The 70,921-nt window shown below is 44.7% G+C and overlaps 2 protein-coding genes and 2 non-coding genes across 8 annotated transcripts; 1 reads left to right on the top strand and 3 right to left on the bottom strand.

Moving 5' to 3' along the window:
• Positions 1 to 27,282: 27,282 nt before the first annotated feature.
• Positions 27,283 to 28,194, top strand: Nanos1 (nanos C2HC-type zinc finger 1). Of its 2 annotated transcripts, XM_048338148.1 has the most exons (2): positions 27,283 to 27,460; positions 27,563 to 28,194. In XM_048338148.1, exons 1-2 carry the CDS (start codon positions 27,283 to 27,285, stop codon positions 28,192 to 28,194), a joined length of 810 nt encoding a protein of 269 aa, XP_048194105.1. The 2 variants fall into 2 exon arrangements, with proteins under 2 accessions (XP_048194105.1, XP_048194104.1); XM_048338147.1 differs by having other exon boundaries at positions 27,283 to 28,194.
• A 4,825-nt stretch (positions 28,195 to 33,019) lies between these two features.
• Positions 33,020 to 69,613, bottom strand: Eif3a (eukaryotic translation initiation factor 3 subunit A). Of its 4 annotated transcripts, none has more exons than XM_048338141.1 (23): positions 69,412 to 69,613; positions 63,640 to 63,830; positions 63,368 to 63,504; positions 62,865 to 63,028; positions 60,781 to 60,980; positions 59,639 to 59,847; positions 57,025 to 57,196; positions 56,368 to 56,472; positions 55,922 to 56,020; positions 54,609 to 54,725; positions 54,069 to 54,254; positions 53,098 to 53,445; positions 52,478 to 52,582; positions 51,802 to 51,915; positions 48,984 to 49,106; positions 47,230 to 47,383; positions 45,972 to 46,156; positions 41,258 to 41,346; positions 39,900 to 40,414; positions 39,726 to 39,869; positions 36,777 to 36,984; positions 35,758 to 35,948; positions 33,020 to 34,237 (listed from the first exon to the last, which is right to left on the bottom strand). In XM_048338141.1, the coding sequence occupies exons 1-23, from the start codon at positions 69,458 to 69,460 to the stop codon at positions 34,008 to 34,010; spliced, it is 4,035 nt and encodes a 1,344-aa protein (XP_048194098.1). In that variant the 5' UTR covers positions 69,461 to 69,613; the 3' UTR covers positions 33,020 to 34,007. The 4 variants fall into 4 exon arrangements, with proteins under 4 accessions (XP_048194098.1, XP_048194097.1, XP_048194099.1 ...); XM_048338140.1 differs by having other exon boundaries at positions 39,726 to 39,899; positions 39,930 to 40,414; XM_048338142.1 differs by having other exon boundaries at positions 39,726 to 39,917; positions 39,948 to 40,414.
• LOC125347433 lies at positions 55,056 to 55,183 on the bottom strand. Its single transcript, XR_007210213.1, has one exon. It is a non-coding gene; the product is annotated as a small nucleolar RNA SNORA19 (small nucleolar RNA).
• On the bottom strand, positions 56,129 to 56,258 carry LOC125347434. Its single transcript, XR_007210214.1, has one exon. It is a non-coding gene; the product is annotated as a small nucleolar RNA SNORA19 (small nucleolar RNA).
• Positions 69,614 to 70,921: the final 1,308 nt, after the last annotated feature.

Here is a 70,921-nt window from a genome sequence, read left to right as displayed (position 1 = left end):
ACCAGCAGACTACAGCAGTGGGGTCTTCCATCTGCAGAATGGAGATGGAAGGGAACCTTCTCTGAGAACTACTGAGGCTGAAGGTTGCTAAGCAGGAAACAGGGACTGTGGAAAGAGAAGAGGGCTGGGAATATGGCCTAGCGGTAGAGTACTTGCCTCGCATACATGAAGCCCTGGGTTCGATTCCTCAGCACCACGTATATGGAAAATGGCCAGAAGTGGCGCTCAAGTGGCAGAGTGCTAGCCTTGAGCAAAAAGAAGCCAGGGACAGTGCTCAGGCCCTGAGTCCAAGCCCCAGGACTGGCAAAAAAAAAAAAAGAAAGAAAGAAAGAAAAAAGAAAAGATCCAGACCCCAGGGCAGGAGGCAGGGGTAGTTCCAAGAAACAGAATAGCCCAGTGTAGAAGAGAGTACTTACTGGAAGATTCCATTAATATCAATTTCTAGGAAATGCAAATGAATCTTTAGTGACAGTGGTTGCAGTAGAGGGCAAGAGGAAACTTGAGGGCTGACTATTACCCCATTATCTTCATGGGTGTCAAACATCGGTGTATACATTTGTCAAAACCCATCAAATTGCACTCCTCGTGCACAATTTATTGCAAGGCTGCCACCCCCTGATAAAGATGTTAAAATGAATCCTTGAAGGCCATCGTGGCTGGGCCACAAAGGGGAGAATAAGAGGCTGGGTGGGAGAAGGCCAGCTCCGCTGCCACTAGAGACCCCTGGTACGTGGCCTCTGGCTCATGGTAAAGCAACTAAGTACTACAACCCAGGTGAGTAACGACACAGGAACTTACTGTCTCAGTTCAGGAGACCAAAGCCCTAAGTCAAAGTGTCAGCAAGCTTGGCTCCCTCTGAGGACTACAAAGGAGAAACTTCCGGGGCCCCTCTCCTGGATGCTGGCAGCTGCTAGCTATCTGTGCTGTTCCTTCTTTGGCTTGTAGAAGCATCACCCAATCCCTGCCTGTGTCTCCATGTGATCTCTCTACATGCGGGTCTCAGTCCATAATTCTCCTCGGTAATCTGTACCCTGTTCCAGAATGACTTTCACCAACTACATCTGCAACGTCACATTCTGGGGTACTGGCAGTTAAGGCTCAACCTCTCTACCTAGAGTGGGGTGAGGGATATAAACTCAACCCTAGTGTGGTCTGGATCTTGAATGTTCACCAAGACATGAGTGGGTTGAAGGCTTGACTCCCAGCTGATGGGACTGCTGGGAGGAGGTGGAACCGTTAGAAGGTGGAGCCCAGTGAGAGGAGGTTAAGCCACTGGGGGCAGGCCCCAGAAGGGCTTACTGGAACACTGATACGGTTCTCTCTGTGTTTGTTTTCCTCTCTCTCTCTCCTTCCCAGTCACCATGATATAAACAGGTTTGCTCCACCATGAACTCCCTCACCGTATTCTGCCTTGACACAGGTTCAAAGTGACAGAGCTAAACAGCCATGGATTAAGACCTCTGAAACCGTGAACCATAACCCATCTTTCCTCCATTTAAATGGAGTATCTCAGGGATTTTGTCGCCACAATGGTGAGCTAACTAACTCAATCCCACCACAGGCAGTCTGTGGAATAAAAACTGAGTGACTTGGGGAGGGAGGCTGGAAGGCCTGAGTTCGAATTTACTGTGGCTTTCCTAGGAGCCCAAGCAGCCACTGCAGCTCTCAGAGCCTCTACGTTCTCACCTGTAAAATGTGCTCATTGCCCAAGGATGGGAGAGTGTAGTTAGATCCTCTGCTCCTGCTCCAGTTTGAAAATAGCTAAGGAGCTGCTTCCCCAAAGGTCAGGCTGTACGTTCACTTGCCACTCCACAGACACTGGGGACCTAGTGACGGAGGGAGACCTAGCCATGAGCATTGCCACGCAGCACGGCGAAGGGTGTAAAGGTCATGAGAGCACAAGGAAGCCAACCGCTGCATGGTGCCATCAAGAAGGGCTTCAGAGGGGCTGGGGATATGGCCTAGTGGCAAGAGAGCTTGCCTCGTATACATGAGGCCCTGGGTTCGATTCCCCAGCACCACATATACAGAAAACGGCCAGAAGTGGCGCTGTGGCTCAAGTGGCAGAGTGCTAGCCTTGAGCAAAAGGAAGCCAGGGACAGTGCTCAGGCCCTGAGTCCAAGGCCCAGGACTGGCCAAAAAAAAAAAAAAAAAAAGAAGGGCTTCAGAGGGCTGGGGATATAGCCTAGTGGCAAGAGTGCCTCGGATACACGAGGCCCTAGGTTCGATTCCCCAGCACCACATATACAGAAAACGGCCAGAAGCGGCGCTGTGGCTCAAGTGGCAGAGTGCTAGCCTTGAGCGGGAAGAAGCCAGGGACAGTGCTCAGGCCCTGAGTCCAAGGCCCAGGACTGGCAAAAAAAAAAAAAAAAAGAAGGGCTTCAGAGAAGAGGTGCCTCAACACCCGAGGTGTGCCACAGCTCCTCCTCAGGCCTCAGAGTGGGGTGGCATAGGAATTAAAATAGTGGCCCCTCAAAGGTGTCCTCACCCTAATCTTAGGAGCCTGTGGATGTGGCGCCTCAGAGAGCCAGGGGCTTTCAGATGTGGGTAAGGTTAAGGTGTTATGCCAAGTCTCGCGAGACCACCACCAAGAAGACCACCGAGACTCAGACATTCCGAAATGCAATAGCAAGGTAAGACTTTCTTCAAGCGGGGCCGCGGCCCGGGCCTTGTCCTACCCACCGACACAGACACAGCGGAGGTTAGGAGGCAGCCCCCAGCTGCGATTACACAGAGCTTATAAAGGCAAAAGACAAAGTTACAGCAATCAGGTGTTTAAACAAGCAAGATTACGAGTACAAATCTGATTGGCTCAGGGCTCGAGGCATTCCAGGGGTGGCTAGAGTTAAGCATTCCCAGTCGTTAGAGTTCTCGACCGGCTGGGCCCTAATAAGCTTGTCCTGGGTTTGCTCACAGGGCCTGCTTATCTCAGGTTTACGTGGTAAAGTGGGGTTCGCGTGGTAAAGTGGGGCCTGACTTCAAAGTCTGGCTCTTCATCTCCCCGCTTCAAAGGTCCTTGAGATTATCTTCATCTTGGGCCCCATCTAGGCCCATGTGTTGTTCCTGTAGCAGAACTCTGTACACTGGGCATAAAGAAGAGAGGTTTATTCTGGCCCATGGTTGTGGAAGCTGGAACTCTAAGTGTGTGGCACTAGCATCTTTCGTGCTTCCTGTGAGGGCATGGAGCTGAGCTGCCTCCACTCGAGGTGGGAGGCAGAAGGACAAGCTGCATATACAGAAGTGCAACCACAAAGGCAAGGTCACCTCTACCCATGGGCTCTCACAGGCCCCCAGCCAGCTCCAGAGGAGCCACAAGCTGCACAACAAGGCATGAATCCCTCTTAACCACCCGATCTCCTCTTACAGGCTACATATGGCCAGGGTCACCACAGTGACCACCAACTTGGATGGATGGATGGATGGATGAATGGAAAAAGTGGAAGAGGAGGGCTGAGGATATGGCTCGGAAGTAGGGCATTCACCTAGCATGCTCAAAGCCCTGGGTTCAATCCCCAGCACTGCTTAAAATTTTTTTTAAGTAGAAAGGAAGAGCAGATTGAAGAAGAGGCAAATAAAGAAGAAGCAGGAGAGCTGCAGAGCAGGAGAGTGACCCACCAATCACCTGTGGAGTCAAAGGAGGAAGAGGCCAGCAGCCAAAGATCACAGGCCGCCTCTAGAAGCCAGAAAAGGCTCAGAAGCAATTCTCTTGAGGACCACCAAAAGGAACATGCCCTGCCAATGCCTTGGCTTTAACCCAGAGAATCCTGGGTCTGATTTCTGACCTGTGCATTGTAAGGTAATATTGTTATGTTGTTTTTACTCACTCGGTGTGTGATCTTCTGCATAGTAACAAAAACTGAGCAGCAAAGCCAGGCACCAGTGGCTCATGTCTGTCATCCTAGCTATTCAGGAGGCTGAGATCTGAGGATCATGGTTCAAAGCCAGCCCAGGCAGAAAATTCCCCACGAGACTCTTATCTCCAATTAACCACTCAACAATTGGAAGGGGTGCTTGTGGCTCAAAGTGGGAGAGTGCTAGGCTTGAGCAAAAGAGCTCATGGACAGTGCCTAGACCCTGAGCCTTACAACTGACCAAGCAAACAACAATTAAAAAACAAAACAAAGCACCTGAGCAGTGCTCAGATCCATGCTTTGTCCCTGGGAGGAGAGGGGCTCAGGCAGGGGAAGGAAGATGTGGGATGAGCATGAGGCTTCCTGGCAGAAGCACTGGACTAGACGTTGGAACCTCAGATAAGAATCCTCACCCTCCGTCTCTCCCCCTTGGAGCCAAGCACTTACTGTGACCGCATCATAGGAGCTTTTGATGCCACGATGGATGGGCACGGGCTGCTCTGGAAAGAGCTGGGGAGCCTCCATGCTCTTGGCTGGGGCTTCTGATGTTGGGCAGGGGACTTCAGGGTAACACTGAGGTGGGGCCGGCTGAGCGGGCAGAGACCTCATCGTATGGACAGACTCACTGTATTGCTGGAAGGAAACTTGGAAAATGAAACCAAAAAAAAAAAAAAAAGAAAGAAAAAGTGTCACGGTTCCATGGAAGGCAAGAAACGAGAGCCAGGATGTGAGTCGGAGTGCTGGTGCCAGGATCAGAAGCTGGGCACTGACTGCTTCTGCTCAGGAACGATGCAGCCCTTGCGGGTAGATTTCTGCTCTGCAGCTGCACGTTTCTGGACAAGCTTTCTGCGTCAGCACAGCTCTGGACCACACACAAGCTCTCCACCTTCCACCTTCCTGAAACCTGGCTTCGAGGCAGCTGGGAACCCCACCGCTCTGCATGCCCCCTGGGGCCACCCCAACCCCACAAAGCTTATGAGGTAGTGGCTTAGGCCACCAGCTGAACCACTCCTCGTTCCCAAGTCAGGCTAGAAAGGCTTGTCCTGCGCAGGGATTCATTTCCACTCTGCAGCCAAAGGGAATACGCAGCTCAGATGGGGGCCTGGCTATGGGGCCATCTGCACAGACAGAGCTTCCAGGTGGGCCATGGGCTGTGAGTGGGGGTCAGGAACTCATCTTTAGAGCCCAGAGCCCGTTTCCTGGTTAAAATCATCTTCCGAGTCTTGGACAGCTCACAGACTATTGTCAATGCATCCACCTTCAGGCTCCCACCCAGTAGATGGCTGTGGTCACACTCTCAGATCGTGGCCTGGTGAGTCCAGTTGGAAATGACAAAAGCGGATCTGCTGTGGCCATTACCTCACTTAGGAGGAGTCGGCGGGTTTTGTACACATGTGAAGAGATTCTAAGTGCAGTGTCAGCCTCCAGCATCTCAGGGCCCATGGCAGAGAGTTCAGGGGAGCCCCTCACATCCCCCTTCGAGCGATGACACAGTGTTCAGAATGCCACTTGAGAAGGCTTCTCCTTTCCGTCTTCCCAGCAACGGAAGTGTCCATCAGTGGCGGTCCTGGGAAATGGCTCTTTCGAGGTGGGTGAAACACAAGCAAAGGAGCAATTGGAGGGAGGCATGGTTCCGCATGAGGGCTGCTTTCAGCTGAGAATAGAAGAAGGGAAGGGAAGGCATCCAGTCTAAATTACAGCTGCACACTTAGCACTAGAACTGGCACACGCCTGCTGTAGTTAACAACGCCATTGTAAAAACAGGCTGCGGCCTCTGTACCCCACGGTGCCTGATACAAATTCAGCCAGACACCCAGAGCCCTGGGGCAACTGTCTCCTACCCAGTTCTGTGTCCCAGGGCTGGCCTGTCCCTGTGGCCTCAGCTCCCTGCTGGGCTTGTCTGATGGAAGGTCCTAGCAAGAGGTTTATGCGGGTGGTAGGGATAGGTGGAGAATCTTCTTGCATCTAGAAAAAAATGCAGAGAAGCAAGGGCCAGCTCCCCGCCTTCTTAGACACTTTCCAGCTAGGAGTGGTCTACCCTCCGTTCTCTGCTGCTAGCGCTGAAGTCCTGCCCCCCACAGGGGAGGGAGGGTGTTCTTTTCTCTCCCCTCTGTAAACAGTCCTTGAGAGTTCTCCCCAGGTCCCCAACTTGGGTGTCCTCTGTTTCCTGCAGGATCTAAAGGATCCTCCTCCTTCAGGAATCCCCGGAACCACTCCAGCCTCCATCTTGAGCTGCCACAAACACTCGAAGTCTGTTACTCTCAATGTAGAACAGACATGTCCCAGGCTTCAAATGGTAGCAACTTTTCCAGGAAAGACCATCTGGTTTGCCAAGCTACTTTCTGCCCTGGGGGCACAGACCAGGACATCCGAAATCCTTCCGGTCCACACAGGGCCTGCTAGGCAAGTTAAGCTGGTCACACCTTTCCCTTCCAAGTTCATGGCACCTGAAGGCAGTAGTGAGGATGCCAGGAAGGTTGAGGGTAGAAGGAGAAACACACAAGCATGCTCCAGGATGTTACTGTTTCTTGGCACTTTGGGTAAGCCCAGTGCACAGGTCAGCACAGGAAGTCACCAGTGTGTGCAGGAATGGTCTACAGGTGACCTGGGACGTGGACTGTGGAGCTCACCCACGGCCGGTCACGTCACCCATCTGAGCCCCACTAGGGAATGGGGAGCTGAGGCTGTTGCAAATGCTTAGCCGCCATGGACCCGGTGTAGGCTAAGCACTGTGCCTGCCACCCACCTTTGGGACTGCCATTGCTGCAGTGGCACCAGGACTGTGGCATGTATCTTGGAGCACGGGGGCTGCAGAACTGGCTCTGCATTGGAGCTGGAAGAGACCTGGCATAGCAGGGGCATTTGAAGTCTCAGTGTTGTTCTCACCAGTGGAAAGAGGAGCCACACTAATAGCCAGACATTGGGGAACCACAGACATGATGTCTCTGGGGAAAGGGGCCTCAGCAGGAATCTTGGAGGAACGGGAAGAACTTCCATGGAAAAAAGAAGGAGCCAGAGAGGGGAGTCAACTTACCCAACGAGCATTCTGCCACTGAGTTGAGTGTTCTGACATTGAGGCCAGTCTCCCTACCACCCAATGTGAACTCAGCTCATGTGCCTGCCCTCTCAGCCTTGTAGCTCCGCCTCCTCCAGATGGCCACAGTGGGCCTGAGGCGCCACTAGGACAGGTGCCAGTTGAAGGACCCAGCTGCCTGGGTCTGCCATCCAAGTCCCTCAGAGTGTATAAGGCTCACAAAAAATGCCCACTGGCAACTGTGATGAAGCCAAGCGTCACCACTAGAGGAAAAAACATCAGACTGAGCCCAGCCTCAAGCTGCCTGAAATCTGCTGTATGATCATTCTTTGGATTTAAATCCCTTTAATTCTGCAAACCTTTATGGAGTAGCACTTTTAGAACCAGACATTGAGGAACAAGGCCAGAAAGATGAGTTCAAGTCAGTAGCAATAAAGCCATATCCTCACATTGGGAATGCAGACAGGGGAGCAATTCTGTATGCCGGGGGAGGGGGGGGGTGGGGGTGAGGGGGAGGGGCGCAAAGGAGCTGCAGTTGAATTGGGTCTTGAAGGATACATAGGAGTTTGTCAAAAGAAAAGCTGTTTGAGGAAAGCATTCCAGCTGAAGGAAACCGCATGAGTAAAAGAAGGTGCGGCAGGGTCAGTAGAAAGCTGAGAAGTTTGTCCTGGCGCTGCAGAGGCTGGCTGGGCCAAGGGTACAGAGCAGCCAGTGCCTAGGAGTGTGACCATGTTCATTATCATGCTTCCTGAGCAAACCAACTGCCTAGTAGTTGAGAAGCAAGAGTCCAACCCATGTTACAAAGCAATCCCTGAGTCCAGGAAAGATGGCCTGAACTGGGGAGTGGGGCAAGGCAGACCCCGTGCCTTAGCCGTGTGTGTGTGTGTGTGTGTGTGTGTGTGTGTGTGTGTGTGTGTTGCTGGGGATTGGACTCAAGGCCTCATGCTTGCTAGGCAGGCACTCTACCACTTAAGCCATGCTTCAGCACCTTTTGGCCTTGGTTATTTTCAAAGCAAGGTCTCACTTTTATAGCCAAGCCATCCTGGGCTGCGATCCTCCTACTAGTGCTTCTTCATGTGGCTTGATGGCTGGCAGGTGCCCCTGCCCCTCACCATTGTGCTTCCTCAATAGCTGGAATTACAAGCACACCCAACCACTGATTGAGGTGGAGTCTCTCCAACTTTTCTGCCCTGGCTGGCCTTAAACCGTGATTCCCCCACTCGCCACCTCCTAAGTAGCTAGAATTACAGGCATGAGGACCACACCCGGCTGTGCCACCAATAACAGAGGGCCCCCCTCCCCGCCCCCAGGAACCATCCTAGAGCTCAGTGAAGACCTTGTCCCCTGAGATGCTCACATCATGGAAGAGAAGCCAAAACTAAACAAAATAAGATAATGAATCAGATGATGAGAATTTCTGGGAGTAAACGGCCATGCAATGCAGCCCGCCGCCTCTCAGTATGGTGAGCGAGCAAAGGCTAGCTTGACACTCTAGCATTGTGGAAAACAAACAGAAAACATAAAGGGAGAAAAAGAAAATGAGACAGAGGGGCTGGGAATATGGCCTAGTGGTAGAGTGCTTGCCTCGCATACATGAAGCCCTGGGTTCAATTCCTCAGCACCACATATATAGAACAAGCCAGAAGTGGTGCTGTGGCTCAAGTGGTAGAGTGCTAGCCTTGAGCAAAAAGAAGCCAGGGACAGTGCTCAGGCCCTGAGTTCAAACCCCAGGACTGGCAAAAAAAAAAAAAAGAAAAAGGAAGAAAGACAAAATGAGACAGAGTCCTGAAGACCCATGAGCCTAAGCTGTTAGCTGTCTGTCTCTTCACAGAGAAAGCTGGACATGGCAGAGAGGGCTCTTAACTAGCAGAGCTCTTAACTAGACAGGCCCTGCCTTGTAACACAGCCTCTTCCTTAGGGAGGATGAAATTGGAAATGGTTCATGAAAAGTTCACTGACTTGGCCACCTGCCAATCCACAAAGAGTCCGGATTTCCGGTGTCTCCCTCCCCACCTGCTGTCTGGGGTCTCACTCAAGTAACCTGGATCTGAGCCTGGCCACAGATGCCCCTCCTCCCTCCCAAAATGGCAGCTGGGGGACCTCCCTGGCCCATCCCCCAACCGGGTCCCACTTGAACCCCTTGGTCCCAAGCAGAACCGTGCATATCCCTCAGGACCTCCCTGGATATGTGCAGCTTTCATTTCCACCAAATCCATTTCTCAGCCCATGACTCAGAGTTCAACTTTAAAAGCCTGCCATTGGACCACAGGAGACACAATGTTTAGGCCAAAAGAAATCAGATACATAAGTGTAGCTCTCTCTGGAAAGCCTGCCCATAAAACATTCCAGCAACCATTGGGTATGGAACTCACATACAGTGTGTGCATAAATCCAGCTCACCACTCAGTGGCCCTGGGAGATCCTCCTCTCCTTCCAGCTGATGGAGGACCCTGGTGCTCTCAAATGAGCAACTCTGTTCCAGCAGCACACAACAAGACCTTTCCTCTCTCGGCCCACCACCTGGAAGGCTCCCAAAGACTGCTTAGTTTTGTCCACAATGAAGTCAGTGATCGGGGTAGACTACAAATCACACCTGAGGGATGAACCGTTAAAATTGCTAAGTGAGCCCTAGCTGAAAACTGAAGTCACATGTCCACATAAAATGACAGTGTGGGCATGTCCTATGAAAAATGCTGGGTTGGGCATGTCCCCTTGTGATTCCTCTACAAAGCCCACTAACAACATGAAGGAGCCAAGTGCTCATGCCTGTAATCCTAGCTACTCAGGAAGCTGAGATCGGTTCAAACCCAACTCGAGCAGAAAAGTCCATGAGACACTTATCTCCAATTTACCAGTAAAAAGCCAGAAGTGGAGGTGTGGCTCAAGAAGTAGAACACCACCTTGAGTAGAAAAAGGCAATTAAGAGTGTGAAGCCTTACTTTTTAATTTTTATTTTTTGTTCTCCAGTACTGGCGCGCGTGCACACACACACACACACACACACACACACACACACACATTTAATTATAAAGGGATTTTTGTTTCTCTTCTTACTGCCTTTAGGTGCTTGAAATGGAATCTAGGGCCTTGCACATGGTAAGCCTGCTCCCTACCACTGAGCTCCGCCCGCCAGCCCCAAAAAGGGACCCTTCAAAGAAATTAACACATAGGAACAAGAGTTTGGAAGGTGGTAACTGATGAGCCACAAAGGGTGAGTGAGAAGGTTGAGGCCCAACCTCATCCACACAAAGGAATCCCCCAATATGAAGGGACTGTACACCAGGAACCCCCTGGTGCCAGAAGTGAAAGTGGGGTTTAAACCAAAGAAGCACCCTAATTCGAATCCAAATGATATCTCCCATCCTGCACAGCTGGCCAGGCACCCCTCCTGCCTCAGCAGAAGATCTCAATACTGGTCCTCTGCAGAAAGTCAGCTTCTAGGCTGGGGGACACTGAGAACTCCCCTCTCTACAGGGACAGAGGGACTGTACCAAATGTGGAAAATTCAATGAAAACCTAAATATTGTATATCAAAATATGCAGTCTCCCCTCCCACTGAGATTTCAGAATTTTGACAAAAACAAAATCCAGAGGTTGGAAAATTCTTCACAGGGCAACCTAAGCAACTCCAGAGAACAGAGCTAAGGGCACAAACATGTTTGCCTTGTGTCTTCTAAGGATGGATGACAGACATGACAAAAAGTTGTCTCCATTTTTACTTCAGACACAATTTCATATACAAACTTGTATTATCTCCCAGTGTTTCTAATTCAAAGGAGGGGAAATAGAATGCTGTATTTGACACATCTGATTGCAAGTTTTCCAGAATCTACTTATGTTTTTACTGTTATAATTATTTCTCAACACAGCTGAACTGCATTATCCCGGACCCGAGCACTGCACTCTCCAATGAGAACCACCTGGGTTACTTTTCAAACCACCAGTCCCAGAGGCCCAGCTCCAGAGATTCTGAGACATCCTAGTTTTAAATAAAAAGACCCAGACAATTCAGTGTACAGCAGGTTAGGAAAGCCTCTAATCATCCTCTCGGATACTTTGGTTTTATGCCAGTCCTGAGGTTTGAACTCAAAGCCTGAGCTCTGTCTCTGAGCTTTATGGCTCAAGGCTAGCCCTCTACCACTTGAGCCACAACTCCACTTCTGGCTTTTTGGTGGTTAATTGGAGATAAGAGTCTTATGAACTTCCTTGCCCAGGCTGGCTTCAAACCATGATCCTCAGATCTCAGCCGTGTGAGTAGCTAGGATTACCAGCATGAGACATCAGTGCTCAACTGCTCTCAAATATACTTAAATAAGATTGAGCAAGCAAATGGGTGAAATAAGGGAGAGGATAACACTGTTCAAAAGTAAATGTACTCATGACCTTGCCTGTGTAACTGTAACCCCTCTGTACATCACAGTAAAAAAAAAAAAAAAAAAAAAGATTCAGCAAGCAAGGTGTCAAGATACCTAAGAAAACTGTTCACATGAAAGACTGAAATAATCGACTTGGAGGAAACAAACTTCCTGCAGGAAGAGAAAATTTGGTTGAGGGGAGACATAATTGATTTTTCAGTTAGATCATCTTAGGTTTGTAAAGAGATTAGACATTACATTAATCTATGACATCCGAACAAAAGGCTGTTTTAAAAAGAGAAACATTTAAAGAACCAAAAAAATAACCTTAAGATAGCAAAAAAAAAATAGCAAACTCAATAGAACATTTGGAAGTTCAGGATGAGTAAATGAGCTGATCATGGTGGCTTTATACCTGGAATCCTAGCACACAGGGTCACAAATTCAAGGCTGGCTTGGGCTACATGATGAGATCTTGTCTCCAAAAAAAAAAAATCACCTGCTCTCAAAAAGATGAGGAAAAAGGTAAAGAAAGCAAACAAGGAGAGAAAAATGAGATAATGACCTCAAGAAGTCTACCACCAAAATAACAGGCACTTCACAAAGAAAGAAAAAAACAGGAAGCAGCAGGATAAAACATCAAAGAAGTAATTAAAGATGAAGGCCTTGAGTGTCCAGATTAAAAGGTTTGCACAGTCTATCTGCACCGTCAAAGGAAGCTGACCTGCATGAAGGCAACAGATGATGAAGTTGAGTCATTGAATTTCCCCCCACTAGATGCTAGACAGGTGATCAAACAATCTAAACTTTTAGATTATTTTGATTTCCATTCTGAACCCTGTACCTGGGCTAACGGCTATACCATCAATGATTACTTATATAAAAAGCAGAATCGGCATTTCTGGACTTAAAATCAAAAACTTTATCTCTGTTGTACTCCTCCCCCAAATGCCATTGGACGTATTCCACCCAAGTGAAGGGAAATCCAGGAAATAGGTGCCGCACAGGCAAGAGACCAAGGAGAATAGCCAGGAAGATATGGCAGGGAGCCTCCAGGATGATCTCCGAGCAGCAGACCTAGACAGCACCTGCTCCGGATGAACCCAGAGAGTTCTCTGCCTCCTTTGCCATTCCCGCCACTGGAGTGTGAACTTGGGACAGGACCTCTACCAACAGATCTCAAACATGTGAGACTCACTAGACTCACTCCTTTGTAGAAAGAAACAGTGTAAAGAAGCAGATGTCAACAGAAAAGCATTTTCAGGAAAAGGTACTGAGGAAGGAGTCTGGGGCAGCAGGAGTGGAGGGATGGGCATCCTTGGTTTCCAGCCTGAACCTGGCTGCAATCAATGTCCAAGCCTGACTCTCCTCCCTCCTGAAGAATCTGGAACTGGAAAATATCCTGTAACAAGTTCCTCTTCCAGCCAGAGAGCATTGTAGTTCTGAAGCAAAGGCCTTGGGGAATAGAGTGTAAGCAAACATTCAGGGGTGAATTCCTAAGTGCAATTGTGTGGCAGCCTTGCAGCCCAACTGCACATCTAATGGAAGTCCCCTAAAACGGTATCGCCAAACCACGTGCAATCATCCTAGCTACTTGTGTGCTTATACAGCTAAGATGGTCAGCATTGCCAGACACTTTAGGCTTTGGCTACAGGACCAGGGGTCAGCAGTCCTGGTCTATCTTGCTGGACCTCTGAGACCCAGTGCAGGTCACTGTCCTGGCCAGCATGACTCTGTGAAAAGTGGAGATGAACAAGGCCTTTAGCAGTCCCCTGGCTATCCTTCATCCTCCCACAAGCCCCCTGGCCTCCCCTAACTTATAGCACTTAGCCACCACCCTCCTAGACAGAGTACAAGGGGCCCTGGCTTCGGGAAGAATTGGGGCTTGGGGTGGGAGCATTCCAGGAAAGACCTGCAGATCATCCTCGGGGCTCTGAAAGCCCTACTATAAGCCCAAACTATTGGACTCGGTGAGCACCAAACCAGCATTTATCACACTTAAGCCTTTAGAGCAATAAGTTCTCAGGGGTCTTGTTAAGTCTACAATTAAATCAGGAGGGTTGCATGGGCCTGAGAACCAGCATTGTGAATGAGTTTCTAGGTGATTCTTTGTGTTGTACCAAATCTCGGGCCCTAGATCCTGAGAGCCAGTTATATTTCCTCCTTCTTCTTCTACTCTCCTGCCCGCCCCAGTCCTTTCCTTTCCCCTCTCCTTTCCTCTTTTTTCTTTCCCCGCTCCCCTTTTCTCTTCCATCCTTTTCCTTCTCCCTCTCTTTCCCTTCTCTCTTTCTTATGTCATCTCTCTCTCCCTGTCCCCTCCCTCCCAGCTCTTCCTTGCCTTTCTCCTCTCCCTCATTCACTACTCCAGGAGTTCTTTGGCTCCCTTAGCTGTGCTAAGAGGTAGAAGCCTGGACCTGTTCCTGAGAGCTCCTGAGAGGGTCTGGCTCTGTATCTTTAGAGGTAAAAACAGTATTCTCACAGGAGGCCTGGAGTCTGGCAGTGGAGCTGGGCTTGCGCATTCCCTTCTCAATAACCACGGAACGATTCCTATTAACAGCTCATCAAAGGCAATTACTCCTCCAAGGAACAAAGGCATGCTGCAATCACTCTCCTTCCACACCTGCAGCCTGGCCCCCATCCCACTCCTGAGGGGGCCCGGATTTATCCTCTCCCGCTGGTCTTCCTCTGAGGCTGCTCAGTGCCCCCAGCATGGAAGGGCCTGGGGGAGTCCTCACAGTCCTTTCCTCCATGGCACTTCCAAGGGGACACTTGATGGCCACACACAGAATCATCCAAAATGGGCCCCGCCTGGCTTGCAGGAGAAACTCCCAAGTGCCCGTGCTTATGAGTGAGTTCAGGTATCCTGGATCCTAAGAGCAGGAAAATAAAAATGACCTGCAATGCCACCACTCTGCATCAGAATGCCTGATAGTCATTTTAAAAAAAGAAAGCCATTCAAAGGAGCCAAACAAGAGGAATAAGAGTCTAGGCAGAGTGGGTAATGCATGCCAATAATTACAGGTACTCAGGTGTCCAAAATCAGGAGGATTGAGTTGTAAGGAGAGCCCCAGCAAAAATGTTAGGGAAACACCTATCTCAACCAATAAAGCTGAGCATGATGGTCTACAACCCTATGGTATCAGCTTTGATGGAAACCACAGGTAGGAGATCCTGGTCTGCAGTCAGCCTAGGGGCAAAAATGCCAAACACTACCTGAAAAATAAAGCAAAATAGAAAAGGCTACAGGTGTGGCTCAAGTGGGAGAGTGCAAGTACAAGGCCCTGAGCTCAAACCCCAGTACTTCCAACACATACCCCTCAATTAAAAAAAAAAAAAAAAAGTAGGGCCTACACTGAGTGAGACTTACTATAGCCTGCCCTTCCTCTGTGTACCTAACCTGCCACAACATTAAATGCAAAGAAGGTACAATTATTACCTCATTCCCCAGCTAAGGAAGCCAGAGGTTAGGAGATATTACCTGGGGTTGTTTGTGTTTTTCTTTCCAGCAAATTGGTTTTCACTCCACCGAAACTGCTCTCCAATCTGCAAACAAATTCTCATGGGTTTTCCTGCTTCAATGTAAGCCATGTGAAGTAGGAAGTCAAGTAAGGGAACATCTTCATGACGCTGGGTTAAGCAAAACTTCCCTAACATGGATACAGAAGAGCAGGAGGGCAACACCTCCCCATCGATAGAGCAGGCAACTGTGTACTTATTCCGGAAGTGATGTGCACATAATTTGTGGGCACAGGGTGGGGAAAACAATGGACTCTGTCCTCTGAATCTCAGGGATCTGTGCTCGGGTGGCTGATGGCTGCTCTGACCCAGAGCCAAAGTCTAAAGGGCAAACAGCCATTGTGTGGGAGGGCCCTCATGGGAAGGCCCCTCCCCTTTTAGCTAAGGTGACTACCAGATGGTTTCGGGGGCCAGCATCCTCCCTGTATTTTTTTTCATTTTTTTTCTCTTGGACCCATAAATAAAGAAGTAGAACATTCAAAAGGAACCACATATTTGGAGAAACTTAGAAAGCAGCTTCACATGCTCGAGAAAATGTGCGGATTTAGGACAGATGTGGGAAGGTCACATGTTTACACCTCAAACTGACCCTTGTCACCGAGACAACCCACCACAATCAAAAACTGAAGTCAAGGAATTGGGAATGTGGCTTAGTGGAAGAGGGCTTGCCTAGCACGCATGAAGCCCTGGGTTCGATTCCACAGAGTCACATCAACAGAACAAAGCTGGAAGTGGCGATGTGGCTCAAGTGGAGGTGTGCTAGCTTTGAGCAAAAAAAAGCTCAAGGATAGTGCCCAGGCCCTGAATTCAAAGCCCAGGACTGGCAAGAAAAAAAGAGAGAGAGAGAGAGACAGTATAGCAGAGAGAAAAGGTGACACACACACAATGGAGAAAATGTTTACAAATCATTTGTCTAACAAGAATGAATATCTAAGTTACAGAGAGCTAAAATATAACAACAAATAACTTGGTTCAATAAATAAACAACGTACTTGAATAGCAAAGTGCCCCTGGTGACGGAGGCTCACCGGTGTCACCATCTCTGGCTGGAGGAATTAGGCCCATCCCGTGTGACCACTGGGAGAGGACTCTTGCAAGTTGACACCTGGTTCCCCTGCATGTTGTCCAAGGTGCTTTTTTCTATTTGCTACTTTTCCGTGTGGCCTTGGCTATATATAATAAAAGCTAGTCATCATATATATAACTCTTTGTTGAGTCCTTCTATTGAATCACCAAGTCTGAGAGGATATTGGAACACACACACACACTACCATAAAAAATGGCCCCTTGATCCTGGACTCACTGTAGACCTAGACCTTTGTCCTAGCCGCAGTTCTGGGTGGCCAGCCTAGGAACCATTAGAAAACCACCATGTAGGCTCTTGTGGCTCATCTTGCCTACACCTTGAGTCCACGGTCTGGAGCCAGCCCTGGAAGCCAGGTGGTTGACTAGAGCCTCACTTGGGCTCAGGGGTAAGTCACTGAGAGAACTTCTCTCACCAAAAGTCTGGACAGCTGAAGTTCAGCACCAGCCTGGACACTGGCCTGAGGAGCTCTCTTGGGCACACATGCACGTGCACGCGTGCATGCACACACACACACACACAGTATTACCTAAAATGTAACCTACAATTCACAGACTCTATATGAAGATCCCTGGTCTGATCTGACAGGAAGGCCTTCTAAGTATCACGTTGTACACTCCTATCAATAGCCCAACAGAACCACGAAGCCGGCTCTGCCACCGCAGAGTCGATGTTGTTTGCACCGGTTCCCTAATAGCTGTAAAATTGCAAACACCAAGACTAATTTTCTCTCTGCAGACAGAGATAGAGGGTAACATCAAGTATGGTTATTAAATTTCCATATTTAGACATGTGAAGCCAGGCTCCTCAAGGAGACCTTGGAAGCTAGTCATTCCTAATAATCAGATCTGCAGCTATGCCCATAATTCTCTCCACATTTACTCAGGCACTCTACTACTTGAGCCACACCTCCACTTCAGGCTTTTCTTCAGGTGGTTAATTTGAGATATGAGACACAAAGACTTTCCAGCCTGGCTTACTTCAACCCTTGATCCTCAGATCTCTGTCTCCTGAGTAGCTGGGATTACAGGCATGAGCCACCAGTGCTCAGCCAAGGGAAGGTTTTAAATGTGTCACTGTTAACTGCACATAGCTGTATTCACATTATTGAAGATTTTAATCCAGGATGAGAATTTCAATATTTTACATATCAAGCACAATCTACTTAACTGTGTTATAGCTGAAGCATGAACATTTCTAGAACTATTTTGTTTTCTATTTAATTTGCTGCTGCTTCTTTCTTGCTATCCTTCGGTTAAGGAGGGCATTTTTAAGGTTTTTTTTTTTTGTCTCCAGTGATTTCAAAGTTATATATTCTACTTACTAGGAATGGGGACAGTGGTGACCTGCTTAAGGTCAAACAGCCACTTAAATATTCATAGTTTTGCATGAATACCTAATGAGGCTCCAAGCTACACAGTGTCACAGCCCTCCCCTTCAGTAACACAAGGCCTGAGACCCATCACCTGCAATTTCAGCCCATTTCCCGAGTTATTACATCTAAAACTAGATTTCTATTTCCTGGTTGCTCCTTAATTTCTGTTTTTATATATTGAATTATTATTTAGACTTATACACATGACTGATTTATATTCTGTTTTACAATTACTTCTTTTTTTTTTTTTTTTTTTGGCCAGTCCTGGGGCTTGGACTCAGGGCCTGAGCACTGTCCCTGGCTTCTTTTTGCTCAAGGCTAGCACTCTACCACTTGAGCCACAGCGCCACTTCTGGCCATTTTCTGTATATGTGGTGCTGGGGAATTGAACCCAGGGCCTCATGTATACGAGGCAAGCACTCTTGCCACTAGGCCATATCCCCGGCCCCTTACAATTACTTCTTATATCCTACATTTTCCTCCTCGGCTTAAGCTCCCTCTTAATTAAATGAATAATTGGTGATCTCTCCCAGGAAGGCCCCTGAGTGTCAAAGCCTTTTAGACTCTGAACAGGTCTCTCTTGTCACCATCATTTAGAGAGCTCTCGGAGGTTCAGCTAGCATTTACTTACAATGACATCATTATTACATTGTCCTATTGTCTTCTGGTATCTACTGTCCCTAACTTTGTTGACATCCTGGTCATTGTTCTTTTGTAGATCATTTGCATATATCTGTTCTAACTCTCTCTCTCTCTCTCTCTCTCTCTCTTTGATTTTCTGCAATTGCATTCATTTACATGTTAGATATAGATATTTGACTCTTTTTCTTTTGGAGATAAAACACTTTCTTTTCAATCTAAAGAGACATCTTTTATCAATTATAGGAAGCCCTCGGTTCTTTTTCTTCTTCTTTTTATTTATTTTTTTGTCAGTTGTAGGGCTTGAGTGCAGGGCCTGGATGCTGTCCTTGAGCTATTTTGCTCAAAGCTAGAGCTCTACCACTTTGAGCCACAGCTCCATTTCTGGTTGTTTGAATGGTTAATCGAAGATAAGAGTCTCATGGGGACTTTTCTTCCTGGATTGGCTTTGAACCACGATCCTCAAATTTCAGCCTCCTGAGTAGCTAGGATTACAGGTGTGAGCCAGCAGTGCCCCACCAGCCATTAGCTCTTGAATGTTACCTCTGTATTATTCGCCCCATATGTGTTCCCTGGAGATGCTTACTACATGTGTTGAACCTTCTCATTCTCCCTTCCATGTGTCTTATACCTCTTTCCTATTGTCTACCTTTGTATCATTTGGTATTGCTTTTGACTTTCACCTCTAATTTTCTTTTTGCATCTAACCTGCTTTGTAGTCTATCTACCAATCATCTTTATTTTAGCAGCTCTTTCTCATTTGTATAATTTGATACATTTTTTAAACTGCTTTTTCTGTCTAGGCACTAGTGGCTACCTACTCAGAAGGCTGAGATCTGCGGGGTCCCTGTTTGAAGCCTACCCAGGCAAAAAAGGTCTGTGAGACTCAATCTCCAAAATAAACAGCAAAAAGCCAGTGGCTCATGCCTGTAATCCTAGCTACTCAGGAGGCTGAGATTTGAGGATCATGGTTCAAAGCCAGCCCAGGCAGGAAAATCCCCCCCTCCCTTTTTTTTTTGCCAGTCTTGGGGCTTGAACCCAAGGCCTGAGCACTGTCCCTGGCTTTTTGCTCAAGGCTAGCACTCTACCACTTGAGCCACAGTGCCACTTCCGGCTTTTTCTATATATGTGGTGCTGAGGAATCGAACCCAGGGCTTCAAGTATATGAGACAAGAATTTTACCACTAGGCCATATTCCCAGCCCCCTCTGAGATTCCTAATCTCGAATTAACCACCGAAAAATCCAGAAGTAGAACTGTGAATCAAGTGGTAAAGAACTAGCTTTCAACAATAACAACAACAACAAAAAGCTCAGAGACAGAGTTCAGGCCCTACATTCAAGTCCAGGACATGCATAAAAAGATAAACCAGGCTGGATGAGTGGATCAAATAATAGAGTGCCAGCCAAGTAAGCAAGCTGAGTGAGCAAATGAAGCCCTGATTCAAGTCCTGGTACCAGGAGGCGGGCGGGGGGTGGGGGGGAAGAGGGCTAGGGCTGGGAATGTGGCTTAGTGGTAGAGTGCTTACATAGTATGCATCGAACCCTGGGTTCGATTCCTCAGTATCACATAAACAGAAAAAGCCGCAAGTGGCACTGTGACTCAAGTGCAGTGCTAGCCTTGAGCAAAAGAAGCTCAGGGATGGTCCCTGGTCCCCAGGACCTGAGTTGAAGCCCCAGGACTGGCCAAAAAAATCTTTTTAGAGGGCCTGGGAATATGGCCTAGTGGCAAGAGTGCTTGCCTCACATACATGAAGCCCTGGGTTCGATTCCCCAGCACCACATATATAGAAAACGGCCAGAAGTGGCGCTGTGGCTCAAGTGGTAGAGTGCTAGCCATGAGCAAAAAGAAGCCAGGGACAGTGCTCAAGCCCTGAGTCCAAGCCCCAGGACTGGCCAAAAAAAAAAAAAAAAATACATATATATTTTTAAAGGAACCAGGAACTCCCTAGTCCTTTACCTCTTGGCTAGAGATGACCCAAAAGACCCTCGGTCCTGCTTTAAGATTCAGGAACTTGAGTTTCCCCAAAGCCATCCCAAACAGCAGGCTTATCTTAACTTGCAGAGCCTCTGGAAGCTGTGCGCGCGCTCGGCAGGCTGAGAAGCCGCCTGCTCACAAGCAGCTGTCCTGGTGCATGATGTTTCTATAGAGAGCCCAGCCACTGGCCAAACAGGCTAAAAATAGTCTCCAGACTCTGACTCATTCAAGCCAAAAGATTCCACAACTGGCACGGCGGATGAAAACCTAAAATATCAATTGTCTCCTCCAGCTCCCAGGGCCCTTTGCTCTATCGGCAAGAAAGGTTTGTTCACTGAGCACTTGCCAGATGGGGAATCTGACATGGGACCCCGAGTTCTGCCATGGCTCATCTCTACAGCAGCAGGGAGGCCACTGAGATCAGCCGTGTACAGGACAGCTAGGCAAGAACACAACCAAGAACTACCTGAAAGCATTTGAGTGCTAAGGGAAGAAACTCTGTGATAGATAAGGAAAGTTCTAGAGTGCAATTTGCCCAAGGTCACATAGCTCATGTGGTGGACAGAATAAAACCAAACCTTGTGCTGGGCACTGGTGGCTCACGCCTCTTAACCCTCAGGAGGCTGAGATCTGAGGGTTACAGTTCAAAACCAGCCTGGGCAGGAAAGTCTGTGAGACGCTTGTCTCCAAATTAACCACCAGAAAACTGGAAGTGGCGGTGTGGCTCCAAGTAGTAGAGCACTAGTCTTAGGGAAAATTGCTCAGGGACAATGTCCAAGCCCTGAATTCAAGCCCCACAACTGACAGGAACAACAACAACAAAAAAAAAAAAAAGAACTTTGAACATATCACCTTCTGTGGCAAAGGAGAAGTGAACCTGGAAATGAGATTAAGGTTAGTGCTTGGCTCATCGTGAAGTGCAGAGGAGCCTGGGTCATCCAGGAGCACTCATGCCGTCATGAAGAACACCCCCCCGCCTTTATTGGTAAGAGGGGCAGGGGAATATAAGACCACACACAGAGAATCACAGCCCCCACCTCTGGCCTTGACGCCAAACCCTAGGTCACGTTTACTGCAGTAGAAGTGGGATAAGGGGACCTAAAATTCCATAGACCATGCAGAAACAATGTTGTATTTTGGACCTATGCCACAGTTACAGTCTTATATTGTGAGCTCTTGTCTATGCCATTAACTGTTAGTAGGAAACATAATTTCCATTGGCCATGTAATAGTATACCATAAGTCGTGCCATCACTTAACTGCTCTTTAATTAGATCATTACATCGTTCTCAATTCTGCACAATTACCCACATCCTGCAATACCATTTTGGCTGGAATCTCTGACTGCATCTTGGATTACACTCGTGGATACAATGACATTTTGGTTGGGAATGGACTGCTTACATAATGGAAGTCCAATAAGAGTATATAGTGTAGTGACGTTGTGGTTATTGTTTTGTTTTGTGTTCTGTTTTATTTTTGTTTTGATTTAGAGTGTATTTGGTCAGGCTTGCCTCAAATTTGCAATCCTCCTGCCTCTGCCTCCCAAGTGCTGGGACTATAGACATGTACTCCTACACCAGCTGATCTAAATTTGTGTACTTCTCTCAAAAACTGAATCACCTAATGGCATTTTTCCCAGGCCATACCCTGTCATTAAAAAGTATAACTGTGTTTTCCTAGAATAGATTCCTAAAAGTCATACCTCTATCCAATGCCAAGGAAAATCTGAGACCTTAATGGGTACTGCCAAATGGCTTTCCAAAAAGTACACACAAGAACGTATGTGCTTCATCAAAGTCCTAAGAAATCTGTTATCATAGTATCTTACTTTAGTTCTCCCTTCTTTGGCTATGAGAGAAATTGAACCTTTTTCATATATTTATAAATCATTTTATTTTGCCTTTGAATCATTTTCTTCATGCACTTTTCCCATTCTCTATCTATGTGTTAATTTTCTAACCAATTTGTGCCTTATGTGTATAAATGTATGAATACTAAAAGATAGTAATTCTTCGTTCTGGCGTGGGAGTGCATAAATATAATCCAACTAATTGGGAGGAAGAGGTAGGATAGTCTCAGTTTGAGGCCAAACCAGGCAAAAGTTTGAGACCTTATCTGAAAAACAAAGTAAAAACAAACTGGGATGTGGCTCAAGTGGTAGAGTGCTTGACCACTAAGCTCAAGGCCCTGAATTCCATACCCAGTACCACTAAAAGGAAAAGAAGATAGTAGCTTCCTATTCCCATATATACAACAGATATATTTTCAAAAGTATACTTGTGGAAAATAATTTGCATGCACATTTTTTGTTTCAAGAAAATATTTGTCATAAATAGTTGTTAGCTGTTCCCTTTAGCACTTTAGTGTTCATGTTTGAAGTGTTTTCTCTGTTGTCAAATCTGTGGTTTCTCCCTTTGGAATTTCACCCAGCATCTGAGTGGTTTGAAAGACGCCCCCATCAATCAGAGAAAGAATAAATATGCCCATGCATTCTAGCTTGTGTGAATAGTTCCATTTCCTATCATTTACTTAACTCTAACAATTTCATGATAGCCATGAATTGCTGACCACGAAGGCAAAATTCTTGTAACTTTTTGAAGTTGAAAACGCATGGAAGATTCATATCACAGCCCCAAGAGAAATCATCCCAAAACAAGCCCAAATGTGACACTAATGCACACCATCCTTACATCCAACAGGCTGTTCACGAAGGGCGGGGAGCCCAAAGCAGCACTGCCTCCCTACAAATTGACCCACATTCAAGGTTTCTCATCCCACAATGCCACCTCCACTGAAACAAGTCAAAAGGGTTCTCACCTGGGGCTCCCCCTCCCTCTCTATCCATCTTACTGAGGCTCTTTCCCATGCTAGGTAAACCACCACGGAGCTACACAGAGCACCTGGGGCAGTAGTTCTCAACGTCAATATCTGGTCAGCTCTGAATCCAGTCCTCAGTATTATCTCAGTCACAAAGGACAAAGATGACATTTCACATTTTAAGCAACATCAGGTTACCCAGGCTGCTCCTATACTCATAGCCTCAAGTGATCTTCCTGCCTCAGCCTCTCAAGTAGCTGGACTACAGGTGTACACCACCACACTACCTTTCTTTTTATTCTTAAGTAGCTACAAAAGACTATCACAAACCTAAGAGTAAAGTATACTGAATGACAGTAAAGGACACCTATGTGTAAACCATTCTTCTACCATCATGTTTAAATCTCCCTCCCAGCCATCCAGACTCCCCAGGGAAGCATTGTGCTGAACTTTATAGTCACTCACTTGATCCTTTCGACAGTTATGCCATATGTATTTGTTACCTTAAACAGTATTTTGTTCTCAAAGTGCATGACTTTTAGCATTAAAAAGGGAAGTTTTGGAAAGGAGAAAAAAGCCAGGTGCCAGTGGCTCATGCCAGTAATCCTAGCTACTCAGGAGACTGAGATCTGAGGATTGCCATTCGAAGCCAGTCTGGACAGGAAAATCTGTGACTCTTATCTCCAATTAATCACCCAAAGGCCAGAAGTGGAATTGTGGCCCAACCCAAGTGCTAGAGTAGTAACTAGCCTTGAACACAAAAGCTCAGAGATAGCACCCAGGCCCTGAGTTCAAGCCCCAAGACTGTCTCATACACACAGAAAAAAAAAAAGCCACTCATGTCACCCTGGGGAGAGGGGCTAGTGGTTCCACTATGGTTGTCTCTAAGCCCCTGTGGAGCAGGTGCCTTATCCCTAGGGCTCAGAGCTTGGCCAGAGTCATGACAAGGACAAAGACAACATCTTGCCGACTGATCCCATGTGCCCAACTGCACCTTGCCTGTGTGTAGAGGCCCATAGCTGGAGGAGGAGGAGAAGCACTTCCCAGCCCTGGCAAAAGTTTGGCTGGCAGGGCGGCAGAGCCCAGAGCCTAACAACAGCACTCTGTAGCAGCCTGGCCCCAGGCCAGGCTGCCTCATTCCCTGGAGCTGACCTCATGCTTCTGAAGAGCTCAAGCTGCCAACGGTCTGTGCACAGCCTCTCACTAGTCAGTTCTACTGCCAGCAAAGGAAATGGCCGGGCTGGGGGCCTGCGGAGAGGTGGGAATGCAGAACTCAAGGAGTCCTCTAACTTGTCTCCCTGCCCGCCAGAGGCTTCCGCCCAGCCTGCCAGGCACACTCCAGAAGAAAGCCCACTAGAGGCCCATGTCATTTGTTTTCCTTTCTCCGGTGGCCCAGGGGAACCTGTGCAAATACTTCATTCTCTTCCTGTTTCCATCCCAAACTCCTAGAAGGTGGACAGAAGACAGCCAGACTTCATGGGAGGCTCTAGGAACATCTCTGAAGGCAGCTCTGTGGCCTCAAGGCTGAGACCTGTGCTTAGTGACAAAAGTAACTATATTTAACCCAGAGCTGGCACAGCTGCCCATTCTGCCCTTTCCACGCTCACTAATGGCAACCACGAGGATACTGCAGCCCAGCAAGAGCCTCCATGCACTTTAACACTACTTCCAGCCTTTTCTGTCCAACACCTACTTCGCACTTGATATAGGGCAACACGAGCAGCGGCTGGATCCCAAGATAGACTTGTTGCTGGGCACCGATGGCTCACGCCTGTACTCCTAACTACGCAGAAGGCTGAGATCTGAGGACTGTGGAAGCCAGCCCAGGCAGGAAAGTCCATGAGACGCACATCCTCCAATTAACCACCAAAAGCCAGAAGCGGAGCTGTGGCTCAAGTGGTAGAGCAGCAGCCTTGAGAGAAAAAGCTAATGGACAGAGACCAGGCCCTGAACTGAAGCCCAATACTAGTGTCGGTGTGTGCCTTTGTGCATGTATACGCACATACACAAACGTGCACATGAAAGAAAGTAAAAACAAAAAGAAGACACTCTTGTTCCTTCCACATCTTCCAGAGTATCTCTGTACTATCACCACCACTCACTCTCTCGGCTGCAGGTCCCAGTCAAGTGTTACTAAACTTGTTCATTGTCCTCAATCAACCACAAGGGCTTAAGAACCTTGAGGGGGCAGGAGAGGAGGCCAAAGTTTATTTTTCTTCCGCCCTCTGGTGGGACCTGGAAAGGGGGTGGGGGTGTGCGGTACAGACACAGCAGCTGACAGCTTTAAACTTGCCTTGCTGAGTTCTTTCTTAGAACAGCGGCTCCCCTCTTCAGAGCTTGAAACGTCTGCATACCTTGAACGTCTGTGAGCTGCAGGGCTGTGTGTAGAAAGTGGAATTTTCCATTTATAGAATAATAATCTTCATACCACTCTGGGGGCCAGCGTTCTCATGTAAGAGCTCAAGTTCAGTGTCAGCAAACCTGCCAGGCTTCCGCGGGAAGCCCCACGGCACTCGGGCTCTTTTTATTTATTTTTGGTGGGAGAGTGGGGGAAAATAAGAGCCAACACAAACTTGAAAAGGAAACTGCCTTGAAAAGTGCAGAATATGATGGGCCTGGTTTCAGGTCTTCTATCAATCACTGGGTGTTAGGAGGTGAGAAAGCAACTGAAATAATGATCTTCAAGCTTTAAGATGACAGGTGGTCAGGTGGTCAGAACAGGTGTCCCTGCGCTGCCGTCCAGTCCTTGCCTGTGCCTGCCAACAGGCTCTCAATGGCTCCTTGCAGACAGGGGCCCAAGCCTAGAGCACATAATTTATCAGTTCAGGCTGGAATTTCCCACCAGGGTGCTGAGAAAGCCACCCAGTCAGGACTGATGAGGCCAAATCCTAATTATGACAATCACACAGTAACTATGCAATGTTCTTGTCTCTAAGTCTCATTTTCTCTTGTCTCTGGGCTGAAGATCTCAAAGACTCCTTCTACAAGAAACTTGATTCACCCACTCATCCATTCTAACATTAGCGGTCTCCCCTACTGGGTACAGATAGACCCAAGTGGGTCCTAATGAGAGCTACCAGCACCAAGCACCCCACCTTTTTGTTTCAATGGACCTAAGTGAAGAAGGAAAGCCTATTCCTGTGGCTTTGCCAAGCCATCAGAGCCTATTTTCTTGTCTCCAACACAAAAGAACCCTCAGCACCTAAAATCTTTCCTACTTTTGATTTAAAAAGGAAAAGAAAAATGCCTCCCTTTTCTGGGAAGGGCAAGACCACCTTCCTCACCAGAAATCATCTAACTTTTATTTTCCATTGTTTTTTTTTTACAGAGGAAAAGAAGTATGTTGTTTTAAATTATTAAATTATGACATGGATTTCCCAATGTGCTAGGCACATTTCTGTACAATATCAAAGCTTGGGAGGTTAAGACAGAAGTCAAGTCCAGCCTGGGCTCCACAGCGAGACTTAGTCTGAAACAAACAAAGGTTGGATAGGTTTTGTCCTTCAAATTGCACATGCACCCTAGATTTCCATCCCCCCACCCCCCGTGTGAGGAGGGGTTTTAGATACACACAGCCCACTGTTGTCCTAGGTCTGTGGTTCAGAGGGAAGAGTTTCTGGCCCAGGCCCCCACTCTCATCTAATTCAGCAGCTAAAGGCCCCGGTCTCTGAACACCTGTCGGAACGCTGCTGTTCTGCATTCCTCTGCTACTTAACACAGCAAACTCCTAGCTCCCCGAGCCTCGGAGATTCGTGGGAGGATTTCACCCAGCAGAAAGCACTCCAGAGAGGTGTGCAAACGGAAATTACTGGGTCTCTGGGTAGCTCTGATTTAAGATCCGGGGATCGCGCCCAGTGCTGCCTCCAGCAGTTTTGCTTGCCGATGCTGACCAGTAGGAAGGGGGTGGGGGGTGGGCGGGAAGGAGGCCTCGCGGGCTGAGTCCGGGGAAGTAATGCATCCCCGGGTCGCCATCCCCATCCAGTCCTCGGCAAGCCTCGCCTGCCCGTCAGGCAGAAGGCGCCCCAGGCCTGATCACCTGTTCCAAAAACCCAGGGTCCGGAGCGGGGACGCTGGCTGACACCAGCCTCGGCTCCCGCCGGCTCCGGCCCCTCTCCCTGACTCTCCACTCCCCGCCCGCCCCCCAGCTGCGCGCGCCGCGCACGCCCCCTCCCCGGCTTCCACCAATCAGCGTCCGGAGCGGCGCCCGCGGTGCCAGGGCTCTGATCCGCAGCCAGTTAGCGCCGCGGCCCCGAGGCGGCGCCGCGCCCGCCCCTTCGCAGGATGAAAGGCGCCCCGCAGCTGGCGAGGCCGGCGCCGAGCCCGGGGCCCGGGAGGCGCGCGGGCCGGAGCGGAGCGCGAACACCGCCCGCCCGACCCCGGTGCGACCGCCGGCGCTCCGCCTCCGTCCGGGGCGCAGGCGAGGTAGCCGGAGCTGGGGAGCGCAGGGGGCAGGGCCGCGGCGGCGAGGAGGGGTTTGGGGAGGAGCGGATCCGATAAAAGGCAAGCGAAGCGGCCCCACCCCGCGGCAGGCGGGCCGGCCGGCGGACAGGCTCCGCGCGCGTTCCGTCCGTCCGTCCGTCCGTCCGTCCCGCGCCGGCGGCGGGGAGGCGGCGCGCGGCCCGCGGCCCGCCCATGGAGGCTTTCCCCTGGGCGCCCCGCTCGCCCCGCCGCGGCCGCGCCCCCACGCCCATGGCGCTCGTGCCCAGCGCCCGCTACGTGAGCGCCCAGGGCCCGGCGCACCCGCAGCCCTTCAGCTCGTGGAACGACTACCTGGGGCTCGCCACGCTCATCACCAAGGCTGTGGACGGCGAGCCGCGCTTCGGCTGCGCCCGCGGCGGGGACGGCGTTGGCGGCGGCGTTGGCGGCGGCGTTGGCGGCGGCTCCCCGCCCTCCTCTCCCTCGTCGTCCTGCTGCTCCCCTCACGCGGGGACGGGGCCCGGGGCGCTGGGCCCGACGCTGGGGTCGCCTGACTACGACGACGACGAGGAGGACGACGACGACGACAGCGACGACCCGGGGTCCCGGAGCCGCTACTTGGAGCTGCGCGCTCTGGAGCTGTGCGCGGGCCCCGCCGAGGCCGGGCTGCTGGAGGAGCGCTTCGCCGAGCTGAGCCCGTTCGCGGGTCGCGCCGCCGCGGTGCTGCTGGGCTGCGCGCCCGCCGTCCCCGCCCCGGCCGAGGGGGCGCCGCGCGAGGAGCGGGCTCCGGCGTGGGCGGCGGCGGCGGCGGCGGAGCCTCGCGGCGGGCACGCGGCCCCCGGGGCGGCCGCCGCCCGGCTGCTCAAGCCCGAGCTGCAGGTGTGCGTGTTCTGCCGGAACAACAAGGAGGCGGTGGCGCTGTACACCACCCACATCCTCAAGGGCCCCGACGGGCGAGTGCTGTGCCCGGTGCTGCGCCGCTACACGTGTCCCCTGTGCGGCGCCAGCGGCGACAACGCGCACACCATCAAGTACTGCCCGCTCTCCAAAGTGCCGCCGCCGCCGCCCGCCGCCCGCCTGCCGCCGCGCAGCGCCCGGGACAGCCTGCCCGGCAAGAAGCTGCGCTGAGGGCCGCCGCTGCGCGGGGGAGCCGGGCTCCGCTCCGCCCGGGCCACCGGGGCAGGGCCGGGGCGCCGCCGCGGGAGCGCGATCCGGCGGCGCTGGGAAGGGGGCCGCGGCGGGCGGGCGGGCGGGCGGGCGAAGCCGGCCGCGGCGGGGACTGGACGCTGGCATCCCGGGTCGTCTCTGCAGTTGGCCGTTTGCGCGCATGCAGAGCGGCCAGGCCGCGTGTGTTGCACTCGGTGAAATACGGCCACGAAGAGGCATCTCGGATCCACTGCCCCGCGTCCACCTATTGTAGGTGCGCGTCCGTCTGACATCGTCTCTAATCTTGGATGTTTTCGTTTTATGAATGGAGACACTTTACTAGGCCTAGAATATTTTTTTAGCCTTTGAACTGAGCCTTAAGCTGTGGATTTTATGGAATGTTGGCAAGATGACATTGTTTGATGCAATTAATATTTTAGTTTTTGTCCCTAGTTGGTTATTCCAGGTGAGGCAAGCCCCTGGTAGCTTCAGTTCTGAAAAGTGGAGGTTTAGTACCCCATCCAGTATTAATTGGGGAGGGTTCCCTCCTTGTGGCTTGTTTGTTCTAGCTGGAGGTTAAATGCACAATCTGTAGCAGGTAGAATACAGCTCCTCCTTTTATGTACCAGATCTTTCATTATTGGACTAGCAACTTCCTAAAACTTGTGCCAAGTCATAATCATAGTGTGTATATACACTTGGATATGGTGCTGTTTAAAGGACTTGTGTATTTATACAGTAATAGTATATGAATTCATCTTATCTATGGCTCCTACTTGGCATTTTCTCCATGCACCCCCCCCCTCCCATTCCAACTCTGTGAATGTGTCTGTTAAGATCAAAGAAGAGAAAATTGAAGTGTTCACTGACTGCTCAGTTTCAGGGTTCCTAAGTGATGGAGGAAAGCTCAAAGCTGTTGCTTCTCCGACTTTAAAATACAAGTTGGGAAGCTAATGTAATATAACCTGAGCTCAGGAAGGTTCCCTCTGGGCTGTCTGGCTTCTGGCATCCAGGGAGTATACCAGGATAAGCCCTAATTAAAGGAATTGTTGGGGGTGGGGGTTTGGACAAGAAACATGGCCTCCCTGGTATTCTCATTCCTACTGGAGAGACCCTTATGTGCAGAGGCTCCTAACAAAACTTTGAACATTTGTTTTTAAATCCAACATGTTGTGTGCCACACACTTGTAGCTTCAGGCTATAAGACGTACAAGGCAAAGATGGAAAGTGAGCTAAGAGGAACACATCAGAAATGCACAAACCACTATCTGGGAACACCAGCAAGAGATTTAGTCTTAAACCTGTGAAGATTTCAGTTTTAGGGTACTTCCACAAACTACTGACTTGATGTGAAACAGAATGCAGACTGGGGTAGAAATACTGGGTAGCTTGAGAGCGGTTTGGGCCAGAAGGAGGTGGACCAAATGCCAGAGCAATGGTGAAATACTTTTCTCAGCATGGGAAACGTCCATCCCTGCTAATTTTGTCTGGCCTTAGCTCAAGCTTAATAAAATTATGTAATTTTTCTTTTTTTCTCTTTTTGCTGAATATACTACTCTAGTTCTTTGGGGGGGGGGGTGTGAATTTTTCGTGTCAATGTGAATTCCCATTACCTCCCACTAGTCTACCTTTTGAAGTCACTATGAACCAGCACTCGGCAGGACAAAGGACTAACAGGCGGCACATCAATTCAGCTACTTTGGAAGTTTTAAAGACTTAATTTTTATAGACTTTGTAAGGTCTCCAGCTTGTGGCTGTAGCGGCCACAGTACTGGAGTGCCTAATGATATAAGAGGATGTGTCTAATGGCTATTTGCTATCCTGGTATTACTATTTTACCTGAACTGGAAAGGCTGACTGGTTTCTATGAAGTCCTGGAGTCAGCTGGAACATGAGCTATTACACCAAAATGCTATTTTAAAAGTACCCCATCATCACTTTGCACCATGTCAGATTTGCCTCAATTTTCCCAACACTGTAATACTTGGGATTTATTATATGAGCTTGTTACTGTAATAGTTTAAGAGTAAACTTCATTTATTTAAAAGTAATGTTACTGAAGATGTGGCTCATGGGGTAGAATGTCAGTATTAGGTTAAAAAGTCAATGAGTGAGGTCCTCCTGAGTTCAAGCCCGGGTACTGGCACAAAAGAAGCAGGGGCTGGGAATGCAGCTTAGTAGTAGAGTGTTTGCCTAGCATGCATGAAGCCCTAGGTTCGATTCCACAGTACCACATGAAGTGGAAGTGGTGCCAGGGCTCAAGTGGTACAGGCACATACCTGTAATTCTAACTATGAAGGTGGCTGAGAAATGAGGACCGCTGTTCAAAAGCTAGTCCTTGAGACTCTTACCTCCACCAAAAGCCAGTTGTGGCCCCAGTGGTAAAGCCCTAGCCTTGAGTACAAAAGCTCAGGGACAAAGCTCAGGCCCATAGTTCAAATCACAGGACCGGCAAAGTAATAATCACCATGGTTGTCATCTTTGGAACTCAATCTAAACCTAATGTTTCTTGATTGTTTACAGTAGAAAAATCCAGTTTAAAAAGTGATCAAATTTTGAGAGAATATGCTGTATTTGGCAAAAAAAAAAAAAAAAAAAAATGGTGTGTGAATCCCCAAAAGAGCTTTCACCAGGGACAGAGGCGCAGGTTGCCTTAACCTGCTCTTTTCTGCTCATACTTATTTATCTACCATTTGTCATTGCTTTTTGCCTAACACATATTAAACTGGGACCATACACTATTAATCCGTATCTCTAATTTATATATACTTTGTGGCATAGTCCTGACTTCCTAGTAATTTGGTAAAGAATTATTTCTTCCTATGGTCTTGTAGTTTTATATATAGACAGTGGCATTGTTTTGAGGTATGGTCTTGTTCAGTAATCCACCTGAGCCGTAACTTGCAATCTTCCTGCCTTGTCCTTTAAGGTGTGCTGATCACAGCCATTTACTACCATGCCAATCACCAATTTGTTCTTGACTACTAACATCTCACATTGCTAACCACTCTTAGAAACCAGTGGGTATGGTCTTCTTTTGGGAGACAAATGATGACTCTACCTTCATACTTTTCTGTATCTAACAGCAGTGTTCTGGTTTAAAACTCATGAAGCCACTGAGAACATGGAGACCACTTGGCAGATCTATGGGCAGGTTGGCTGTTCAAGATTTCCTGATACACCTGTTAATAAACATAGGGATAGGGCTGGGGATATGGCCTAGTGGCAAGAGCGCTTGCCTCGTGTACTTGAAGCCCTGGGTTCAATTCCCCAGCACCACATACACAGAAAATGGCCAGAAGTGGCACTGTGACTCAAGTGGCAGAGTGCTAGCCTTGAACAAAAAGAAGCCAGGGACAGTGCTCAGGCCCTGAGTCCAAGGCCCAGGACTAGCAAAAAAATAAAATAAACATAGGGATAACGAGACAGGGTTGGGTCACAAAGCAAACAGCCTGACACTATTCTGCCCTTACTGTATTCTGACTCAGGACAAAACTAGGGTAAAAGGAGCAGGATACAACAAAGACTTGTAGTAGTACAGAAAAGGTAGGTTTACAGAAATAGTGCCTCGAAATCTATTATACATGTTTATGATTTAAATGAATTGCCCTGATAACGTTGCCATCTTTAAGTTCAGAAAGCAAAGTCCTCCCCCACAAAAGGCTTATTTTTATTAAGACTTTTATATGAGAGCTAGAGGCTTTGGCTCGGTGGTAAAGTGCCTGTCAAAGTACAGGCCCCAAGTTCAAATTGCAGCTCCATCAAAAAAAAAAAAAACAACAAAAAACAACCTCAACTGTTAACATACTGAAATGTCAGATATCATCAGGAAGTCTTTCACATGATTTCTATAGTTGGTAGTATCAAAAGATGATTCTGATGGTTAACAGCCAGCCTATAACCCTAGCTACTCGGGATGCTGGTACAAAGCCTTATCTTCAACTGATCATCAAAATAAGCCAGAGGTGGAGCTGTGGCTTAAATGGTAGAGGGCAAAAAGCTTAGCTTAGTTAGGACAGTGCCCAAGCCCTGAGATTCAAGTTCCAGGACCAAGCAACACCACCCCTCCCCTGAAAAAAATAGAAGCCTCTAACAAAACAAATAGCATCCACACTCCCTCCTTCTGGCCTTTTAGCTGTACCAACAGCAATTCTTATCACTACTCCCTAAATTTTTAATGCCCATAGACACTAACATTCCTTTATTTCTAACTTCAAAAAAATCCAAAGGTGATACTTTAGACAGACCACATACACACTGTATAATCCTAGCTACTCAGGAGTCTGAGATCCGAGGATCAAGGGACTCATATCTCCAACTAAATACCAAGAAGCCACAAGTGGAGCTGTGTGTGGCTCTAATGGTAGAACACTAAAAGAGCTCAGGGACAGTACCCAAGCACTGGGTTCAAGCCCCAGGACTAACATTTAAAAACAAAAAAGCTGGGGCTGGGGATATGGCCTAGTGGCAAGAGAGCTTGCCTCGTAGACATGAGGCCCTGGGTTCAATTCCCCAGCACCACATATACAGGAAACGACCAGAAGTGGCGCTGTGGCTCAAGTGGTAGAGTGCTAGCCTTGAGCAAAAGGAAGCCAGGGACAGTGCCCAGGCCCTGAGTCCAAGGCCCAGGACTGGCAAAAAATAAATAAAATAAAAAATTTTAAAATAACATTAAAAAAAAAAAGCTAAATAAGGAGCTTCACTTACAGATGAAATAACCTAGTTGTATTTCTAGTTGCTTTCTGTGTTGTATTTAAACCATTTCTTGGTACCTAAAACAGGTTACATTCATAAACCAACACTAAAACAAATTCTGTTAAGTATTTTATTTATCATTGAAGAAAAAAAAAAAAACACAGCAGCAAGTTCTGTGTTGGCTTCAATAAGACCAAATAGTTAATCTTTAACATCACTACTGCACTCCAAAATTGAAGGCAACACAGTCATTACTACAAATTACTTGTTGACTCTATCCTGAAGAGAAAGAAAATTAGGAAACAGAATTTTAAACAATTCCTCCAAACCACACATTTATAAATATTGTCATATTTTAAATGCTTAAAAGGCGTGAATTCTCCATTAATGGAAAAGCAGTTTGCTATTGGCAACAGAAAAAAAAAAAACAACCTCAGCAACAATTCAGCAAATGTTATAGAACTTAAAAGCCATACTACACTGGATTCCCACCAAGCAGCAGCACGTCACGCCATGACAATGACAACTGCATACCTCATACTCACCTCCTCAATCAAAGCTACAGAAAATCGTACTGTAGCCATGCATGTTTACTGCATTTCTCTGATCCTAAAAACAAACAGTACCTCAAATGCCTAGAAGTACATGTTACAACCAGTAATGGTGTGACAAGTTCCAGATCCACTGGCTTAAAGGGTTTCCAAATACATCTTATCAGAACCTTACCTTATCCCAAATTAATACCAGATATTTCAAAATCAAAAGAAAAAAATCAATTGTATACCAAGATAACAGGTATTACTCAATACCTGAAGGGTTCACATTTTTTATTTTTTTAGTTTTTTTCTTTTTTGTAAACAAATGATTGATGAAATAATGCAACACCTTAAATTCCAGAAAATGGCATGGTTTCCCAACCCTCTGTGGATACGGTGCATGATCAATCTGTTATATAGGGTTAATACAAGTTCATGCTTTTTTGTGTTATGGTGAGACAACATTAAAGAATCCAATTTAGACTGGTTGAAGCACAAGTATAATAATTCTTGAATGTGGTTAAACCTATGTAAAACACAAGTTTGAATCCATCATCTTGAGACTTAACGTCGTACTGTGGTCCATCCATCTTCATCAGTCTCATTTTTAGTACGACGAAGAGACTCCTTATCTTTCTCAGCTCTCCATGAGGCCTTTTCTTTGTCACCTTCCCTTTCACGATCTCGGTCTCTTTCTCGATCTCTTGAGAGAGCAGGGGGAGGAACACGACGGGGTGGATCTCGCTCTTCTCCCCGGTCATCTTTCCTGTCATCAGAACGTCTCCAGGAGCTTACTACAAAAGACAAATTAAAATAATAATAATAATAATAAGAGAAAAAGCAAGAGATTATGGGGGGGGGGGAGACTGCACAGGCAAAATGACTGAGGGCTGGGGCTTATATATGGTAGAGCACTTGCTTACATAAAAGGAGAACCTAGGTTCAATCCCCAGCACTACATAAAAACAAGAGTCCAGTACAAGTGGCTCACACCTGTAATCTCAAGAAGCTGAGATCTGAGGATCAAGGTAAATAAATAAAGGGGGTGAAAATTAAGAGGAAAAAAAATTAAGTGTTATGTTACTCTACATCCTATTGTTTTAAACACAAACTGAGGCAAAGAAATGCTTCTGCCTGAAATTACTCAGAAATCCTGTGTTGAAGACTAATACAGGATCACTCTAATAAAAACTCCACATTTTTATTTTGATATTTACAATAAAAGCTTTAAAATACCAAACTTACCAACCTAAACAGAAAATAAGCAGAAATCATTGGCCAAAGAAATGTGCTAATAAATTTTCAACACAAGATAACAAAAATATGGCTGAATAGAAATTTTAGGGATTTTTGTAGCTACTAAGGACGCTGAAATCTGAGGATCACATTTCAAAGCCAATCTGGGCAGGAAAGAAATTCTGAGACTCTCAGTTCCAATTAACCATTAAGAAGCTAGAAGTGGAGCTGTGGTTCAAACAGTAGTAACAGCCTTGAGTGAGAAAAGCTAAGGGGCATCTCTGAGGTCCTGAGTTCAAGCCACACTACTGGTGTGTGTACATGAAAGCACACATGCACACGAACACACATATACACAACCAGCATTTGGGGCCTTATTAAAATTTTAACAGCAAATTAGTCATAAAATATTCAAGTTCAGCCAGGAGCTGGTGGCTTGCACTGCAATCCTACTTATGCAGGAGACTATGATCTGATAATCGCAGTTCAAAACCAGCCTAGGCAGGAAGTCTGTGACACTCTTATCTCCACTAAACTACCAAAAAAAGCTGAAAGCAGAGCTATGGCTTAAGTGGTGGCCTTGAGCAAAAGAAACAGGGACAGCACCCAGGCTCAGCATAAATAAAGTTTTAAACTATGCTAACAACCTTATTCTTTTGTACAGACAAAATTTTAGAACATATGAAACTTATAAGGGCTTGGCTCAATTCGCAAGAGCACTTGACAAGCAAGTTCAAGGCTGAGTTCAAACCTCAAATGCTACCCAAAAACATATATACAAAAAACAAAAATGTTGTGTAAACAAGCACTGCCTACTGAAGTTTCAACTACTCCAATTTTAGAGAACAGCCATGTTTATCCACTAGAACATAACTTGTAAATAACTGATTATTCATTTTCATTAAACTTCATAAATGTATGTTAAGAAATGAGCTCAGTACACAATCTGATCATGAAGTTCTAAGTGGAATAAATACCAACTGTTTAGTTTTGAGTTCACAGAAATCTAGAAGTTCATTAAACCCTCCTCACAGTTTTCCATCCACCAGCAGCTGTAATGACCAACCATAGACCATACCTTCTTCTCGTTCTGATCGCAGGGGTGGTCCTCTCCGCTCTCGGTCATCTCTTAGCTCTCGTCTTTCTCTTAGATCACGCCTGTCATCTCTCTCACGTCGACGGTCATCCCTATCCCTATCATCACGGCGACTTGAGTCTCTCCAGCTTGAAGACTCCTCAGCTGGTCCTCTTCTCCAGCCACCTTCATCCCTGTAACCATCAAAAGGAAAAAAAGTTGCTTATGTGGTATTACTGGTCTAACTTTCCCTCAATCACATATATTTAGGCATAGAGAACAAGCAAAAATATATGAAAGATATACTTTCTCCCACACAGTAGCCACTACACACGTGGCTACATAAATTCAACTTAAAGTCAGGGCAGCTAAGCAGCACTACCTACATCCCAAGCACTCAATAACCACACGTGGCTGTTGATTGACAAGGTGGTTAATATAAATACAGAACTTTTCATCCTTGTAGAAAATTACACTGAGAAGTGCTCTCAAAATTTACCAGCATGGACTACTTTGGTAGAGGAAAGAAGCTAGAACTTACTATTTATTTTCTAGGAAGGAAAGAGGAAAGGGCAGACTGGGCAATGGTAGGCTCACACCTGTTATCCTAGCTACTTTGGGAGAGATAGCATGAACAAAAACTTTTGAGATTCTCCAATTTAATGAATAGCTGGGCATCATCCCAGCTACAGTAGAGCAAGCCGAGGTGCTGGAGGTTCTCATCTGTAGCCCATGCAGGGAAGTCCATGAGACTCTTATCTCCAATTAATCACCAGAAAACTTAAAGTGGCACTGTGGCTCAAGTGGCAGAGCCCAAGACCAAGCAAAAAACACCAGAGCTTTTAAAAGGGCTATAGATGTGGCTTAAGCAGTGCCACACTGACTTTCCCAGACAGTAAGAAGCCCTGAGTTCAAGTCCCAGTACCATCCCCTCACACACACACACACACACACACACACACACACACACACACACACACACACACACACACACACTTCTGTAAGTAAGAACATCCAACAACCTGGGGGGTGGTCTTCTGAAGCGATCCTCACGATCCCCATCTCTCTCTCTCTCCCTTTCTCGCTCAGGGTCCTTGTCATTCTCCTCTCGATCTTGATTGTCTCTGTCCCTTTCCTTGTCTCTATCCCATTCACGTTCTTCTGATGGTCTTGATTCCCGAGGTGGACCCCAACTCTCTTCTCTGGCTTTTTCTTTCTCTCTCCATCCACCTGTATTTTTTAAAGAAGGATTTATTTTCCCCTCAGGACAGACGAATTTTCAGGGTAGGGGTGGAATCCACAGTTTTCAGTGTACTAGGCAAACACTACCACTGAGCCACACCTCAAGCACTCACGAGAAATCTCGTTAGCAGTGAACAATTAATATTCATTAGCATTCTGAACACTCAGATATTTCAATTTCCTTTTTAAAAGAAATAAACGTAAAAGTTATGCAAATAACTGCACAAACTACCTATTATTAATAGTTCCTCTAATATCCATCTCTATAGATAACAATAGTCTGAATTAAATGTCTCATAAAACTTAAGGTTACTGTTGAATTTTTCCTACTATGCACTGATTTCAGGTACAAAACCTATTCTGTTCTAATTGCAAGCAGAGTTTATTTAAGCAAAAAACACTAGTTTTTTGAGTTAAAGGTCCTAACTATAGATTTACTTATACCCTGTAAAATTTTCAGAGCCTTCATCATCGAACATCGAAGACTTTTTTCTTTCCTATTCCTGTCCAAACCCTCCCCTCCCCCTGCACCTATTCATGAATCAAGCATAAATGCTTAGATCCTGCCCAGTGTCTCACAAGTAGCTTTATGTCTGAACCTATGTATGTTATATAAAGCACAAAGATCCCAAAGTAAGCAAATATTTCAGTGGAAGCATATTATAGTTGCAAGGCTAACAAATACTATTGTTAACATTGATGTTAACATGTACCAAAGCATTAACCTAAACCCTCTGCTTAAATTAACTTTTTCACCATAGCTGAGTCATCTTCACTATTGGCAGATTTTTGACCTTGTAGCAATTTACAGTCACTGAGAGGAGCAAAGTATTTGAGTCGCCTGACACAGGATACCACCTGTCAGTCTGATCACTCTGCCTTCTAGCTGCAGCTCTTACTATATAAAGCATCCTTTTCAGAGCCTGCCTATTTAGTGCCATGCTACTCACATCTTCATGATTTTTGCTGCTGAATTTGCTGTTCAAAAATGACCTGAGTATATAGTACTTAGGTGTTATTTTTGTCCTAAGAAGAAACGTTGATAATATGTCTTAAGAAAATAAATGTGCTTAACAGAAAATTTTTCAGGCATGAGTTAAATAGTAATTTAGCATGAGTTCAATGTAATGAGTCAGAATTGCTTTTAAGTAGTAACCTAAAAGTTATATACTGACTAGCTAACAAAACAATGTGACCAGTCTCCAAGGAACTTGAATTTAGGATTCTTCTACATTCAGGGCAACATTATAAAGCCTAATTGCCATGATTTACTGAAAACCTACTATACCGTTTAACCATTTTACATACAGCCCAAAATTACACAGCTGGACAATGGAATACAATGAGACCAGAAGAGACAACAGGCCTACCATAAAAACCATTCAGAGTAAAATCACAGAAGCTTCTGCCTCTTGCAAAAAGAGTGGGAAGAGAATTGGTAAAAACCAGACACAAGAGTTTGAAAGGATGGAGACTCAGACTCAAGCATGACCACAGGAAAGATGAAACTGGATGGGTATAAGGGTCATTAATACAGCAAAATGGCCCACACCTGTAATCCTAACTACTCAGGAGGCTGGGATCGTGGTTCGAAGCCATCCCAGGTAGAAAAGGCTGTGAGGCTCTTATCACCAATAAACTACTCAGAAAAAGGGGCACTGTGGTTCAAATGGCAGAGCACTAGCCTTAAGCACAAAGAGGCTCCGAGACAGCACCCAGCCTTGAGTGAAAAAAGCCAAGCAAGAACATCAGGCCAAAGCTCAAAGACAAACAGTGCAGGTTTGGTGCAGGTTCTCTCTGATAAGCAGAAGTTGACCTAAAATGTCCTGGGATATGACAAAATTGGACAGGATTGTAGATACTCACACATAGTGAAAGCAAAAGAAAATGCACTCAGGAGAAAATCACAAAGGTGCAGTGCCTACATGCATCTTCATATTTATATAAAATAATATACATACTGAAACAACGCCAAGATATGGACCAAATGACTTTTTTTTTTTAAATGATTCTGTCTTCTTTACCATCTTATGTGTGGTTTATTGGAAGTGAATCTTTGGGAGGGTGGGTAAGAACACACAATTCAAGGGGAAAAGGACAAAAAAGTACAGCAGTGGAGCTTACAGGGCACTGATGAAATGAACTATACTACTCGTGAGTGTAGATGGGAGGGAAGGACTGAGACAAAATGAAACGACACTTTATGAAAGGAAACGCACTCATTACCTGACTCATGTAATCCCTCTGTACACCATTACTGTAATAACAATTAAAAAAGAAAAAAGAGCACCAGGCTAGAGATCAAACCCCAGTACTTGTACGAAATAAAGCACAAGAATATCATTACAGGGACTGGGAATATGGCCTAGTGATAAAGTGCTCGCCTAGTATATACATGAAGCCCTGGGTTCGATTCCTCAGCACCACATATATAGAAAAAGCCGGAAGTGGTGCTGTGGCTCAAGTGGTAAGAGTGCTAGCCTAGAGCAAAAAAGAAGCCAGGGATAGTGCTCAGGCCCTGCGTTCAAGCCCCAGGACTGGCAAAAAACAAAACAAAAAGAACGTCATTACAGAAGAGGCGGCTGTTTAGTGGTCTTATGAGTATGCTATAGCAAAGGGACACTTATGACAGGAAAGTCATTGCATGTGCTTATCTGTCTTTTCACTTTCTACATGTGAACACACCAAGATTCCATAAAGCATCAGTCTTTTGAATATCAGAATTTTACCTGGTTTAACAAATGGTCTCCAGGGACCAGGTCTTGAGTCATCACCACGTCTGGGGATGCGATCATCATCCATGTTTCTCCAAGGACCCCTGTCATCATCTGTACGTCTGGAAATTCTATCATCATCAGCATTCCTCCATGGTCCTCGGTCATCATCCAATCCTCTCCTGGGACCTCGGTCATCATCCAATCCTCTTCTGGGACCTCGGTCATCATCCAAGCCTCTCCGGGGACCTCGGTCATCATCAGCACTACGCCAGGATGATCGCTCATCATCAGCACCTCCTCGCCTTGGCCCTCGGTCCTCATCCAGGCCCCGTCTTGGTCCTCTGTCCTCATCAGCTGCTCGCCAGCTTCCTCTGTCATCATCTAGTCCTCGTCTAGGTGGCCTGTCATCATCCCCATGCCTCCAGCTTCCCCTGTCATCATCACCAATTCTTCTTGGAGGCCTGTCATCATCCGTGTTACGCCAGGAAGGACGGTCATCATCTGCCCCACGTCGAGAGAAACGGTCTTCATCGGGACCACGTCTAGGGCCTCTGTCGTCATCCAGGCCACGCCGGGGTATACGATCTTCATCTGGCCTGAGAGAAGATTCTCTCTCTTCATCATCTCCCAGACGCCTTGGTCGATCTTCATCTCTTCTATGAGGCCTCTCTTCATCCCGCCCTTCTCCACGTCTCCAATCCCTATAGAGCAACAGGCCATACTTTAAGACCAAATTTTTGGTAGGAAGAAAATGGATTCTTTGAATAATTATGTTCGATTTCACTCACTTTAAAAAAAATCACTTATTTTAATCCTGGTCCTTTAAAAAATGTTTTCCTGCAAGGCACCAATGGCTCATGCCTGTAATCTTAGCTACACAGGGGCTGAGATCTAAGGATCGATCATGTTTGATGCCAGCATGAGCAGGAAAGTCCATGACACTCTTACTTCCAATTAACTACTAGAAGACTGGAGTGGTGCTGCGGCTCAAAGTGGTCGAGTGCTAGCCTTGAGTGAAAATGGTCAAGGACAGCACGTAGGCCTTAAGTTTAAGCCCCATGACTAACTGAAGGGGGAAAAAAAGTTTTCCTAATAAAATGTAGCACAATATTCAGTGGCTTACACCAATACACAGACCACCACACCAAGCAGATAACATCTTACAATGGGTCATATTCACTTTCCTAGAAGCACCTTGGCAACTTCTAAATATTTGACAATACGCTTTCTAAACTTAATTTCTGGTTCAGGAATTAGAGCCTTGATTTTTGTCTACCATTTGTAGTTTAAATTTAAAGGGAAAAAACAATGCCATAGAACTATTAATACTTAGTCCTTAAACTCAATACTCAACTCAGGTTAGGGAATTAAGAAATCTGAAGTGCTTATTTCTCAAAATGTTTCTAAGTCCATCATCACAGTAATGCTTAACTATAAAACAGTTTAGTAATAAAAACACAATGGTCCATAAGTCTCTCATCCCAACAAAATAAGACAGATTTTTAAAATCAGGACTAAGGGCACTCTTTCGTAAGTCCACTTACTTCTCTGGTGGGCCTCTCCTCCATTCAGAGTCAGCTTCAGGTGCTTTTCTCCATGTGCTTTCAGAGTCTCTATCGCCCCAACGAGAGTCCTACAATGGGAACAAGAAGCAACACCGTGACAACTATAATGGAACAGCCACACAAACATTTTCATTCTTGGTCGTTGTGTGTGGGGGTGCATACCTATAATCCCCCAGCTACTCTGATGGTGGAGGTAGAAGAATTGAGAGGGGCGAAAAAAGGGAAAACAAATGTCCCTAATTAGGAAGTTACTCTACACTCACAAACTGAAAATATAAAGCTGATACAAGTAGATACAACTTTGATCATGAACACAATCATGTTCTATGAATGGCATCTACAAAATGTAACACATCTGTGATCCTACCTACTCAGTAAGCTGAGATCTGAGGATCTTAGTTCAAAGGCAGAAGTCCCTAAGACCAACTCCAGTTAACCAGCAAAATGTCAGAATGGAGGAATGGTTTAAGAGACAGAGTACCAGCTCGTGAGCAAGAAAAATGAAACAAAAATCCCTATGTAACCTAAAGCCAATTTCAGGAAGGTAGTTCATCAAATATAGGGATAGCATGGGGATGGGGGTGGAAAACTACATAAAAGACACTACAAAGCTGAGGTGATCTATGACCTTAAATATTTCAGGAATAAAAAGGACGACCTTCAGTCAGGAGTTGGCTCACACCTGTAATTCTAGCTACTGAGGAGGCTCAGATCTGAGGATTGTGGTTCAAAACCAGCCCAGGCAGAAAAGTCATGAGACTCTCATCTCCAATTAACCACTCGAAAATTGGAAGTGGCGCTGTGGCTCAAGTGGTAGAGTGCTGGGCCTTGAACTATTAGGCCCAGGGTTCGAGCCCCATGACAGACAAAAAAAAACAAACAAAAAACAAAAAACCTTCATCCTCAAAACTTTTATTTTATAGGCTGGAATCTAGCTAAATAGTAAGGAAGATATAAGCATGCCTGAAGTCCTAGATTCAAACTCTAACACCTACTCATACCCCACAGAAGATTTTTCAAGTATCCTAACAATGATGGTCTCCAACAGTAGTCAAAGACAAGGGTGGCCAGATAGTAAATTAGTTCCCCTGCCATCTTAACTGATTCTGGGCTATGTCTTAAAATGAAAGGAGACTTCCTCAAACTGATATTGTGGGAGAAAATACAGTCAATGTAAGCTATAAACATTATATGATGTTGAGAACAATCCTAGCTTCCAAACTTCTACTTTAAACTAAATAGGAGTACACACTGAAGCATAGAGCTAACAGAACTTTTAAAAGATTTTTTTAGCATAGCTATTAAAACCATTAAAACAAAAGGAATTAACTGACAAAACCTGCTTAAAGTCAGTAGTTAAATAGCAAATTGGTCCTGTTGTATATGCTCTAAACTGGAAGCTCAGAGAACCTGCTACAAAAAACAACTAGAGTAACACATAGAGGATTTTGTTAAAGACAAGACTAGACAAAATGGGGAAAAGTCATGAAAGTTTTATCTTTTCTAAACAGGAAACTAAATCCTCTTGATTAAAGGGCGAAAAGAAATGGGGAGACCCTCACACAAAACCAGGTATGGTGGCAAAAACCTGTAACCCCATCACTTGAGAGGCTCAAAGCAAGACTTTAAGTTGGCATATATAAAACTGTCTCAATATAAAGCAGTCTCTGAAATTTTCAAATTCCTTTTACCATAAAAATGGGAATTCTGTTTTTAAAGGAAGAGGTACGGGTATACAGCTCAGTGATAAAGCATATGATTACCAAGTACCCAGGATTCTCAGCATCCCAAGTGGAAAAAGTTTACAAGAAATTAAACAGTATCTAGAAAAGTTACAAGACAAAAGCTGGTATCAGGAACTCTCCCCCTCCCCTCTGACTCTGTATTAAAAGAAGGAAAGCTCTTCACATTCCTGAAATGACGTTTCAGCATGTCAAAACAATGAACCATTGTTCAATGTAATAAAGACAAAATCTCTTGATACACAAAGACTCTTAAATCCAGTCTTTGAAAAGGTAGACCAGATCAAACCAAAAACGTACATATTTGAGGCAATATTTGTTTATATGGCTATCAAACTTAGTATTAAAGGAGACCTAAGTAGAGAAAGAACATATGTATAAAGAGGCAGAGGATTCTACTCGTGTGTGTGTGTCTCTGTCTCTCTCTCTCTCCCCCCCCCCCCTCTCTCCCCCTGTGCTTGAACTCAGGGGCTTGGGCACTGTCCCTGAGCTTCTTTTGCTCAAGGCTAGTTACTCTACCACCTAAGCCATGCTCTACTTGCAGTTTGGGGGTAGTTTATTCAGACTTTCCTGCCGAGGCTGGCTTCAAACTGTGATACTTAGGTCTCAGCCCCAAGTAGCTAAGATTCAAACCTGAGTATACCGTGAAGATTATCAGACAGATTTGGGAAGAAAGTAGTAGAAATATCAAAGTTTTTAAATAAAAAGCACCAAAACAAGTGTTAGAAATTAAACCAATCAGGGGCTGGGAATGTGGCTTACTGGTAAGAGTGCTTGCCTAGCATGATGCCCTGGGTTTGATTCTTCAGTACTATATAAACAGAAAAGGCTGCAAGGGGCACTGTGGCTCAAGAGGTAGAATGCTAGCCTTAAGCATAAATAAGCTCAGGGACAGTGACCAGGCCCTGAATTCAAGCCCTAGGACTGGCAAAAAAAAAAAGAAAAAGAAAGAAGGAAAAAGAGAGAAAAAAAGTTACCACGCTAAACAAAAAACTCAAGTAAAAGACAAATTTTAAAATCCAAAGGGTAACAAGCATGACTATACAACAAAAACACAAGACGAAATGAGCCGAAGGGTAGACAGATCTAAAACGGTACTAGAGGTACCACACAGCCAGTTTCTTCACTTTCCTCAGAAGATCAAGTTCCCATAAATTGACAAGATGCAGACTCCTAAACCCTGACCCTGGCCAGGCACCAGTAGCTCATAGCTATAATCCAAACTACTCAAGGAGCTGAGTTCTGAGGATCACAGTTCGAAGCTCGCCCAGACAGGAAAATCTGGGAGACTCCAGTAACAATTAAAAGCCGAAGTAGAGCTGTGCTCAAGGAACAGAGCTAAGCCTTGAAAAAAGGTGGTCACGGATAGAACCCTGAGTTCAAGAGCCAGGACCAGCACTAAAACAAAAGAGCCTGACCATGCTTTTCAAGTCAAAAAAGAAAATGTACTAAATTTTTTTTTAAAAAATAGGGGCTGGGAATATGGCCTAATAGTTAAAGTGCTTGTCTCGTATACATGAAGCCCTGGGTTCGATTCCTCAGCACCACATAAATAGAAATGGCTGGAAGTGGCGCCAGGGCTCAAGTGGTACAGTGCTAGCCTTGAGCAAAAAGAATCCAGGGACAGTGCTCAGGCCCTGAGTTTAAGGCCCAGGACTGACAAAACAAAAAAATAGCTACCACTCAGGCCACATTATGGGCAACAAGAAAATAGGAAATTAAAACAATAAAAGTACACTGTCTGCATACATGCTAAAGCTTATATGGCAAATAAAAATAGACATAAAGCAAGTAGTACAGGCCTCGCCAGATAAAAACAACAGAGGATGGCATGCCAAGAAATTCTTGAGCAACCCTTCCTGCAAAAATTAGGCAAATGTTTATTGAGTGGCAAAGACACAACCCTCAAGCAAAAGAACACAGTCAGAATAAGCAGAAAATTAGCTCAGAATAGCTGGAGTGCATGGCTTGAGAAGGAACTGGTGGCCAATGGGTTAACCATGAAAAGGCTCTGAACAATAACTAAAGCAGGTGTTGCCTTAGGTTCTCAGTAATGGGTACCAATAAAGATGAAAGACTGGACATTCTCCATTAAAAAAAACTCAAGGGGGGGGGGGGGGCTGGGAATATGGCCTAGTGGTAGAGTGCTTGCCTCCCATACATGAAGCCCTGGGTTTGATTCCTTAGCACCACATATATAGAAAAGGCCAGATGGGGCGCTGTAGCTCAAGTGAGAGAGTGCTAGCCTAAAGCAAAAAGAAGTCAGGGACAGTGCTTAGGCTGAGTTCAAGCCCCAGGACTGGGCAAAACAAAACAACAACAAAAAATTAAAAACCACCAACAGATCTGAAGGAAGGTCTAGACTTGTAAGGCTCAAAAAGAAAAAACTAAATTAAGGTAATAATGTGTGGGAGTAGAATCAAAGTTCAGTAATCAATTGGGCAATAAGCAACACCAATTAGGAAAGGGAATTCCAGAGTCAGATTTGTTGTTTTTTTTTTTTTTTTTGGCCAGTCCTGGGGCTTAAACTCATGGCCTGGGCACTGTCCCTGAGCTTCTTTTGCTCAACACTAGCACTCTACCACTTGAGCCCCACCCAGCGCCACTTCCAACCTTTTCTGTGGTACTGAGGGATGGAACCCAAGGCTTCATTCATGCTTGCTAGGCAAGCACTCTACCACTAAGCCACATTCCCCACCCACAAGTCAGTTTTATACACAGGCACTTGGAACACTTTGTGAACCATCCAGGAATCAGATTAAAATACAGACTGTGAATCAGGAAGTCTACAGATGCTTAAGACTGAGCTGTAATAAGCTCTCAGATCATGCCTACACTGCTGCTTCAAACATACCTTTAAGTGCCCATGTTAGACAACTCAGTTACCGTGTAAGAAAATTTTCTGGTAAGCATCTATCTCATAAAATAAACTTAGCAATTTCTATATTTACCTTCCTAGAAAGTGGGTCATCACCCAGTCTTCTCTCTTCTTCTCTTCGCCGTTCTCTTTCCTCAATTTCCAACTCCCTCTGGCGTTTTTTCCTTTCTACTTCTTCTAGTTTCTTGACTCGTTCTTGGTACTCTCGAAGCTCTTCCTCTCGTTTTGCCCGTTCAGCACGTTCTCTCTCTTCTCGCTCTATGTAATTGAAGTGGATCACTGAGTGAGTCCCGTAATGCTAGGCCTGCACTTTCCTAATGCAGGAAGCACTAGATAAGTAAATCTAAGCCGGGCTGGGCGCCATGGTTCGAACCTGTAATCCTAGCTACTAAGGAGACTGAGATCTGAGAATCATAGTTCAAAGCCTGCCCGGGCAGGAAAGTCTGTGACTTAGCTTACCTCCAATCAACCACCAGAAATTCAGAAGTGGCACTGTGGTTCCAAGTGATAGAGCGCTAGCCTTGAGACTGAAGAGTTCAAGGACAGCGCCCAGGACAAGAGATCAAGTCCCATGACCAACAACAAAAAAAGTAAATCTAACAACTTTAAAATAAGTACTAGGGGCTGGGAATATGGCCTAGTGGTAAAGTGCTCGCCTCATATGCGTGAAGCCCTGGGTTCGATTCCTCAGCACCACATATATAGAAAAACGCCAGAGGTGGCGCTGTGGCTCAAGTGGTAGAGTGCTAGCCTTGGGCAAAGAGAAGCCAGGGACAGTGCTCAGGCCCTGAGTTCAAGCTCCAGGACTGGCAAAAAATAAAATAGGCACTAATCAATTCAATCACAGAACATAGTCGAGAAAACAAGTATTATGCCATTCAACATTGAGTTTTGTAATTGCTTAAAATGAGGCTAGAATCCCCACTCCAGTGCTGTGCATCAAGGATTTCAGACACGGTACCGTGTGTTTTTCAATGTTAATACTTATGTGATAAAGATGGAGGGAAAGGAGGTTTTTAAAAGATTAAATGTGGGCTGGGGATATGGCCTAGTGGCAAGAGTGCTTGCCTCGTATACATGAGGCCCTGGGTTCAATTCCCCAGCACCACATATACAGAAAATGGACAGAAGTGGCGCTGTGGCTCAAGTGGCAGAGTGCTAGCCTTGAGCGGGAAGAAGCCAGGGACAGTGCTCAGGCCCAGAGTCCAAGCCCCGGGACTGGCAAAAAAAAAAAAAAAAGATTAAATGTATGATGGCCACTTGGTGAGAGAGCATGTTCCCATGTAAGGAGGTTATCTAAGATTGTAACATCAATCCTGTCTCACCAATACCTTTTAGCATTTGTTCCTCTGCCCTCCTCTGTTCCTCCTCTTCCTTTTCTCTGTAGTAAGTTATTCTGCGTTCTTCTTTACGTTCCCTCTTCCGTTCTTCCAAGCGATTATGCCTTTCTTCTGCTAATCGCTCTTCAAACTGTTTAAGTTTTTCCTGAGATTGAAGAGTTACAAGAACATCAATTTCTTTCAAAAGATAAAAGGTAAGACTACAAAAGACCTGAGGTTCCTTGGAACCAAAAAAAGTAGCCATCAAATATAAACAATTTCCAAATGACTCAGGTTTCAACACTATAATCTTTTCTCTAATATAACTGACAATACAAATTCAGTGCATCTTGACTTTGTCTGAAAAACCAAAACAACAAAAGGGCTAGAGGTGTGGCTCAGGTGGTGGAGCATATAGGCCTAGGAAGTCTGGGCCTAAGTTCAAATCCTAATGGGGGGATGGGGGAAGAGAGAACGCAATGGCAACTTTTGAAAAATATGTCAGAAGACTTTAAATTTTTTTGTTGTTTATAAAGTACTTCTTTTAACAAGTTCTATAAGGCAGGCGCCAGTGGCTTATACCTGCAATCCTAGCAACTGGGGAGGCTAAGATCTAAGGATCCCAGGTTGAAGCCTGCCCAAGCAGGAAAAGTCTATGAGACTTGCACCTCCAATTAATCATAGAAAAAGCAGGAAGTGGCACTGTGGCTCATGTGGCAGAACGCTAGCCTTGAATTAAAGGAGTTCAGGGAGAGAGCCAAGGCCTGGGTTAAAGCTCTAAGACCAGCCCCCCCCCCCCCCCAGTTCTATTACAATATTCTTGGGCTGTGTGCCAGCAGCTCATGTCTATAATCCCAGTTCTAATGTTCAAAGCTAGCCCAGGCAGGAAAGCCTGTGGACTCATTTCTAATAAACTAAATGAACAGAAAAAAAAATCTAAGGAGCTAGAAGTGGAGCGATGGCACAAGGGAAGAGTGCTAGCCTTAAGCAAAAGAGCTCAGGGATAGCACTAAGGCCTTGAGTTCAAGTCCCAGAGCTAGGGGGAAAAAAAAGCCAATCATTAAAGAGGGCACCAGTGGCTCATGCCACATCCAAGTCTGTAGGATTCTTTCGCCAATTAACCAGCAAAAAGTCAGATGAGGAGCGATCTGTAGCTCAAGTGGCAAAGTAGTAGCCTTGAGCACAAACGTTCAGGAACAGTGCCCAAGCCTTAAGTTCAAGCCCCACATCTGGCACAAAAACAAGAACAACAAAAAACATACGCCTGGAGGCCCCAAAGTGGTGGCAGATACCTGTAATCCTAGTTACTCAGGAAGCTGAGTAGTGGGGCCTGAGGTGTGACTGAGAAGTAGGGTACCAGTCAAGAGCAAAAAATGAGCCAAATGAAAACTCAAAGCTCTGACAGTTTAAGCCTCAGTATCGGTAACAAGAAAAAGAAAAGGGGGCTGGGAATATGGCCTAGTGGCACGAGTGCTTGCCTCCTACACATGAAGCCCTGGGTTCGATTCCCCAGCACCACATATATGGAAAACGGCCAGAAGGGGCGCTGTGGCTCAGGAGGCAGAGTGCTAGCCTTGAGCGGGAAGAAGCCAGGGACAGTGCTTAGGCCCTGAGTCCAAGGCCCAGGACTGGCCAAAAAAAAAGAAAAGGGGAAAAGGGATGTAACTGGAGTTGTCATGCTAACTCAAAGACAGTAGGGATCAGTTTGTAAAGATCTTTTTAACACTAAAAAGTTCACAAGCTTTTCTCAAAACATTTAAGTTCACCTCATAAACAGACTGTCGGGCAGCTTTGAGTCGCGTTACAAACAAATCTCTGTCTTCCAACATTCGTGACATCCGATTCTTATGTTCAAGAGCCTTTTCTCTTTCTAGCTGCATAGTAGTAATCTGCAAGTATATATTATAAGGTTAAACTTCAAAGCATTTCATACAGATTACTAACTTTCCCCAAGCATAGTACTGACAGATATTATTGAAAAAAAAAATTAGGTCACTGTTTAATAATCCCTTTCACCTTGTTTAAATGGGCCATGCCAGCCTAGAGATGGTGACTAACACCTGTAACCCCTCTATCTACACAGGAGGCTAAGATCTGAGATTCAAAGCTAGCTCAAGATTCTAATCTCCAGTTAACTACCAAAAAGCCCAAAATGAACGTGTGGGCAGAATTCAAGCCTGCAGTCAAAAAAGCTAAGGGACAGCACCCAAACCTTGAGCTTAAGCCTCGGGACAGGCACATGAAAAACCTAAAGGCCATGCCAACAGGCAGCAATCATCAAGCAGTTCTGAGGCTAGTTTTATTTATACTTTCTAACTTTTTGAAAAGGACACATTGTAACATAAATGGTAAATAAAATAAATGCCACATGTACTAAGCATAGTAGACACATATTGTCCCCAAAGAATTGAAGGTAAAGGCAGGACAATCCAAGTATTTCCAGGACCCTAGGTGAAAACTCATTTCACACTGTCCCAAGTATACTTCTTGGTAAACAGTGCTTTTATTTCTAAGTATTTTTATCTTAAATGAGTATTATCACCAAAAGTACACCCTGTCCTTTAAAATTTCGAAGAACTGAAAATACAAAGTTCATGATCACTAGAGGGCAGCTATCAGGTTAGATGGCACCATATGCTATACATGTCCCATGCTCTAGCTTTTTTTTTTTACTACTACATGTTTAACTACTGTAAGAATTTGCAAACTCTGCTTTTATATTGTAAGGTTTTACTACTACATGTTTAACTACTATAAGAATTTGCAAACTCTGCTTTTATATTGTAAGGTAAGTATAATGTAGACCAACAAAAGTACAAAAAAGCACTTTAGTTACAAAAGACCAGAATGTGTGTGATTTAACTGAAAAAACTGTCCAGAATAGTAAATCTAGAAATAAAACAGATTGGTGGCCCCGTAAAGGCAATGGAGTGACTGCTAATGGAAACAATGTCTCTTCTGGGAATATGTTCTAAAATTTGTTTGTGTTAATGGCTGCATAATTATGTAAAGAAACTACAAACTACCAGGAAGCTGAGATCTTAGAATCATGGTTCAAACCTAGCCTGGGCAGAGAAGTCCCCATGAGACTCATTTCCAATTAACCACTCCAAAACTGGAAAGAGCACTGTGGCTCAAGTGTTAAAAGTGTGGGCTGGGAATATGGCCTAGTGGCAAGAGTGCTTGCCTCGTATGCATGAAGCCCTGGGTTCGATTCCCCAGCACCATATATATAAAAAATGGCCAGAAGTGGCGCTGTGGCTCAAGTGGCAGAGTGCTGGCCTTGAGCAAAAAGAAGCCAGGGACAGTGCTCAGGCCCTGAGTCCAAGGCCAGGACTGGCAAAAAAAAAAAAAAAAAAAAAAATCAAAATCAAGTGTTAAGAGTGGCAGCTTTGAGGGGCTGGGGATATGGCCTAGTGGCAAGAGTGCCTGCCTCGGATACACGAGGCCCTAGGTTCGATTCCCCAGCACCACATATACAGAAAACGGCCAGAAGTGGCGCTGTGGCTCAAGTGGTAGAGTGCTAGCCTTGAGCGGGAAGAAGCCAGGGACAGTGCTCAGGCCCTGAGTCCAAGGCCCAGGACTGGCCAAAAAAATAAAAATAAAAAATAAAAAAAAAGAGTGGCAGCTTTGAGCACAAAGAGGCTCAGGGACAGCACTTAGACCCACAACCAAAACCCAAAAACAAAAAAGAAGCGACAAACCCCACAGAAGTTATATTGTTAAAACTAGGATATGACAAACTGTACAAGAATCTAAATACTCACATTCAATGAGACCAAAGGAGGAATTTTAGGAGAGAATTATAAAGGTGCATGTCTAAGTGCATCTTTGTGTTTATATAAAATAATACACAGGCTGAGAAAGTGCCTTAGTGGTAGGTAGCGAGTGCTTGCCTGGCATGCATGAAGCCCTGGGTTTGATTCCTCAGTGTCACATAAACAGAAAAAGCAGGAAGTGGCACTGTGGCTCAAGTGGTAGAGTACTAGCCTTGAGCAAAAGAGGCTCAGGGAAAGTGCTCCTGAGTCCATGGCCCCAGGATTGGCAATGAATGAATGAATCAAATCAAATACTGAAATGAACTCCTAATACATGGAAACAATTTTTTTTCTTCTTCTGATTGGTGTGTATCCTTTACCTTATATACAGTGTATTCACGTGTGTATCTGGGGTGGAAACCACATAGAAGAAAAGGGCGGTGGAGCACACTGGACATTGATCAAAGGGAACTATACAATTCATGGGAAGAGAGGGGAGGGAGGGAATAGGAGAGAATGGGAGAACAGATAATACTGTAGGAAAGGAAAACCTGACTCATATAAACATAACCCCTCTGTACATCACCGCTATAATAATATATAAAATTTTTAAAAGATACAAACTATCCATACTTTCAAGAGTTTAGTTATTTTATTTTAAATAGTATATTTAATTTTCTAAGAACATTTTTAATCTTTTCAACTGATATGTTTTATGTAAGTATTAAACCATTATTTCTAGCAAAAGAATATAAAATCATTTGAAACTCTGGCCCTATTATCTGCATAAGGTTGAAAATATTGCAATTAAATGAGAAGACTTAACTCTTTCTTCTTCTTGTTGTTCCCACAGATCCATGTCTTTAATCCTCTGTTCCTCATAAGCACTCTTTATCAAAGGAATTTCTTCCAAACGTTTAGCTCTTTCAAAATAGTCAATCTGAATAACATGAAAATAAATGCAGTTATTTCAAGTATCTCTAGGGCTGGGAATATGGCTTAGTGGTACAGTGCTTGCCTAGCATGCATGAAGGCCTGGGTTCAATTCCTCCAGCACCACATAAACAGAAAAAGCCAGAAGTGGCACTGTGACTCAAGTGGTAGAGTGCAAAAAGAAGCCAGAGACAGTGCTCAAGTCCTGAGTCCATGCCCTAGAAATAGCAAAAAATAAAATAAAAAAGTAATCTGTTAACTTATGTTAGAAGTTTACTAATCCAGGCTGGGATGTAGCTCAGTGGCAAAGTGCTTGCCTAGCAAGTGCAACATCCTGAGTTCAATCCCCACTACCAAAAAAAAAAGAAAAGAAAAACGAAAAAGTTTACTGATCCTTCCTGGGTCAGAGTGGCTCCAGTCTGTAACCCTAGCTACTTACAAGGCCAAAGTATAGAGGATTAGAAATCTTCATTAGACTCTATCTAAAATTACCAACAAAAAAGCAGGGCAGAGGCACAGCTCATTCGGTAGAACCCCAGCAAAACAAGTGTTACCAATTGTCCTTTTACCTTCTTTTCCTGATTTTTTAGCCGTTCTTGAAGTTCCTTCTTTTCTTTTTCTAATTGCTCAACCTGTTTAGCCATGATAAAATCAGGATCCAATTCTTCAAGGTCCTGAAAGGCAATACATATGCACCAGTTAAAAATACTTCTCACGGGGCTGGGAATATGTCCTAGTGGCAAGAGTGCTTGCCTCACACACATGAAGCCCTAGGTTCGATTCCTCAGCACCACATATATAGAAAAGGCCAGAAGTGGCGCTGTGACTCAAGTGGCAGAGTGCCACAAAAAGAAGCCAGGGACAGTGCTCAGGCCCTGAGTTCAAGCCCCAGGACTAGCAAAAAAAAAAAACCCAATACTTCTCACTCGTCTAGTTTATATTAATTCTACCCCAGTGGTAGACACTGTGGCTCAGAGTAGTGCAGTGCAGTACTATCTCTGTCTAGGTTCTTGCTGAGTTCAAACCCTCATACAGTTAAAAAAAAAAAATCAATTAAAACCAAATGCTTACTCAGTCCCTGAGCCAGCTGTAACAAAATGCATAAAGTGATCCAAAACAAAGGGTAAAAGACTACGTTTCTAATACTACAGAAATCTTTAAAATCAAGTTCTTAATTTATGTCACATACTTCAATGTCAATATCTTTGAACGCTTTGGCACCCAGCTCTGTCTTCTTGATCTGCTCCAAACGCTCTCGAACAGTTTTCTTTTTGATTTGTTCATGTTCCTGTAAGATTCGTTCCTTCTCTCTCTCCTTTGCCTCCTGCCGAAGCCTCTCTTCTTCAGCCTTCCGTACTTTCTGGAGTTCAGCTTCCCTCTGTTCGAGTTCTTCTTTCTCACGCTGAATATTCAGACTCTCAAGTCTTTCTTTTCTTTCCTCAATTGTCTGTCGGCGAGCCAAGATACGCTGATGCTCTTTTCTTGAATTCTTAAGGTATGCAGTAACTGCCAACTGATGTTGTTCTTCTTTCTCTTGCTTCAAAAACAAATTCATTTTTAAAACTGATTAAGAGCAAGATAGACTAGGATATTACAGACCAATAATCTTGATGCACTGCCCTTCTATGTATTTTTTAAGCTACTATTTGGTTACATCGCCAAATGCTATGGCACTAATTCTATTCAGTTTTTGAGTAACAATGACACACATGATGAAATATATTTGTAAATAAATCTTTCTTGGCAACAAATATACCTTATATGCTTGCTCAAGCCAAGAAATACTAAAGAGGTCACAAACTGAAGCAGGAATGAAAAGTCCAATCATTGTGCCCCATTTGCGGGGGTGGGGGTCAGAGTGTACAGTGTTATTTTATAATACAATCCATTTTTATCACGTGTAGTATAGTATTTTATGTCATGGAAGGCAACTCAACGATTTGTATATCTAATCATTTGTATGTCTAATAAAAATATTTGATAAAAACAAACCTAGTCCAGGAGCATGGCCCATACCTATAGTAAGTACCTCAGCACTTGGGAGATGGAGGCTGAACTTGAGTTCAACGTCACTGTGCAAACGAGACTCTTATCTTTCCCTCCCCCCTAAAATGAATAGAGATATGTGAATATAAATCATTTCCCCCTAAAAACACTTACCAGTATATGAGCTGGCTTGATGACTTCAAGTGCTTTTGCAAGCACTGACGACATAGCTGTGAGCTGATTTCTTATCTGTTCTGAAGGCATGCTCTGCAGATGCGGACCAATTGGTGCATCCTCTCGAGTAGCATAATTTAAATCAGATCCAAAACTCAGAGTCCGAGAAGTGTGGTCAATACGAACCTGTGAAAATTGAGTGTGTATATTGTAAGTTGAAGGTAGAGATTGGGAAGAGGGTAAATGGGGGTGAATGAAGGAGTGACACTGATGAAGAACCACACTGTATTCATACCTGACTTATGGAACTGTAACCTCTTTATGCAACTACTAAATTATAAAAAAAAAATGTAAATCCAATTAAGCAGATTTAAAATTAACTGAAATTTAAAAATTTTTTTTTAAATATTGTAAATCTATAAAATTGCTCTGTAGAGCTTTAAAAAGTTGCTACTGTACCAAAGCTGAAAAACAAAAAACATGCCCTCTCTAGTCCTCAATGGGATTCTGACTACATCATTGTTCCCTTACAGCACATACCTGGAGGTCACAGTGCCTGGCTGCATCTACAATAGCCCGTTCCAGTTGGAAAGCATCAACAAAAGGAACCAGAGAAGTCAAACGAGAAAACTCAATGCTCTGATAAATCTGTGCCACCTGTATAAAAGACACAGTGTTAATAGTAACAATAGCTATCGCTTATCCAGTATTTTTAGTTGCAATTTCTTGACAGAATAGGAAGTAGAAATTATGACTACTGTTAGGGAGGTATGACCTGAAGCTCACTATTCAGTCAACCAAAGCCCACTACTCATTCAGTTGACATTGCTAGAATTTGAATCCCATACCATCTTCCTATTCTATGAACCATCACATCATAGATTTCCTCAAACATACACGCTTTTGAAACTCTAGTTTCATGAAACAAAAAACTCAATTGTCACATATTTCTAAAGACCTTTTAGTTACCTAATAAATTGAAGTATGTTTTGTCTGAAGGTGACTGGCAGAATTACTATGTATAGTGAGTCTGCTAATTAACCATCAACTATTTGTATAGCACATGAGAAATAACACTGCTCACATACAAGAAAGCAGGTCAATGAAATGTGCCAATTCCTAAATATATAAATCTCTTCCCCAAATGAAAAAACAAAAGCATTTAAAGCTTTCTTTAATGTAACAAACTTAGAGAAACTTTTAAAAAGTGTAACATTCAAATTAACAGAAGGGGAGAAAAAGGCCATCTCATTCACTATTGGGGTTAGTTTACTGAGTCTTCCAGAGGAGTTAATTAAGGCTTTTATGGTGTGAGCTATGATTCTAATTCCACTTCTTATGTCTATCTGAATGCAAAAATATACTTTTAAGATGCTCAATTCTTCAATATTTTCTTTTTCTGCCAGTCCTGGGGTTTGAACTCATGGCCTGAGCACTGTCCTTGGCTTCTTTTGGTTCAAGGCTAGCACACTGCCAACTTGAGCCACAGTTCCACTTCTGGCCTTTTCTATATATGTGCTGCTGAAGAATCGAAACTAGGGCTCCATGTATACGAAGCAAGGACTCTTGCCACTAGGCCATATTCTCAATTCAGTATTTTCTAAAAGGAAAAAAATGATCTGCACAAAGATAGTATAGAGCTAAAATTAGAAAAGTAGTAGTTAAGTAAATGAATCCTTGTAAAAGGGTTAAGCAACTAATTCAAAATGACAGACTAGTTCATGTACAAAAAGAATTTAGGAAGACTTTCAAGCCCTAGGGAGGTTTAAATTTTCCCAGTTCTATTTTTCTGTGATCAAAATAAAGAGTAATAAAGGAAATTAATTAGCTTGTCCTCTAAAAAAGGTTTTTACCTGCTGCAGAAGGCGAAGTATGGTGTTGTTTTGTAGTTGTGGGACATACTGCTGTAATTCTGGTTCCTTTTCAGGTTGTTCCCTAACCCAATTAAGAACCTACAAAGTTATTAAAATGAGAATTAGACTTTAATATGTAAACACTGAATTTGATCTGCTATACAAAACCATACAATTGCATAGCACAAAACCTATGAAGTTATTAACACATGTCTGAAGGTGACTGACAGCAATGGCTAAATTAGTCATGCTGCTAATTTACCTCCAAAGGTTTGTTTAGCACATCAGAAATATCTTTCTTCCCAATATCAAGAAAAAAAGACAATGAAATGTGCACTGATCAAAGATTCTGGACAGTACTTTTTTTTAACAAGGGTAACTACAATCCCAAACTGCAATGTCAGCTATACAGTAACATAACCAAAACTTCAAAGACAAAAGCTCACCTTTGTGACTCTCTCACAAAGTTTTAGAGGGTTGAATTCTACTTCCAGCCAGTTGTAAAGGTCCTTTACTTCTGGAACAACATACTGTAGTACATTGAACCTGACCTGCAGTTAGTAGAGTGAAATGTTTAATTGTTGAGGGAAGTTTTCCAACTGAGGTTGAACTTGAAATTTGGAAAATAATTTCATGACTATCTATCCCACAACCTCATTTAAATTAACCAAAAATACATTCCCAAACTGTACATGGAGGGGTTTTCTGGCCCACAGTTTGCATCTACCAAAAACAAAAAGACCTAAGAAGTAAAAACTCTTAAGAGCTAACATAGTAAGTTATTTGCAAATCAACTACTACAGTCAAATAATTTATTACCAATAACAAAAATAAACATAAGCTTGCCAGTTATTTTATGCAAATATCCTGAGTAGTTAGGATGACAGGAGTGAGACTCTTGCCAGGGAGGCAACATTATTATTAAGCTTAAACTAGAAAATCTTAACATGTCCCATCAACAGGAACGTGCTGTTTCTATAACAGTTGGTCTTCTGTGTTTTCAGGTACCATATCTGCAATCAACCATAGTTAGAAAATATTTAAAAGAGAAATACATAACTGTACTAAACATGTAAACCTTTGTCATGCTCAATCATACTAACCATATCATTTATAAGGCCAATTCGCGTTGGTGGTGCTTGAAGACCTAGCAGTGTAGCAAGGCGACGCTGTTTCTCAACTATAATGCCATCCATATCCAGAAGTCGAGCAATATCAGTTCGTTCAGGAGTAATAGGGATAGAAAGAGTAGCCAAAAGGACTCTGGTAGACATTCTGTGGTGAATAAAGTTATGAGCCTATTAAGTTTGCAACTGTTGCCTGATAAGCAAAACACTTCCCTTTCATTGTACATGCACTAAGCCAGTGCCAAGATTATGTACCTCCCACCATAGTAAACTAATATTCATTCGTAAACAGAAAAGGACCGGGGCTGGGAAAATGGCCTAGTGGTAGTGCTTGCCTTGCATGCATGAAGCTCTCTCTGGGTTGGATTCCTCAGCACCACATGAACAGAAAAAGCCGGAAATGGTGCTGTGGCTCAAGTGGTAGTGTTAGCCTTGAGCAAAAAGAAGCCAGGGACAGTGAGTCCAAGCCCCAGGACTGGCAAGAAGGACCTTATTTAAATTTATCCTAACTTCATTCATTTGCCATTATTTTCTGGCTAAATAGCAGAAAAGACATAGTTCCTTTAAAAAAAAATAAGAACATTTAATAAACTAAGGAAATAAATGGTACTGTGGGTAATAAAATTATAAGGGCTGTTTAGTGAACATGATTATCATAGTTTGATGGAGGTGAGTCAAAACTGAAATTTCTGAAAATATGAGGGTCAAGTTGAATTCAGGGCTCTGTAGATCATTAAGGATAGTGGGCTCTGAAGCCCTAGAGTTAAGTAGTTAGATCCCTGCTTCACTATTCTTAAGTCTGTGGCCTTTAGCAAGATAATAACACACATAAGGGTAAATAACCTTATGTTCATTACTATCACAATATTCACTGAAGGGATAATACACATTTGTTAAAGGAATATAATTTTTTAAGTTTTTCCTTGTATCCACAAATGTGAACTATATCACAGGAAGTAACAATATATCACCTAGAGTATCAAAGTCACTAGCAAAACACTAATGATTCATTTAGTTCCACATACTGCTTATTTATCTAGAAGGAAAGCAACCTGATGTGCACAATTCTAGTCCAAGAGTATGTAAACGGCCCGAAATCCAACTAAATGTATTCTTTAAAAGAAATGGGGGAGCTGGAAATATGGCCTAGTGGTAAAATGCTAACCTCTTATACATGAAGCCCTGGGTTTGATTCCTCAGCACCACATATATAGAAAAAGCCAGAAGTGGCACTGTGGCTCAAGAGGTAGAGTACTAGCCTTGAGCAAGAAGAAGCCAGGGACAGTGCTCAGGCCCTGAGTCCACGACCCAGGACTGGCAACAAAAACAAAACAAATACAACAAAAAAGAAATGGGGGACTGAAGGCTTGGCTCAAATGCCAGAACAGCTGCCTAATAGTAAGCATGAAGCTCCAAGTTCAATTCCCAATGCTATTAAAAAAAAACAAAAAGTTACTGACAGGCTGAGGATCAGCAAGAGTGTGTACCTAGCTTGTACAAGGCCTGGGATTCAATTCCTAGCTATACACAAGGGGTGGAGAGGTAGAAAGAAACTGACCAAAGACATAAGCAAGCAAACAAATAGGCTACTTATGCTGTTTTTGCTTTTTAATAGTCTCTGGGTTATTGGGTTACAGACCTTTACATCTTTATTTTTGTATTCATGTTATTTTGGGGTACATATCTCCCAAAGACAGATTGTGTACTATTCACAATGGCGCCACTTAAAATGTTTGGCTTGGGGGCTGGGAATATGGCCTAGTGGCAAGTGTTTGCCTCATATACATGAAGCCCTAGGTTCAATTCCTCAGCACCACATATATAGAAAATTGATAGAAGTGGCGCTGTGGCTCAAGTGGCAGAGTGCTAGCCTTGAACAAAAAGAAGCCAGGGACAGACAGTGTTCAGGCCCTGAGTTTAAGCCCCAGGACTGGCAAAAAAAAAAAAAAAAAAGTTTAGCTTTATCATAGTAAAAGTACTACACAGTCAGTAGAAACTATACTTTGAATTTTTATCTTTTCCTAGACTAGCAAAACTGATGTTTGCTTGTAAAATGGCAGAAGCAGTATGCCAGTTCTAGCTAGCTATGGAGTCACAAGTGTAGCCAGGAGACAACAGCATATTAGGTTGATTTAAATTATAATGTTCAGTAGGTCTGTTGGATTAAATGCATTTTTCCTTTCCAGTATTTCCAATTTACATTGAGTTTACTGGGCTACAGCCGCATGGCAAATCAAGGAGCATGTATGTACACAATACAATTAATAGTTTAATACCAAGAAAAAATGATTTAATGGAATTATCTTAACTGTCTAATTTGTTCTAAGAACAGAGTATACCTGTATGTGGACAGACTCATTTGGGATTTTGTTAGACAAAAGCTCCTGAAGATGGAGAATATTATCCAAAAACAAGTACAGAGGTATTTTTGGTAGTCACAACTATGGGAAAGTCAAGCAGCAGAATGTCTGCTTAGCAAACCCAAGTCCAAATCTGTATTATACTCCCCCATTCCCCACCTCACACCTAATGAGTTTGATACAAGATACTTAATTTCAACTGTATCCAACCATAACACTCTCTTTCTTACCTCTGCATCTCATCTTGTGTAAGATTCTTTCTCATTTCTCTAGAGAGATGGTAAAGACGATGGAGCGTAGATGCATGAAAAAGAGCATTGCCAGATTTCCAAAACACAGTTGAGACTTTGTTATAGTAATTTGCCATCAACTGAGGTTTAGGTGGCTTTTTAGACAAGGAGAATAACCCATGAATATCTTCCACAGCTTTGAATGCTTCCTAAAAAGTAATAGTATAAATTAGTCACTGCTTCTGAAACGTAAGAATCTCTAGTTCAGATTTTGCTATGAATCCTAACAGTATAAAAGAATAAAAGTAGGCAGGGAATATGGCCTAGTGGTAAAGTGCTCATCTCATATACATGAAGCCCTGGGGTTCGATTCCCCAGCACCACATATAAAGAAAAAAGTCAGAAGTGGCACTGTGGCTTAAGAGCTACAGTGCTAGCCTTGAGCAAAAAGAAGCCAGGGACATGGGCTGAGAATGTGGCCTAGTGGTAGAGTGCTTGTCTAGCATGCATAAAGCCCTGGGTTCAATTTCTCAGCACCACATATACAGAAAACAGCCAGAAGAAGTGCCATGGCTCAAGTGGTAGAATGCTAGCATTGAGCACAAAGAAGCCAGGGACAGTGCTCAGGCCCTGAGTTCAAGCCCAAGGACTGGCCAAAAAAAAAAAGCCAAGGACAATGCTCAGGCCCTGAGTCCCAAACCCCAGGACTGGCAAAAAGAACAAAACAAAACAAAACCTTTATTAAAAGGTTACAAACTCATGTAAAAAAAATCTTTTGGAACCATTATAAACAAGACAAGCATCCTAGCATCACTGGGCTCCACCAAGCATGGCACTACATAAAGTTAAAGCACTACTTTTCCAACCACAGTATTTCTGATCTGTTTCTAGAAAGATGGCTCAAGTTGTAGAATGCCAGTAATTAAATATAAAAGCCACCAGAGAGCTTAAGGCCTGAGTTCAATCTCCAGTACCAGCATAAGCAAATATGCTTGGCCTGAAGATTTCATAATGTGGTACAGATTTCACAGTGATCAGACCAAAATTATCTTCTGTTCCATGAGACCTTTCCTTTTCTGTTGAAACTGATCATAACAAGATGAACATATTAAGAAAGAAAAGCTAATGAGTTCACAACATACCTGCCACAGTTCCATGCTGATGGCACTATCCAGCTGAACAAGCCTTGTTTCCAAATGCATAGACTGGCTCTCTGGATTATTAAGATTGATTGCTGTACTTTGGTTATGGTGGCGCTGAATCTGTGATAAGTGCATTCTCAAATTGTCACATAGCTTACGGAATTCAGCCTTACGAGTATATTGGAGGCAAAATTTGAACGCTGTAAGTATAATTGTCAAATATATTACTAGGTTCTGTCCACTATTAACTCAGTATTTAAATGTTACATTTAAGATTTTTTTAAACAAGATTCACAAAACTCATCATATTCCCAATTACCACTCTAAACCCTAACAAAATGAAAGACGTGATCACTGGTCCTGATCTAAGACCAAAATATGTTTCCAGAGGTCTATAAAGAGGGTATTAATCGAATTTAAACTTGGCAAAGAGGGCTGGGAATGTGGCTTAGTGGTAGAGTGCTTGCCTAGCATGCATAAGAGCCCTGGGTTCGATTCCTCAGCACCACATAAACAGAAAAGGCTGGAAGTGGCACTGTGGCCTCAAGAGGTAGAGTGCTAGCCTTGAGCAAAAAGAAGTCAGGACAGTGCTCAGGCTGAGTTCCAGCCCCAGGACTTGGGGGAAATAATTGGCAAAGATTCACCAGTTTTCAAATCCTAAGAGTAAGAGATTCTAAGCTGAAATATATATCTAATTGAGTATAACATGCTTTCACATTAACAAAAAGAGATAATCAAATTTCAGCATAGATCAACTGCTTGCAAATAGTATTTCTAGCAGACCTAAAACAACGTAATACAATTTTAACTGAATTTAACTGATTCAATGAAGTTACCAAGAAGCCCAAATTTACTTTTAGTAAAAGCTCACATATACTACCCATAAAAATACACACAGAGTGACATTTCCAGTAAAACATTAATAACTGAAGTCACTTAACACTAAAGTGTGGAATGAGGCACGGTGGATCAACACCTATAATCCCAGCACTGGAAAAGCTAAGGAAGATCACAATTTCAAGGATAGCCTGGGCTATGTGAGATCCTGTCTCAAAAAAGGAAATGCCAATCATCAATGAAACAACTACTACATTAAGACAGAACAAAGGGCTGGGGATATGGCCTAGTGGCAAGAGTGCCTGCCTCTAATACATGAAGCCCTGGGTTCGATTCCCCAGCACCACATATATAGCAAAGGTCAGAAGTGGCTCTGTGGCTCAAGTGGCAGGGTACTAGCCTTGAGCAAAAAGAAGCCAGGGACAGTGATCAGGCGGCCCTGAGTGCAAGGCCCAGGACTGGCAAAAAAACAAAAAAAAAAAAAGTAACATTTTCAGCATAGTCATATGCAATAAAATCACTGGATAATAAGATGACTCTCAGTTATCAAGAAAGCCTAAATCTCCCTTCAGTAAGACAGTTTAAGAAAGGAAAAATCGTTGTTGCTGGTATACACCTACAATCCTAACTTCTCAGGAAGCTGACCTGAGGATCATATTTCAAAGCCAGCCCAGGCAGAAAGTCTACTGTAAGACTCTTATCTCCAATTTATCACACCAAATAGCCAAAAGCGGCACTGTGTTTCAAGTAGTAGTCTTGAGCAAAGGGAGCTCAAGGATAGTGCCCAGGCCCAGAATTCAAGCCCCAGGACTGGCAAAAGAAAAAAGAAAGGGGGCTGGGGATATGGCCTAGTGGCAAGAGTGCTTGTCTCGTATACATGAGGCCCTGGGTTCAATTCCCCAACACCACACATACAGAAAATGGCCAGAAGCGTCGCTGTGGCTCAAGTGGCAGAATGCTAGCCTTGAGCAAAAAGAAGCCAGGGACAGTGCTCAGACCCTGAGTGCACGCCCCAGGATTGGCCACAAAAAGAAAACAAATAAACAATACATATGGAACTACTTTAAATAGCAATACCAATTCCTAATTTGGTTATCTACTTAACACTCAAAATACCAATCATATTTCAGTTAAGGGTTAAGCTAGATCATTGTTTTCAAGTATTAGAGAAAAAGGGTCAATTTGCAAAAATCTATTTTAAATTAATGTTCCAAGTCAGTTAATTGAGCTTTCACAGTGAAATTTACCTTGCTGGGCAATGTCATGGTAGAGACGCTCTACTCTAGAGTTGTTTCGAAGGAGGTCCAAACACTGTCTATACGATTCCCACAGGAACTTAACCCAGGGAGTCAAAAGTAACCTGTCAGTGCGATCCTGAGTATCTTCCCCACTCACAGCACTTAAGAGAACGCTACAAAGGAAAGAAAACAGTTAAAGACAACTTTACACAGGATTTCCTACTTTCTGATGTGACTCAAAAATCAAAAAACCAACAAGTGACGATCCTTTTGAAGTCTTCACATATATACATACCTGAACTCCCAATCTGTTACAACTATTTAAGTTAGGGAGTTTCTATCCTAAGGCTGAATACAGTCCACTTATATAAATTTTAACTATTACTTGCTGCTGTGTTACACTTTTAAAACTTCAAAGATAATTAATTGTTCCGGTTACTTCAAATGGGAACAATGAAAACCTTTGTAAGAAACACTACTCCAAATACTTTGTAAAGATGTAACTTACATACCTCTCAGGAGTTTGAATATTATCCAGATCTTCAATATCTAGCACCATCTGTTGGGATTCTTCTTTAGCAGCTTCAGTTTTTTCCTCTGCTAGTTTCAAATATGCCCTAACAACATCCTCCAAAGATTTAATGTTCACCTAAGCAAGGAGGGAAAAAGCAACTCATTTTTAATAAAGAACCATATAATGTGTACAAAGGAAATTTGAGATATAAAATATATTTACTTTAAAAGGTAAATTTTAAAAAGTCAAAACTGAGTTCCTATTTGTTACCTGTTGACAAATGTTTTTATACTGATATAATCCTTCCTTAGCCAAGTGGCTCTTACGAAGATCCACACAAAGTTCCAAATATTTCAACATAATTGGCTCGTGTATCTTTTGCCATGTTCTATGTTTCTTACTTTTCATAACATCATAAAGAACATCCAGGGCAGGTTGCTTTTTGCCAACCTCAAGAAATTCTGGGGGAAAAACAAAAATCAACAGCATTACATCAGTACATAAAACACTATAATATATAAAAGTGTAATTAAACCTTATCACTGAAGTAGTTGCTTTAATTTCTTCATCAAAATTCACTACCAATTTCTTAGGTCATGTTATTTTGAACTTCTAAAAGCAAGCCAAACTTAAAAAAAAAAAATGAAGATTGCTGCTATCAAAATATACTGTATTAGTAAAACTGCATGGAAGAAAATCTTTCCCAGCAACTTTTCAAAGTACAACTTCATTACCATTTACAATGACACAGAAAAACTCATTAGTCTTTATTACACTTTAAGTTTACTACACTTTCTCAACAGTTTGGGGCTTTCTTCTGTTCAATTTTTTTTTTTTTGCCCTGTTGTCTTATGGTAAATAAATTAAGTGATCTGATTTTGTCCTTAAATATTGTGTAGTCTATACTGGGTCCTTTGCCTTTCCACACAAATTTACAACCAGAATCATTTTGATTAGGATTACACTGAATCTACAGGTGGAGTTGGAGTGGGGCTGAAAGCAATGCAGAGTCTTACAATTCATGAACAGACTATTCATTAATGCCAGTCCAAACATGAAAAAATATCAAGACAAGTCACAACTGGAGATGCTATGGTTGAAGTATGTGTCCAAATTCATGTTGACATTTAGTTCCTAATGCAATGGTATTAATAGGTGAGGCCTTTAAGAGGTATTTAGCATGAGGGCTACACTCTCATAAAGGTATCAGTGGTTTTGTATAGGAGACTAGCTAACTAACCTCTTTTTTGCCTTCCCATCCTTTCTACCATACAAGTTCATAGCATTAGTCACCCTACTTAGTCCCTACTTCTAAGGTACAGAAGTAGAGACAGAAAGACCTCGCCAGACACAATCTGTTGACATGTTGAGCCTGTAATTATCAGCTTCCACAAATGTAATAAATAAAATTCCTGTTGCCGATAAAGTACCAAGGAAGTGGTACTTGATAGAGCAGCAACAAATGCACTGAAATGAAGAACCTTCTACGAAATAGCTGATTTGTACGTCTCAAAATGGTCACGGTCATGAAAAGTAGAATTTGGGAACTGTCATAACTAAGAGGAAACTTAAGAACATGGCAAGCAGCAGCATCTTGGTATAGTATCTCTCAGAATGGTGACAAATATACTATATAAATATAGCTGTTCATTAACAGGGGCCAATGGGCATGGCATAGTGAAACTCTGTACAGTCGCTGAAATAATACTGTAAATGTCAAACTAATCCAGTGCCAACCTTTCTACTTATACTGCTCCTTTTGAAATTCAGTCAAAAGAAATGTTCCGAGTTAAAATTTACCTTACTTTCTTCATCCTTTATTTTTCCTTAACGCTAACAACCAAAGAGACTGGGTAGAAGGCTATTTAAGTCAATGGCTAAAGTTAAGCTTAAATTTCAGTAACTGTCAAATTTAACACAAACACAAAATTTCTCAACTGTACATCTAAAAATTATGAAGCAACTAAACAACTTTTACTCATTTTTGTTTTAAATAGGTTTAGTTTTTTTGGATTATCTCTTTTATTGTTGGTCATGGGGCCTGAACACTGTCCATGAGCTCTCCAGCTCAAGGCTAGTTTCTCTACCATAGAGCACATTTCCAGTTCTCTGGTGGTTAATTGGAGGTAAGAGTCTCAGTGAGAGAGCACACACTGGTGCTTTGATCCCAGCTAATGCAGGAGGAGGCTGAGATCTGAAGATCCCAGTTCAAAGCGCTGTGGCTCAAGTGGTAGAGCACTAGTGTTGAACTCGAGAAGAGCTCAGGGACAGTGCCCAGGCCAGAGTTCAAGCCCCAGGACAGACAAAAAAACCAAGTCAGCAAGTCTCTCCAAGTTTCCTGCCCAGACTGGCTTTGAATCTCAATCCTTAGATCTTAGCCTCCAGAGTAGCTAGGATTACAGGCGTGAGCCATGGCTCCCAACTTGGATTACAATTTTTTGTTCTGTGACAGTTAATCTGGCTGAGGGGAAGGAGTAAAGGTCTACAGTACCAGGCTGGAGGACCTGGGATCCATGCCCAGCACCCAAAAAAGAAACAAAAGACCCCATAACATTATATATCAAGTAACTCTGTGGTAAGCAAACAAAAGGCCAATAAAAATCCCTTATTTGAGCTTTACTATATCTACAGGCTTAGTAGTCATTCCTACCATTTATTCTTTCAATTATTCCTTCTTGGTGTGGTTTGTACCAATAGTCCTTTTCCCCCACGTTTTTCCCTTGTCAAAGTGAAGTACAGAGGGTGTGTGTGTGTGTGTGTGTGTGTGTGTGTGTGTGTTTATATGGATACCTGGTTAAAAGTCTGGCTAGATGCAGGTGGCTCACACTTGTAATCCTAGCTGCTAGATACCTGGTTAAAAGTCTGGCTAGAAGCAGGTGGCTCACACTTGTAATCCTAGCTGCTACTCAGGAAGCTGTGATCTTAAGATGGCAGTTCAAAGCCAGCCTGGGCAGGGGAGTCCCTGAGACTTTTTTCTCCAATTAACTACCAGAAAACCAGAGGTGGAGCTGTGGTGGTAGAGTGCCACAAAGAGGCAAAGAGAGCACCCAGGCCCAGAGTTCGAGTCGTACAACTGACAATTAAATTTATACTTTACAATAAGAGAAGCACAGCAGTTAACTCTAAAAGACCTATTACATCCTGCTCCCAATCTTATACTGAGGATTAAAATCTTGAACTATGGCTAGGAATGTGGCTTGGTGGTAGAGTGCTTGCCTAGCATGCAAGAGGCTGGGTTCAAATCCTCAGTACCACATAAACAGAAAAAAGCCAGAAGCGGCACAGTGGTTCAAGTGGTAGAGAGCAGTAGCCTTGAGCAAAAACAGTTCAGGAACAGCGCACAGGCCCTTAGTTCAAGCCCCAGGACTGGCAAAAAACAAAACAGAAAAAACCTTAGTATATAGGATGCACTCTTAATCACATCAAATTAAGAGATATAAAGACATAGATAACAAAAGGATTTTTTTTAATGAACTGGAATGGAAATGTATTTTTCATGATATATAGTGATGAGTCTTTTTTTTTTTTGGAACCCAGGACTTCATGTATATGAAGCAAGGACTTCATGTATATGAGGCAAGCACTCTTGCCAATAGACCATATTCCCAGCCCCATAAGTCTATTTTAATGTTTACTCAAGGAAGGTTTAGTTCCTCTTAATGGAGGGAGATTTGAGAGGAATTTTCATACACTAAAGATGCTAGTCCAATAGTAAAAAGAAATGTTGATTTCCTAATTCCCAGCTTAATACGCTAGAAATTAAAAGTAGAATTTTGATTAGAAGGTAGGGATATTAAGTTTACCATTTTGGACATATGAAACTATGTATCAACCAATAAAGGTTTATATCAGTCACTCATTTACACTAGTTTGCACAACAGACCAAATAAGCTGTGTTACTCAACTTACAGGTTTCATAACAACCATTTTTTAAAGGCATTAGTTGTAGAGTGTAAACTAAAAGCTACTTTGGCACTACTAAAAACGTAAAAGGAAAGTGACCTCCTCTAATTGTGATATGAATTTCTTGCTCATAACTACTGGGCCAAGTTCATCTCCCTAAATGGTTACTGTAATTTTTTCTAAAAAAAACACTTCCCTTATATAATGCTTAGGGTGATTTTGAAAGCAGTGCCCGTGTCATCCACAATCTGCTCAGAGAAGAAATCCTTCACTCAAAGATCAATTATACAAGTTACTACTTGGAAAATAAGGCATCTCTCCCACAGAAACAGCCTCGCAAGTCTACATGGCTGCAGCAGGAGCCAGTAAAGACCTGGGCAAACAAGATCTAACATTCTCCCTGCAGTATCTTTGGTCTTGCCTATTTTACTCTCAATTTACTTTCATCACCTTATCCTTCTTGAACCAAGTCATTTCAACTCAGAAACTGTGGGAAAAAAAATCTTAGAAACACACTGCATAACCTTCCTATTCCTAAAAATCTAACTGAAACACTATAAAGCTGACATTAAAGATTCAAATAACAGAGAAAAAGGTTAAACCTAACACATCAAATTATGTACCATTTAGCCCATACAAATTGCAATGCTTTCAGACTAGCCTGATTTAACAACACAAAAAAGACCTGTTATTGAGACATACAAATGACTAAAACACATCTACAATGGCTATGTAATCAGGTAAGTCACTTCTTATACGACAATGTAATTTTAAGTTTCAAACTTCAAAATAATCATCTTTGCTATTTATAGTAATAAACTTCTATCTCAATCTATTTCCATATACAATATGTCATATCTAACCTCTAGGAACTAAGTCACGTTCTAACCTTTTCAGATTACTCAATTATACAGACTGTTCCTTCTCACATTTTTTTAATGTCACCAACACATCTTTAGTCCTCATTATCAAGAGCACTCATTCTAAAGTATGGACCTATGGCCTTTTCACCAAGTGACATTTCAAACAAATTAATAAAATAAACTCTCCAAACAAACTTGTGCCTAACATAGCCTGCTTATCCATTCACAATATGGGTCTTCTGTTTGGATGAAAGGTAAAACACACTCACAGATTATTAGGTTAAAAAACAAAAGCAATAAGAAAATATTTGAAGACCCGGGCATGCGTAAGACATTTGCACCCCTATAAAGTCAGAGTATTACAAATGCCTCTTGAAGAGATCACACAAGTTTTTCCTGCAAGTGCCCAGTGCTAAAGCACGCTTATGAAAATACAAATAGGCAGGCAACGGCATAATGGCGAAAGACTGATCTGGATGTCCAGAGACCTTGGTTTTAGTCTCCAGGCTCAACAAACTTCCGGAGTGACCTTGGGAAAACCATTCTCTCTCTAGGCCTAGTTTAGCAAAGACTCCTAAAGACTCAAAAGTATTAACTCTTCTCCAACTTGTGATTCGGAGTTAAGCTTTCTAACTGACCCTATTTAATGCCACACACACAGATACCGAAGGGGGAGGAAAATCCAGGAAACAGGTTAAATAAATGGGTCAGGGGCCCCAAACTGCACGGAACTGAGGAAGGGTTAAGTGAACCCAGACACGGCAAAGCACCGAGCGAACCCAGGGGACAGAGGTTCCCGCAGAAGGGAGGGCTAGGGGTGGGCCAGTCGGGCTCCAGGTCCCGGCAGGAGGTGGAGCCGAGGCTCTCGCGTGCATTGTCCCCGGGAGGGAGCCATGTTTCCTCCTCCCCGACACTCCCAGATGGCGGCCAGGGGCGCAGGGCCTAAGAAGACCCAAAGCCCGGTGGCCTGGAGAGCTAGCTGGAGGCGGAAGGGAAGGAACTCTGGGGCTGGGCGAGCCTGTCTGCCGGGCCACGATGCCGCAGAAGCACCGAGAGGCGGCGAAGGAAAACAGGCACCAGAGACGGTTCCCGATCCGCGCCTCCCACCCGAGGGCGCGGGAGTGGGGCAGGAAACCGTGGCCGGCCCGGGGAAAGCGGCGGGCAGGCCCAGTGGGCTCCACACGGACCGCAGCCCGGGCCGCGGCCAGCAGGGCCCGGCCCTCGACCTCCAGGCCTCGGGCCCTCCCGGCCCGGCGCGCCCCGCTCCCCTACTCACCGTTGGCGCGTTTGAGGGCATTTTCCGGCCTCTGGAAGTAGGCCGGCATCTTGGCGGTAGGCTCAGCTCACCCGGCGTCAGCCGACTCCCTAGTGGCCCGGGCGGGGAGAGGAGACCAGAGGGAACCAGCGCGAGGCTCCACGCGCCTCGCCAGCAGTCGCCCGCGCCCAGCCGGCCAGAGACGGAAAGGAAGGGACCACGTGATCCCCCGCGCGGCGGCACCGCCGCCGCCCGAGCCCCGGATGTAAGGGGGCGGACCTCCACGCAAGCCCCCGCCTTTGGCTGCGCGCAAGCGCGCTGGCATCACGCGCGTCGGCTGACGTGGCGGCGCCGGCGGCGTCCTCGGTGCGCCCTAGGGGCGGGGGGAGCTGGGCGGGGGGCGCACGGGGCCTTCTTCTCTTTCTGGGGCGCGCCGCGGGGGACGTTAGGGGAGCTGGTCTCCGGGCCGCCCTGCTGGGGCGGGAACCGGGGAGGGTGGGCTTGTGGTCCGCCTCTGGTCGGAGAAGGGGCAGTTGTCTGCCGACTCCTGTCAGCCTCGTTTGTGCGGAGTCACGCTTCGGCTAGACGGCGGGCCGCCGAAAGTGCCGGGCTCGCCCCGCCGAGGGTGTGCGCAGGTACGGCCAGCGCAGCGCGTGCGGCCCGCCGCCGCCGCCGCCGCCGCCGGGGTCCCCGGACCACCCGCCCCGCGAGGGACGAGGCGGGGGCCGCCGGGGGTGGGGGGGAGCGACCCCCCACACAAGGCTCATGTATTTTGGTAAAAATAAAGTAGATGTGGCAGGATTGCCTGGGAAATGGAGACCCTGGCGCCGGCCACGCGGGCGGAACCCTGGCCGGGTCAGACCGCGGCGGCGGGGGGGGGGGGGGGGGGGGGGTGGGAGGAGGGGGGCGGGGAAGGGAGGGCGGGGGTTAACAACACATTGGTGGCTCTCCCTTGGTGCTCACGTCACAAACCCATGTGAGAGACCATTTCGTGGGGGGGCAAGGGGGGGGGAGTTGGTTACCGGCTCTGCTTTGTTGCTGATGATAGGACTCCTGATTAATAATTATACCTGGAACGTTCAGGCCCTTTCAACCGAGCTTAATTCTTAAGCCCTCTGATAGAAAAATTAAGATGAGCTCAAGAGGATGGGGGCGGGGGTGGGTGTCCGTCCTGAGCCTTGAACTCAAGGCCTGGGCGCTGTCCCTTAGCTTCATCGCTCAGAGCGGGTGCTCTGCCGCTCAGGCCACAGCTCCACTTTTTTGCTGCTTCATTGAGGCTAAGACTCTCAATGGGACTTCCCTGCGCGGCTGGCTTCGAACCTAGATCTTTAGCCCTTAGTTTCCTGAATAGCTTACTGAGGGCGGGGTGGGGGGGGGTGGGGAGTCACCAGCGCCCAGCCACTTTTACTTTTTAACTGAATGTCACCTTATAGGAAACCAAACCTGCCGGGCTCCAGTGGCTCATGCCTGTAATCCTAGCTATTCTGGAAGCTGAGATCTTAGGATCACGGTTCAAAGCCAGCCTGGGCAG

The sequence above is a fragment of the Perognathus longimembris genome, chromosome 2 (genome assembly GCF_023159225.1).
Source record: "Perognathus longimembris pacificus isolate PPM17 chromosome 2, ASM2315922v1, whole genome shotgun sequence".
Lineage (NCBI taxonomy): Eukaryota > Metazoa > Chordata > Mammalia > Rodentia > Heteromyidae > Perognathus > Perognathus longimembris.
The sequence above is the reverse complement of the archived record's forward strand: the minus strand, read 5'-3'. Positions and strand labels throughout refer to the sequence as shown.

What these genes read in the sequence shown, in the direction of transcription:
- Eif3a (XM_048338139.1), bottom strand. Translation starts at nt 69,460, where the DNA reads ATGCCGGCCTACTTCCAGAGGCCGGAAAATGCCCTCAAACGCGCCAAC. An exon ending in AATATTCAAACTCCTGAGAG is followed by an intron (nt 63,029 to 63,367) that starts GTATGTAAGTTA and finishes TTTCCTTTGTAG; the next exon opens with CGTTCTCTTAAGTGCTGTGA. An exon ending in AGAGGAACAAATGCTAAAAG is followed by an intron (nt 46,157 to 47,229) that starts GTATTGGTGAGA and finishes TCAATTACATAG; the next exon opens with AGCGAGAAGAGAGAGAACGT.
- Nanos1 (XM_048338147.1), top strand. Translation starts at nt 27,283, where the DNA reads ATGGAGGCTTTCCCCTGGGCGCCCCGCTCGCCCCGCCGCGGCCGCGCC.